We start from the raw sequence: 57243 nt of genomic DNA on the forward strand, positions 1-57243 counted from the left end.
CGCAGACAATATCCCAAAGGAAGTGTAATTGAACTACTAAAAAAGTGACACGTATTGCGTTATCTATAATCTCTCTCTCTCTCTCTTTTGTTTTGGAAATGACTTTAATCTTTTAATAAACTTCTGTTGTTTTATTATGACTAGTGAATAACTTCTTCAGGCAAAGCCTTTGAACTTGTTGCTATTGTCATATTCAAATAGTTCACAATTATCCTTTTTACGATATAGCCTACGTTTTGCACCACTTTTAATCGAATAAAATTTAGTGTGTATTTCTTTAGAATAGAGTCAGTAGGGTCTATACTGTACGTTTTATTTAAGATGGACAGAGATCAAAGTCTCTGATGAACATCAGGTCAAGATAACCTCACACTAGAGGTCAGGTCAAGACAACCTCACACCAGAGGTCAGGTCAAGACAACCTCACACCAGAGGTCAGGTCAAGACAACCTCACACCAGAGGTCAGGTCAAGACAACCTCACACCAGAGGTCATCAGCCAAATCCAAGGTCTGCAAAGAGGGGACCAGACCATTCATGTGAATGAAACGCGTGTTTCTTATTGTTTTTTTTTTTAGAACCCAACTTTAGCCAACTACAGGTCGCAAAATATTAAAATTTAAAAACAGTTACAAATTAGAAGTTTAGTATTTTAAAAATTTTTGTAATTAAATTTGCGAAATGAAAAACAATTTAATTTTTTTAGGCTACATTTCATTTGACGAAGTCGTACCAGCCCGTACTTGGGCGAATGACGTATCCCACATTTTGTAAGAGCCGCATTAATTGGCTTTCGAGATGAGCATTGTCCTATAAGCCCCGCCTTTTTTATTTATAATCTCAATTGTCAGCATGCCGAGGTTATTGTTTATTTACATAACACATGTGGTGTCAGGAAAATACCTAGGCCTAACAGATTTTGCTTTTTAAAAAACCCAATGGGTTTAGATACCTAAAATATTAATACATCGAACTTGATTTAAAAAAGCATAATAATGATTTTAAGATGACACATGTTTTAATAACACGCCCACGATTTTAAAACTACCCCCCTTCAGAGTTTCTTCCAGGCATCTCTTCGGGGGGGGGAGGGGCTTTGCCCCCCCCCCCCCCCCCCCCACCCCCGAAAAATTTTTACCGCCCCCCCCCCCCCGAACGAAATGAAATTTATATAATTTATATAGAAAATATATACTTTTAACAGTGTCCGCCCCCCCCCCCCCCCGAAGAAAGTCTACCGCCCCCCCGAAGAAAGGCTTCCGCCCCCCCCCCCCGGAGAAAAAAGTCTGGAAGAAACACTGCTCCCCTTCCAGAGTTCAGACCTCTGCCTTAGATTATTTGTGTGTTACAAAATCTAGTCATGTGAGCACATTATGCCAAGCACGAACTCAGCAACCATAGTGGAGTGGTACACCAAATGTTTGGAATTTTCTCGAAGTGGTGTCGTGTTGATAACCTTGCAAGACAGGTTTTATGATACGTATATAAAATTAAAGATACAGTAACAACAGACAGAGTACAATAGTTGCGTGGAGGTGTGGGTAACGATGGCTTAAACTCGGTGAATAGCCTACAGTCTTAGAAAAATCTATTCAGCCTAACAGCGCATTTCACAAACATACTTTTTTTAAAAGTTTTTTTTTAAATTATCATTTGCCATACTTTATTTCTTTATTTAAATTGCAATATCAATTACCAGTATGTTATTGTCCATTAAGTTAAACCAATTGCTACTATTTTACTATCTTCGAGCTCATAAATAAACTATCTTTATAAACAAGTGAACCCCATAGACCGTCAGGTTTGAAAGGGAACTTTACTTTTACAATCAAGACTTAGTCCACTATGCCACCCCCCCCCCCCTCCTCAATATTATGAATTTACAGATAGCTGGTGACAATCCCTTGCTGACGTAAGCGACAAATTAAGTACATCATTAATTGGCATAGTTCCAACAAAGGTATCAGGATTAGTCAAGGGCTCGCGTCAGTCAGCTTTAAGAAAACTGGGAACCAGTGGCGTAGCCAGGAATTGTTCATGGGAGGGGTTCAAAAATGTTTCAATACGTATATAATCATATATATATATATATATATATATAGGAGTCCATGGAGTCCTAACCCTCCCCCCCCCCTTGCCTACGCCACTGTTGGGAACACACCGGTCGGCGTGTCTTTAGATGTAGGCACATAAGCTCACTTGTTGCTGACGACATTGTTGGAAAATTTGTTCAGGAAAGTTTTGTTGACAACTCCACATCACCCTCCCTACTCACAGAGGCGTAGGTAGGAGAGGGCTGGTGGGGCGGTAGCCCCGGGCGCCGACGTAAGGAGGTGCCAAACGGAGTAAAAAAAGTTTATTCTGAGCTTCATTACTAAATTATACTCCGTCGAAGTGAAGAATATAGATTGAATCTTGTCTTTACAGAATTGTATTCAAAATTGTTGCTACATCAATTCTGTGACAACAAAAAAGAGCCTCCGATTTTTCCGAATGGGCGTGTGTGTGTGGGGAGGGGGTGCTTTTTCAACATGAATAATTATATAGGCCTAACAATAGGGGGAAGGGGGCGCAAAATTGAAAGTTCGCCCCAAGCGCCGGTATGGGTCTCTGCGCCTCTGCCCTCACCCCGTCATCGACCTAGATTATAACCCGTTGTGAGGTATGTCAGGGGCACAAGGCTTCCCTTACGTCCGCGCTTACTATGTGGGTAGCTGGGCAGTGCCAGTTGGACAATGGGTCGAGAGACTATCAGTGTTTCTTCCAGACTTTTTTCTCCGGGGGGCACTTGAAATTTTCGGGGGGGGGGGGGGGGGGGGTAGACTTTCTTCGGGGAGAGACACTGTTAAAAGTACATATTTTCAATATAAATTATATACATTTTATTTCGTTCGAGGGGGGGGGGCAGTAGAGATGCCTGGAAGAAACTCTGGAGACTATAAGGCCTAGGTTTACATCAAGCACCAAGGTTACAGATCCAACCCCCCAATACCTAACGTATACACACAAACATCACAATAAACATAAACAGATAGGGACCGTGTCCATATTATAGACCTATAACATGAAGATGGATTTTAGAGTGGAAAATATAGTGAGGTACTCTTATTAGTACCAAAAAGGGGGGGGGGGGTGCATATACTCGAGGTTTTACGCCCTACTGTAAATCTTGTTTACTTGAACTCCCTAAAACTTACATACAATCACAAGGTGTACCCGCCGCCATCTTGGTTTCATCACGTTTATGGGATATCTCGGTAAATAGATGGTTGTTTATCTTCATAAACTTGGCTATAAAAGTGGGTGTGACACACTGAGTTCAGTGCACTGACAGGCGAAGCTGTAATAAAAATAAAGTTCATTAGAATAACTGTATAGTCTGCTAAAAATTTATTATATTAAGTTATTGTCTGCTAAAAAATTTTCAATATATTAAGTGAATAGTCTGCTAAAAATATTTTATAACACATGTATAGTTTGCTAAAATATTTTCGAACCTGAAGGTCTATTAGGGTAGATGGAGTAGATTTCCCCTGTTTCTGTGACCTCAGCGAAGGGTCAGTACTATTTCCAGCCGCCTTTACTTTCCTTAAAGTGAGTCAAGTACCCATTAGAACTGGGTGGGCTCAGGGATGTGTTACGGGCTCAAGCCCTGGATACGAACTCGAGACTTTCGGGTTAGCGGACGTGCCTTCTACCACCCGACCACGTCTCAAATACCATCTGCTGTAAACTTTTTACACCAATTAAGTGTAGGCTATATATATATATATATATATATGTATATATATATATATATATATATATATATATATATATATATATATATATATATATATATATACATATATATATATATACATATATATATATACATATACATATATATATATATATATATATATATATATATATATATATATATATATATATATATATATATATATATATATATATATATATATATGTGGTGGATAAGTACTAATAAGTAGGCCTATGCGGTCAAATCTTGTAACTAAATGTTGACTCATTTCTAATGGCTTGATTTCTCTCCAACTCTGCTGACGAATACGTCTCCAATAAATCTGATTGAAAATCTAAATAACTTAATTTAAATGTAAAGTTCCTTTTCAAACCTTACGGTCTATAGGGCAAGTAAAATAGAATTCACTTGTTTTTGTGACCTTGGCATATGAAGAGATAGTGTGATCAACACTATGCCCAACGTGAGTTAGGTACCCATCAGAGTTGTGTGGACTCAGGTCTACTGACTTGAACCCGGATTTGAACTCGAGACTTACGGGTTAGCATTCCAGCTCTCTACCGCTAGACCACTCCGTCCCACCTTACAGTGAGTCATTCACAATCAATTACAGCGGACTACACACAACAGCCTAGGGGAAATAACTCAGTGGCAGAGATTCGACAGGTGAGCTGGTGTTCACGATGTTTGTTTACAAATCTTGAGACGGACCCTCATAAGGGGGAGATAATACAGGGGAGATAATACAGGGGCAAAGAAAACAGGGGGAAATAATACACTGCTACTCTACTTGAACGGGTTTTTGGCCGCTGGATAAGTTTGTCAATATAATTATTAAAAAATATATTTCTTAAAATTATTTATAATACTTTTTATAAAAAATCACAATTAATACACAAATGTGCAAAAATTCAATCTTGATTTTAGTTTACACTCTGATAGTTCTGCCTCGGGTACCACAATCCTAAGTTCTTAGCCGTGGCCCTAACTAAAATCTTGACCTAATCACAGATCGAAACAACCCATAAAAAAAATATATATATATATTGATAACATATATGAATGTCGTCTTTTTGTCAGAAAATTATTTTTGTAATATAACATTCATGGTTATCTTTCTTTTTTCGTCCCAACCAAATGTTAACAGATTTTTATGGATCGAAAAAAAATAATTTGTCATTTATAACTATAGCAAGTGACGTAACTTAACACAGGACCCGCAACTCATTGTGTTACAAAAGCTTACACGAACAATCTTATTTACCATTCTTATCTCCAGGAGATTTACGATGTATTTGCGATCTATTTATAGCACCTATATAAGAACGAGGAACTTTGGTGTGGCTTGTCATTAGATCGTCTCGGTCTCGACAAAATACGTCCTGGTTTAACAAAACTAGCTGTGTCTTGGGCACTGGATTAAGTTACTTGTCTTTATAAACAGTAATCACGTAATCATTTTAAATTCAGCTTAATGAGGGTTTTAGCAGGTTAATTAAAAAAAAACACGACAAAAGGGGGCGGAGTGGTCTAGCGTAAGTCTCGAGCTCGAATCCGAGTCCACCCAACTCTGATGGGTACCTAACTCACGTTAGGTTAAAGTAAAGGCGGCTGAGCATAGTGCTGACCACACTATTCCTTCATATGCCGAGGTCAAATAAACAAGTGAACTCTACTTCTATAGACTGGCAGGTTCGAAAAGGGAACTTTACTTATATGAAGATGGATTTTGAGTAGACAATTTGTTGACATCCTCTTTTTGACTTCATGTAGGGGGGGGGGGGGGAGGCGAGATGCAAGGCCCTATACATGTCTTCTACCAGAGATTCTGAATTTTAGCCCTCCTCGTCAATAATCACCACCAAACACACACACTCACACAGACACACCGCCACTAGAAAAGTCGATTGATGACATTTTTAAGATGATACACTTTGAGAAAATTTTCTTTCCCAAACTGTCTTACCAACGACAAAAACAAATTAAAAAAAAATGTCGATTGGATAAGTCTCTTTCAAACGAAAACGAATCTATATGGAAAATATATAATTTTACTTCTTTCCCAGGAAAAAAAAAATTGTACGCCACCCTCTCCCCTCACAAAGTTTATGTAACTTTATGGCACGAATGACTTTGTACTGTAATTTTTAAAAGAAAAGACGTTGCTTTGAGAACATGTTCACTGGATTATCTAGAAACTGGTTGGGTAGGCCTACAGCATGTCTAGCACGAGATACAAACGTACAGCCCGGATTGAAAAAAAGAAGAACTGAACCCCCTCCCCCTCTCCCCGAACATCCCCCCCCCCCCCACACACACACATACCAACAACATCAACAACACCTCGATACAGTAAAAAACTAAAAACAACACAACTACATTCTTCTGTGTTGACCCATTAACAAGGCGCGGCCATTGTTTTATCACGAAGGTTATAAAACTCCGTGACAGTATTTAAACAGGACTTAAGGATCCGTGAATTAACTCCCCTTGCCCCTCTACGCCCCGCATATATTAACGTCTGCTTGGCTTCTGTATTTCAAATGTTGCTTTTTTTTTCTCGGCGTATCGAATTCGAAACTTAATAGGATATTTTCACAAACAGAAAAGGAAGTGTACAAGTGTGTAATTTCTTGGGGGATATAAAAAGACTATTTTAAAACTAATTTTGTTAAACAAAGAATAGGACAAAGACAATTAACAATGGCTGATTTTTCTACAATTGTTTTATTTTTGATCTTCGGATTATTATTCGTACCACGTGAGTTCAAACAAATATTTAATTTAATGTGTAATTATATAAACTTTATCTAAAAATAAACATATTTTTATAATATTCAACGTTTTTCATTAAAATGTTTGTAAGCCGTTAAATGTAGAAAGTAAATATAGCATTTGTTTACAAGTATAACTGTAACCGACTAGTTACTATTGCGTAACACTCCGTTGTTTTTGTTTGGCCAAAAATGTGCTGTTATTGCAACATGATCTTCAATCTGTGTTGTGTAACACTAACATTGAGTGGTAACTACACATAATACCAGCTGCTAATTTCATTCTTTCAAACTTTTAAAATTAACTGGATTTTAAAAATATGATACTAGTTATCTCAATGCCCATCAGTGGTACTTTCAGACTTTTTTCTCCTGGGAGGGGGTGGGGGGGGGGGGTCTCTTGATATTTTCGGAGGGACGGAATACATTTTCCAGACGGGGGGGGGGGGGGGGAAGACGACGGGACAGTGGTATAAGTATATATTTTCTATATAATTCCATTTCGTTCGGGGGGAGTTGGGCTGTAGACTTTCTTGGGGGGGGGGGGGGGGGGGGAGGGGAAGGACGACCCCCCCCCCCCACCCTGAAGACTGGAAGAAACTCTGATGCCCATCAAAAAACAAATCACACAAATCAAAGCTCATGCTGACACACCCATACAGATACACAGACAGACAGACACACAGATACACACATAGTAAGAGATGAATTAGATTATTCCATTGTTGAGGAGTAGACTTCACCCAACACATCGACATTCACAACATTTGTAAAGTCACAAATCACACACAAACATGTAACTTCAGACTTGTGTTATTTTGTTTCGACACTTTGAGTTTGTGTGATTATTTGGCTGAGACTTTTTGTGGACTAATTTAGCTCAAAACACACACACACAAATATATATATATATATATATATATATATATATATATATATATATATATATATATATATATATATATATATATATAAAACCATATTTTTGCGCTGGGGAGGCTACTCGTCAAGCCTGATAGGAACAAACTGGTAGATAATAAATCTAGTTTTTGATTTATCAAGAGTTCTAATTAGTTGTCTTGATATATAATTAAGTCTAATTAGTAGATAATTATTATTTGTACGGTAGATTGAAAGATCTCTAACTAACAAACCTATACTGAGTGTAACCATGTAAAACAATAATTACACACATTTTGTTTTATCGAATGCAGCCACGAGAAGCCAGACAGCGAGTGATGACAGTTCTCTCTACTCACCTGAAGAAATCAGCAGTACCTTTTCAGCAAGTGAAACCTCGAACGATATGACGACAACAGAACTTGATGACGTTACCTCGACGCTCCCCAGCTGGGCAGCAACTCTCTCAGCATCAGAAGATTCCTCCCCAGAACAATCCAGCTTTGACGTGCAATCAGATTTCGTATCCTCACAATCTTCTACTGATGATATTTCTGCCATTTTCCCTTCGTCGACGAATGCTTTAGATATATCTGCAACAACTGTGGACTATTCTGAGTCTTCTAGCTATATAGACCAATCAACGGAGATGGTGGGTTCTTTTAGCTCTGAGGTTGTAACATCAACAGTTTCAGCACAAGAATCTATTTCACCATCCGCAACAGATTCAGCACAAGAATCTATTTCACCATCCGCAACAGATACAGCACAAGAATCTATTGTACCATCCGCAACAGATTCAGCACAAGAATCTATTTCACCATCCGCAACAGAATCAGCACAAGAATCTATTTCACCATCCGCAACAGATACAGCACAAGAATCTATTTCACCATCCGCGACAGATTCAGCACAAGAATCTATTTCACCATCCGCAACAGAATCAGCACAAGAATCTATTTCACCATCCGCAACAGATACAGCACAAGAATCTATTTCACCATCCGCAACAGATTCAGCACAAGAATCTATTTCACCATCCGCAACAGATACAGCACAAGAATCTATTTCACCATCCGCAACAGATTCAGCACAAGAATCTATTTCACCATCCGCAACAGATTCAGCACAAGAATCTATTTCACCATCCGCAACAGATACAGCACAAGAATCTATTTCACCATCCGCAACAGATACAGCACAAGAATCTATTTCACCATCCGCAACAGAATCAGCACAAGAGTCTATTTCACCATCCGCAACAGAATCAGCACAAGAATCTATTTCACCATCCGCAACAGATACAGCACAAGAATCTATTTCACCATCCGCAACAGATACAGCACAAGAATCTATTTCACCATCCGCAACAGAATCAGCACAAGAATCTATTTCACCATCCGCAACAGATACAGCACAAGAATCTATTTCACCATCCGCAACAGATTCAGCACAAGAATCTATTTCACCATCCGCAACAGATACAGCACAAGAATCTATTTCACCATCCGCAACAGATACAGCACAAGAATCTATTTCACCATCCGCAACAGATACAGCACAAGAATCTATTTCACCATCCGCAACAGATACAGCACAAGAATCTATTTCACCATCCGCAACAGATACAGCACAAGAATCTATTTCACCATCCGCAACAGATACAGCACAAGAATCTATTTCACCATCCGCAACAGATTCAACACAAGAATCTATTTCACCATCCGCAACAGATACAGCACAAGAATCTATTTCACCATCCGCAACAGAATCAGCACAAGAATCTATTTCACCATCCGCAACAGATACAGCACAAGAATCTATTTCACCATCCGCAACAGATACAGCACAAGAATCTATTTCACCATCCGCAACAGATACAGCACAAGAATCTATTTCACCATCCGCAACAGAATCAGCACAAGAATCTATTTCACCATCCGCAACAGAATCAGCACAAGAATCTATTTCACCATCCGCAACAGATATAGCACAAGAATCTATTTCACCATCCGCAACAGATACAGCACAAGAATCTATTTCACTATCCGCAACAGAATCAGCACAAGAATCTATTTCACCATTCGCAACAGATACAGCACAAGAATCTATTTCACCATCCGCAACAGATACAGCACAAGAATCTATTTCACCATCCGCAACAGAATCAGCACAAGAATCTATTTCACCATCCGCAACAGATACAGCACAAGAATCTATTTCACCATCCGCAACAGAATCAGCACAAGAATCTATTTTACCATCCGCAACAGAATCAGCACAAGAATCTATTTCACCATTCGCAACAGATACAGCACAAGAATCTATTTCACCATCCGCAACAGATACAGCACAAGAATCTATTTCACCATCCGCAACAGAATCAGCACAAGAATCTATTTCACCATCTACAACAGACGCACCACCAGTATCTATAGCACCATCTACAACAGATGCACCACCAGTATCTATAGCACCATCTACAACAGACGTACCACCAGTATCTATTGCACCATCTACAACAGACGCACCACCCGTATCTAGTGCACCATCTACTACAGATGCAGCCCCACAAACTACTACACAAGCTCTCACACCATCTACGACAGATGTTGCACCTACTCCATCCAGCTCAATCTACACACCGTCACAATCTATCTCCACCACGCCATCTCCTCCAACGACATCAACAACGACATCAACAACGACATCAACAACTTCAGCTCCTCGTAAGTAAACGGTTTTAATCGTTAAATATTGTCCAAGTAAATGGTGTACAACTTACATCAATTTATAAAGCTCAGATGATACTCAAACTAAAAAAATGTTTTGTTTGCTTTTATTTGTTTGTACTTAGTTATAGAACTTTTTTGAACTGAAGAAATTAAATTTTCACTTGCTTAGAAAACCGTGGTGTGTTTAAACTTAAAATATTTGATTTTTTTTAAATTCAGAAAATTCATAATTCATATAATAAATAATTGATTTTAGTAGCACGAAAAAGGTGTAGCAATCTTTCATTTTATATTATGAGATTTTGTTTTTTATATACTTTATCAATTGCTTAAAACTCTTGTAATTTATGTTATACAGTTTGTAAGTCTCACAAAACTTTTTTTTTTCAAGAGACAATTACGATTTTTCTCCCATTTAGCTCAAAGTGTCGACCTAGAGGTCTCGTTTAATTATGTCACAAATTCTAGCCTGAAAAATACAACTGACCCAGAATACATAGAACTGTTCAACGCAACAGAACAATTGGTGGGTAAATGATAATTTAATGAATAATAACGTAGCAGCCAAATAAAAAATTAGATTAACTTATACATTTAATAGAGAAATATCTACATTAAAGGGTAAAACGTTTTATTTTCTTTTGATTTTTACTTTCTCGTATATACGAAGTATAGAGAAAGTATTGTAATCGTGCAATCGTTTTACACCTCACTGATACGGAAAAACATAATTTTGCAATCTTGTCCGTATGTCTGTGTGTCTGTCTGTTTGTCTGTCTGTCTGTCTGTCTGTCCGTGTGTAAACACGATTACTTGAGTACCGTTACAGCTAGGTTGATGAAATTTCATATATAAGTATTTTATCAAAATCGTAGATCCGTTTCAACTTTTGAGCGATTTCCGATAACCGGAAGTGGTACTTTTCCTACTTTGAATTTTTCAAAAGCCTATAACTTGAGTACTATTTCAGATAGATAAATGAAATTACACACGTAAGTAAAAGATCTAATTCCCTTCCTTCTGTTAAATTTTGAGTAATTTCCGTTGACCGGAAGTAGTATTTACGCTACTTCCGATTTCTCAAAAAGCTAATGTAAATTTTTAAAGTACTAATAATATTGCGCACTATTATGCACTTTTTTATTTGGCGTTCAATCGGTGTGCAATTCTTTTGTCTACGAGATTTTATTCTATTTTTAAAACTTTAAGTATTTAAAATGGATTAAAAATCATGACTATAGCCCGAGTTCCCATCCCCTATTATTTTATATAAAAATATTCGAGAAAGTTTTGGGGAGATCACTCCCGGTTTATTTTCTACCAGTTATAGCTTTTTTTTTTTTAACACAGTGAGCATCATAGTCAACTTATTTTTTATTTTACTTTTAATAATTTTTGAATTAAACTGAAGTAAATTATTATTGATACTAAGACAAACCACTCAGCAATCACTATAGATATTTGACCGAAGCATTTTAAAACTAGTCTGTCTCTTCCACAGCTGACCAGAGAATTTAAAAATATCCCAGGTTTTATTCGCGTCAATCTTACAAGTATACGGTAAGTGGAGTCAGTTAGATTTCATGTTAGGTGCTTCAAAAAATAAAAATTAAACTGTATCAAATACGAACAACACACCACAGGGTTCGTGCACAGAAAAATACAACATTGTAACCAACCCCGTATACATTTTAATAATATTTTTAAAGAACACTAACCCCTCCCCCCAGACAAAACAATATACTATCAGGTAATGAAAAAAAGGATGGAATTTAAAAAAAAAATATTATGGCAACCATAACTGGTTGCATCATCATCGGTTGAAGTTATAGGCATTTGTTTAAATAATTAAAAAATTGCATAAAAGATTGCTCCTTACCAAACTTTCTCCAACTACAACAATATGATAAAGTTCAATAAACCACTTTCTTCGTGTGTTATGTAGAATCCCTATTCGGAAAAAAATTGTTTTGTGCTAAGGGGTCATCCATAAATGACGTCACGCTTTTTTGGACGATTTTTACCTCTCCCCCTCCCTCCCGTCACACCTCGTCACAAAAAGCCAGACCCCCTCCCTAAAATGATGTCACTCTTCAGCCTACAACCCCCCCCCCTCAAAATTGCAATTGAATTTTTCTTAAAACATCGATATTTTTCCAAAATCTTGTTTGAACTCTGTCAACATAGAGTATTTTAATCAAATTCCCATTACAATTTATTCAAACAGTTTTCTAAAACGTGAAATTACGGCTAAAACTCGTTTTCTAACATTGCTTTTATATAATACAAAAGTGTGACGTCACACCATCTGAACCCCCCTCCCCCTCATCACACACTGTCACAAAATTACGGACCCCCCCTCCCCCTATGAGTGTGACGTTATGGACGACCCCTAGGATATTGAGTATAAATTTTAATCTTGTCTTCGAACACGTTCAGTCTCTCCGACTATTCAAGTGCTGTAAAATATGAACTTAAAGCTGCACACCACACGTTTAGTTTTCTTTTTTCACGAGTATATCATGTTATCGTCCTCAGAAAAGGCAGTGTGATTGCATCTTTTACAATCGTTAAGACAGCTTCAAGCGACTCCGCTCTCGATGTGGATAAAGCGATTACAGACTTATCTAGCAAACCTTTGGAATTGAACGGCCAGCCAGTTACAATAACCAACATCACAGTCAACGGGAGAGAATGTAAGTCAAATAACTCGTAGCACTATCACTTGACAGTTGAAGATTTTTTATTATCATTAGTTATGAAATGTTTGGTGTATTTTTTTGTTCGATATTACTGTAAATGAATATAATTTAACAGATTATACTATTTTCGATAAATTAGTGCTAATTTGGAAGGAATGTGTATTTGCAAGTTTAAGAAATCGTAATTATTCATAACATGTCAAAAATAAAATCATGTAGGCCTGCATCAAACTATTTTAACATTTTTTAAGAATACTTGATTCCACAAGTTATTTGACGATGAAAGTGTAAGGCCCGATGTTTGTAATTAAGATGTGGCGTAGTTTTAAGCCATTTTTCCTTTACAAAAACATTTATTTGACTTATAAAAATACAACAACAGACAATACCTCTATGGGAGCCTGTGAGAAGGTCGCCATTTTGTTTCCCTGCAGTGCCGAGGAAGTTTGCGTGGAGGAGGAAACAAAGGGATCTTGCAAGTAAGGTCAAGATTTCTGCCAGGCTGTTTCTTTGGGGCCGTCAGTAAACGACGTCACATTTCTAGGGGTAATGGGGTGGGGGAGGGGTGACTTTGGTGACGGTATGTGATGAACGGGAGGGTCGTCAAAAAGTTTGATGACACACTTAAATTTTAAAAAGTAATGTTGGAAGCTGAATTTTCTGTTTGTCGGGACTTATTTTATAAATGGAATTATAAAATTGATGCATATACCATTATATATATATATGTGTGTGTGTGTGTGTGTGTGTGTGTGTGTACATGGCTCCTTTAGCTTCGAGAGAGACCGAATATGTTCTCAGAAAAGCAAAAATATTTAGTGGGCATTAATAAATAATTTATCCTTTTTATTTTTTTTATACTTGTGAAGAATAGAGAAGCCTTTATTTTATATACCGTTAAAAATGTGCTATTTCAGGTATCGTGGTCATGTATTATCAATTCTAGTTAAGGGACTTATAAGTAATTATAAGTAATATATTCTAATAAAGTATGTTATTAATTTGCTATACTTTCTTGCAGGAGATTTGATGAAACTTTAACATTTGTAATGTTGGTGACACCGACTGGAGACCAACAAGATATAAACGCAACTTTGGACGGCAAAAACAAAACGAAACATTTGGTAGGAGATACATTTTATGCGTTTTAAACATGCTAAATCATAAACTACATTAAAGCATATTTCAATACTATTTGGGACTTACCCTACCTTGCAACGAGCAGGGAGGGCGAGCGGAAAAAAACATTATAAATAATACCCATATATATATATATATATATATATATATATATATATATATATATATATATATATATATATATATATATATATATATATATATATAACCAAAATAACCATAATCCAATGGACATCAGACATCACATATTAAATACTTGGATTTCGCAGATTTTCTCTGCATTTTCGCACAGCGAACAACAAATGCGAACTTCTTCTTTCTTAATTGTAATGTTGGAAGTAATTTTGTCGAGTTTTGATGATTTGGGTTCAATAATTTTTGTTGAAATCGATTTTTAAAAATTGTGTGTTTTTTTTTAATTTAGATTTTACCATCAAAGCGGCCGTAAAAATGAAACAGTAAACTAAGCCTGAGAATAATTCTTCGGTACAGTTTACTAATTTTATAATAAACAGTTATTAGATAATTTAAAATATAGAAAGCTTGGTTATAGGTTTCATTTCTTCGAATTTCGACCAAACAGTATCGCCTTCCAATCCACCCTCTTCTGCCTATATTATTTTACTGGTTAGACAGCTACATAAGATTACCGTGATATTTATTTATCTTTAATACAATGGCTCCAGGCAAGATGAATTGCAATCAAGTACAAGTGTCTGATCTTTCAAGTTGAACTTGAGACTGAGAGAAAAGTAACTTTTAACTACAAATAACAATCGCTTCTTGTCTAGAGAAATCATAATTATACGATAATATAAGCGGTTTTTTCCCAAGTGTTAAAATATTTAGCTATTAAAATCCACTTGTTATACTTTAACGAAAAAGCGCTCCCCACACCCCCCCCCCCCCCTTGGAAAAAAATCGGCGAGCGGTTTATACTGTTTTTCACTGTTTTTTAAGGGTATTTAGTTAACCGCTACATAATATGGTTGAAAAAAATCAAATGTAAAGCCTTGTAGCCATTTATTTTTATTCTGTCTACAATTCAGTATTGCGGCTTAAAATGAGCCTTTTCATGTTTTTCATAACCCCTCCCCCCCAAAAGCCTTTATATTATAATCCCCTTATACATTTGTCTATACAATCATCCGCCCAATCGTCTGTCCACTCATAGAAGTTTTAAAATATTTCGTTTATATATTTAATTTTAAGTATTAATTTTATATTAATTTTGTGATTATTTTTTCCCCATTCAGTTGTTAGCTGTAATCGAAAATTACACATCGATTGTAAAGGACATCACAGTGCTAAACATAAGGTAAAGTTTAAATATCCTAGCTTGTTGAAACATGAATTGAAAAGTTGAACTAAGCTTAATTTAATGGCTACTAACCGCGGCGTCCAGCTTTATAATATTTACAGAATAAACGATGTTTTGTTTTTGTAACCTACAAGCATTCTGAATATAATGTGCAGCGTGGACCTCTCTCTGTCGATACTCTGAGTTGGAGCAGCCCACAAGCGACGTAATTGATGGAAGTCATAAATAGATGACCCTTACATTTAAAACATACCTTTTCTTATACTAGATAAAATATAAACAAATAAGGCCTGTCGAACAAGAGCTGCATAGGTTGTATTATGTAAAGGTGTTGCCTAAGCTAACTATGAAGAGTATTGTTGAAGGGGTCACACTGAGTTAGTTTCTACGGGAACAGTATTGATATGGGCCCTTTTGTTGGGAGTCTATTTGTCGGGAGTCGAAATGATGGGGAGCCTATATGTGTAGTGCCTAAATGACGGGAGCTTATTTGTCGGGAGCCTATATAACGGGGTCCATTTGTCGCTTGTCCTTTCGATGTGGTCCATTTTGAAGCTGCACAGTCTCTCTCTCTTTCTCTCTCTCTGATGTATAATAATGCCAATTATTTAATTATTTTAATACATGTCATTCACAGAATATGCATATTAAAATTTTAGTAAGAAAAATAAACATATTTTTGCACTAATTAAATATTTGTATTTACAGCATTACCACTTCTGCTAGTCGTCTAATCACTTACAGTTCCAAAAATGGAAATTCTCTAGAGGTTTTTACCGGATTCAACTTCAACGATAACAAAACATATTTACACAATATGACAGAAACTTTATACAGAATTCTACAACAACGTGATTTTCAGTATCTAGGCTACAATATAACCATCAGAAGTATTTCATTTAATGAAACCTATTGTAAGTAAATGAAGAAAGACTATTTTAGTTATTGTATTCCCTCTTTGAAGATTTAATGCTCTCATTTTAGTAGATATACATTAGTGTTCTTATTTCCTTCGTGTGTCTTATCCTCGTTAAATTCTCTCTCTGCCATTTAGTGAACGCTACCAGCACTCTCTGTGACATCAGAGAGGCCATTGAGCCGTGTCTAGATGGTAAAGTCTGCTACTTCGTGAATAGCACTCACACTGGGTGCAGGTAAGTCGAACTAAAACAATTTGCCATATGCTAAAACCACGGACATTTAAATATATGAACGATCCCAATAGGGCTGGTAAGTAGGTCACCAACCAGTTCTACGGCTCAATAAAAACTGCATGAGCCATAGAACTGGTTGGTGACCCTCTTACCAGCCCTATTACCATTGGTGTAGAGATTAATCCCCCGAACATTTTCTATACATTTATATAAAATAGTCGACTGATGGCACAATCGAGCCTACTACCAGCCCACAACAAACGGGTCCCCGATTAAAAATCTTTTAAGACACCTAATCCCCAGAGTTTCTTTCAGGTATATTTCTCCGGGAGGGGGGGGGGAGGCTTGAAATATCCGGGGCATGAAATATTTCGTATGGGAGGCAGTGCCCCCCTCCCCCCCCCCCCATAAGGAGCGATGAACCATTACAGTGCTCCCCTTGCGCCAACTGAGGCAAACCATCTTCCATTCATGTTGAAAACACTACCGCCTCCCTCATAGTTATTATTATTGCTACAATATAACCACAATTTCAAATACTTTTTTTACGTTCTATTTCAGATACAATACTGGTAAGTTATTTTATTCATTTTTTTAGGATAATTAGGATAATCAAAACAATCAACGTGTGGGTGTGAGGTAGTTTGAGGATAAGTGTATAATGTCACTGAATTAATGGAACATTATTCAGGTTTATACATTTATTTTATTAATAAGGTAATTATATTGTTTTTGTTACTTAAGTGTTTTAATATTATCAGGGAAAGTAACCAAAAACTAGTAGGTTTTTGTGTTTTTTTTTACGACCCTTTGTGTTCTGATAGTGTTAGAAATTTTATTTGTAACTCTAATCAAACCCATTCTAACCAGACCGTGTTTTTGTATTCTCTAAGAATGTGTTACTTTCACGGAATAAAATTATTAGGTCTGCTTTGTTTCGTTCCTCCCACACAGACAACACAAACCTGATTATCGGCCTTGCTGTGGGTATCCCTGTGTTTTTCCTGCTGACTGCCATCATAGCCGTCTGTGTGTACATGCGTGTCAAGAGAAGGAACAAAGGGTTCCTAGACAAGTACTCGGAGTACAGTAACGACGAGTAAGTTAGACATCTATTTGTACAATAACCACGAGTAAGTTACACATATATTTATACAGTAACCACGAGTAAGCTACACATCTATTTATACAGTAACGACGAGTAAGTTAGACATCTATTTGTACGGTAACGAGTAAGTTAGACTTATATGTGTGATGTAAAAGTACACTGAGCCGATGGATTAACTGTCGATAAAATTATGTGAAATGCCGCTATTATTTATTTTTAACTAGCCGACTCAGCCAGGCCCTGCACTGGCCTCTGTGAAAAACTATGTGTAATGGACCATGACTTGCGTGTTTATTAAGCAGCATATACCCGGCATCGACGTTTGATAAAAGAACACATAACCATAAACCCAAACTCTAACTTAAAACTTAACACTTACCACAACCAACCAAAACCAAAACACAAACAAAAAAATAAACATAAACATAAACGCAAAAGCAAACACAAAAGCAAATGCAAACCTAAACGCAAACAATAACGCAGAACATAATCACAAATCGAAATGAAAACATTAACGCATATTACTCACAGTATAGGCCGTGGCGCCAAATTCCACCCTGCAGGGGCGCCGACGGAATCGCTTGATACAACTTAGTAAACGACTATAATACCCCATCTTATCCATAATGTATAATACTCACTAAATCAAACGTAAGCGCCAAAGCGCTCACGAGAAGGCCCGGGGCGCCAAATCTCTCACTGCCCGGCGCCGGCGGACGCGCCTGATTCAATTTAGTGAACGACTATAATACCACCAGCTTGTCCGCAAACCGAAAGATAGAAGTAAACATAGAGGACATTTAGGAGCGGCTTCTAAATTGTTATTGATTACAGATCATAATTAGTAAACAGTATAGATTCAATGTATAAAATAAATAAAAGGCAGTATTTAAAATATTAGTGTTTTACTTGCCTCATTGCACTTCATCAATCCATGCTAAAATATTTTTTTTTCCAACACCTAAACAAACTAATAAGAAATATTTATTCATATATCTATCTGAAATAGTACTCAAATTATAGGCTTTTGAAAAATTCAAAGTAGAAAAAGTACTACTTCCGGTTATCGGAAATCGCTCAAAAGTTGATCAGGATCTACGATTTTGATAAAATACTTATATATGAAATTTCATCAACCTAGCTGTAACGGTACTCAAGTTATCGTATTTACACACAGACAGACACACAGACATACAGACAAGATTGCAAAATTATGTTTTTCCGTATCAGTGAGGTGTAAAACGTCGAGATTTGTAAAAATCTCGATTTTTTTTTTGCACGATTACAAGACTTTCTCTATACTTCGTATATACGAGAAAGTAAAAAAATGTATTGAAATATCTCATCTGCAGTAAATCTGTGTTCGCCGATCACATCGCCCCCCAGGGTGACTGGAGAAAATGGAACATGCCTCGAGGTATGAACGATGCTTACGTCACACCTAAACCAGACAACAAAACGGAGCCCTCACATTTCTATGATTACCTGGACGCCAAGCCACGCAAAGAAGGTCAGTGCACTCACAACAAGGATTTAGTTTCCACCGTTAGTTTCGTAAATACGGCTTTAGTTTCCTAAATAAATTATAAGTTCGTAAATAAGCCTAATTTGTTAAATTCGTAGCTCAAACTAAATCAAAAGTCTCGTATATATACCTGGACTGAATAATGTGAATATTAATTACTATTTTCTAAATACGAGCTGACCCGCGACGGAGTATACGCCGCCATCTAGTTGTTTTATTTTCTGCTTATCAGCAATTCATAATTTGTGAATTCAACACTACCCCTGCCGCCCTCCCCCCTCCCGCCCAGTGAAAGCAGCCGTTTACAGACAAAGAAAAGATCAATCAGAAATTGTTACCTCCACTTCGTTTCAAATCGCTTTATACTAAATTATCTGCCCCTAATAGCCGTCACTAACCCGGCTCTACGATTGTAAGCATTCGGGGCGAATCACAGCTCACTTGACAGGTAGGGATGAGGGTGGTGGCTAAGCTGCGTGGTGTTTTCTATGGTCTCCATGAAGAGAATTATATATATAGATTATTTATTGTTGTGTTCCATAAGGTTGTATGAATATGGTAGATCTTACATTTTCATATCGCACGCTCTATAATTGTCATATAAGTTTCACATGCTAGTGATACAGGCGTTGATTGGGGTGGTCGGGTGGGGCGATCGCCCCGGTCGCCGAAACTGGAGGGGGGGGGGGGGGGGACCGAAAGGACTCGAAAAAAAATTCATTCTGTGCTGTATTTTAAAATTATAAACTGTCAAAGCTCAGAAAATAAACTGCGACTTGGCTTAGTGGGCTGTTTTCTATATCAACTGCGATACGAAATAAAATCTTTTAAAAGACAGTGTCTATTAAAAATCGCCCCTAACATATCCGAAATGGGGGGGGGGGGAGAATTGAGGGACGCTTTACGTCACCATAATAACTGTATATAAATGGGGGGGGGGGGGCGGGGTAAAAATTGATAGTCCATCCCAGGTACTGGCTTATGTCGCTACCCCCCTGGTTTGTGATTTTCATTGGACAATAAAAAAAAATCTGTCGCTTTCAGGCATGAATGAAGGAAATTTCTCCTGGGATTTTATGTTCAAAACTTTGGAACCAGACGGCCAGGTAAGATTATGTTTTTGGTGTCTGTTTAGTTTAACGATGCAGTTTGCTATAGCTAATGAGCTTTAAGGTGGCTACAATTAAAACAGGACGAACAATATTTTCAAATGTAAACTTGGACTATATTGTCTATTGACGTGCTACTCTTTGAGTAAATAAATACGGATCTTTTCACTATCATCAGAAATTGTTCGAGAAATATGAAGATAGTATTTATAATTTTTTTTACAAAAGATTGACACATTTCAATGCCGTTTCCTCATACTTTTAGCAGAACATTTTATTTTAAAAGTTTTCATAAAAAATAACACAATAGCATCTATACTCAACGATAGAAAGTTCAAATAAGGGGAGTAATTCAACAAGTTCATATATTTCAAGCAAATTTTAAAAAAAAAATGCAATTTGAACTTAGTTTCATCCTTGGCAAAACAGAGTAGTTGAATATGGCATATGAAGTAGAGTTTATGGGTAGTTTTATTTTACGACCTATAAAGAAAGGTGTAGTGTGAAAACCAAAACTAGTTCACCACCTACGCAGAGTTAACGCCCTTCGTACTCCAACAGTTTAGAGAATCTTATTTAACATCATTCAAGTTTTGTCTATCTGCTAATTGATGTTTTTTTTTTAATTCAATTAAACAGGAATTTAAACTCCAGAGACCAAAGATTAATTTGGTAAGTGACTTGATAATATAAGCCATATAAATTTGAAGCTATAGTTGCTACTAAAATTGGATATTCGTGTAATAAAAGCACTCATTTATACTGATCATACTTCTTGAACAACTATGCTTAATACTCCGATGATAAGTCTAGAATATTAGCAACAAATTTGTTGAGGATATTATCGATTTGAGTCAATTAGAATTAGATTTTTTTAAATAAGAATTACGTTATGAGTTAATTAAGATTAATTACAATTAGATTTTTAAAAAATAAGAATTACGTTATGAGTTAATTAAGACTAATTAGAATTAGATTTTTTCAAATAAGAATTACGTTATGAGTTAATTAAGACTAATTAGAATTTGAATTTTTATCAGGGATTTCACCAGGACACGTAACCAATGCAAGCTGACAACTCTGTCAAAGTGGCCAGATCAAACTTCGTAATTTAGATTTTTAAATTATTATCCTCACTGTTTCTTATGAATCCAAAATTGTTTTTATCTACCTCACTGATTTTTTAAAATGCTGTTTCTTTCCTTTATATAATGTTTACGGTTAACTAGAAATATTCTGATACTTTTATGGCCCTGATTCATGTTTTTATTTTATTTTGTAAAAACTTAAAAGCTTTAAAAAGAATTTTAACTTAAATTTTTTTTTTGCCATTTATTGAACAAAAAAAACCTGTGTGACTATTAAAATTGTTAGTTAACTAAATAGAGATTTCAGAACCCACTTGCTATATCTTTTATTACTGCATTTAAAAAAAAAACAACTTGACATAGACATTCATTTTTTTTCGGGAGAAAAAAAGAAAAGTTAACAAGCGTTTGTTTATTTGCTTTCTGAATTCAGTAAAAACGAATAGTGTATTACTAAGGCTATTTTTTTAAATGACAGGAAATCAAAAGATTAATTAGCCCTACAAAAAATATCAAATGTTAATATAAATCTCTATAATATAAGCCTTTCTATTACACACTTTCAATATCGATACATATTTTAAGGCTACTTGATATAGGCTACAGATTCTTAAGTCTGTTGGCTATTTGTTAGAAAAACTACATAACATTTAAAACATGATAAAAGCCTGTAAGGGGGTTCAAGTTAGGATTGATAGAGCCATTATGTTATATGAATTTAATCCACATAGTTTGTGATGTGTCGCTTGTACTGTGTTTGTGAATAGAGGATAACTATAAGAGAAGTTATGCTTTTGAATAAAATATTGACACGATAGATCTAGGAGTTTTTACACAAATTAAATAATAAAATGTTTGAAGCATCACAGATTGTCGTATTGGATGGGGAATCATTACACCAGAAATGTAAAACTATTTTAAATAAAGCAATATCCCACCATTTAGTTTAGCGTTGGGTTTTTTCCCACGTTTTCTTGCTTTTGCGTCTGTTTATTTATTTGTTTGTTTGTTTTTCCAATCAAATCTTGCGATCGAAATTTCAGGCACTTTCCAGTTAGCTAGCGCGCTGAAATTTTCAGGGAAGCTTTGTTTCCGATGACAATACAATATTCAATTATTATTATTACTAAATTGATCCATGGAAAAAATTTATAGATCATTTTAGACCCTTATTGATTTGTACAAAAAAGGGACATAAGCTAGTAATTGTAATTTGATAAAACAAGGTTCGGTACTTTCCCTCTTCTGGCGAGCACGCGATTGGCTGAGTAGTGGTCACGGGGTGTTTGTGTACAAACCTATGCAAATCTGACTGATCAGGAAGTAGAATGTTGATGGTCGAATGGTTTGCACGCGAGGGCAAAATGGTGAAAGAAACGGCAACACAGAAGAAACGTCGATTGGAAAAGGCACGTGTTTTTTACGAGTTGTCTTCGTTTACCCCCCCAAAAACAAGTGAATGCGATAAATAAAATCGATAGCAAGGTTTGAATGCAAACAAACAGACAAAGACTAAAAAGTAGAAAATAATTATCCTTAAAAAAGTTTTTAAAAACCCACGTTTTCTGATTGAACTAAAAAGTAGAAAATAAATGCTATACATCACAATAATGCAAGCGATCACTCTACTATAAGCGATCGCAAACTGCGTGCGCATTATGACAAAAAATAAAAAACGTGGGGCGCCGTGATTTTCTTACAGTTTTTAATACGGTTGACTCTCTACAAGCTCTTTAATTAAACTCAATAGTATTATCTAATCAATAGTAATATAACTTTTACATCTTATATTAACAATGACCGATAACAAACTTTTACTTCGTGTGCTGTATGACCGCCTGGGTGTCAGGGACGTCGCGGGAGTGACTGGTTACACTACCGTAGGTAACCAGATGCAACCTTTGATTCGTTTTATTCATCGAAGGTAGAGGCCCACCGTGTCCCTAATGTATAATACTCGTGTAATTTGTGTCAAAATTGTCATCCGTACGCCGAGGGCGTCAAAAGCTGCCCCTGTTGCAGTTTGACCATTGAATCAAATAGTACCTTGCAGGATGCCCAATCTACGGATCTCGTGAACACAGGTAGCCGCTGGTAAACTCGGGGCACCCATTCGTTACTACTGCTGATGCGATGGAGGACACCCCTTCATTCGATTAAGTGATCAATTTTAGTATTTCAACGTATGCCTAGTGTATGGCTCTCATTACAATAGGCGCCGTAGTGCTCTTGGGGGGGGGGGGGGGGGCGGGACGCACAGGGTTACACCACCAACGGGTGCCGGACACATATTCAACGGACCCCAGGTGCAAAAATAGACGCTGGGGAACTATGGATGGCAAACTGCACCGCATTACTGAAATGATATAAAACTGTAATGGCAGAAACCTTCCCACAAGTCGGAGTTTCTTTCAGGCACCTTTTCAGAAAACAAATGTCCGGGAAAAAATACTTCCTTTGGAGTATTCTCAACGACTTCCCAAAGTTTCTTGGCGATTGGATGAATACCAAAAACGTATAGTCTTAGTAGCGCCATATTGATTAAAGATTAATTAGATCAACAAATCAAATGTCATTAAGGTAAAGAAAAACATTGACAAATGTTCGACGCAGCTGGTTGTGAAAACACTATCTATGGTAATTTTTTTTAAATGGCTCAATTAATAGCATGGATGTTTAGCAAGATAGAATTTCGTGGAGGGCAGACAGTTGGGAGAGAGATTCAGGTCTCTGTTGTGTGGTAGGGAATTTCCCAGTTAGTTGAGGTTTGTAGCAATGCACGTAAATTTACGGATGCTGGATGCCGAACTCACAAAAGAGTCAGTTCAACTTTATTTATAGGCTAATTCTCTCAATGGCTTGCACGACCATGCGGCAACGCCTGAAGTGATATTATTACGGATGGGCCCTGTTCGACCCCCCCCCCCCCCCCACACACACACACTGAATCCCACTACTTGTAAAGTAAGGAATGACTAGGGGCCTTTTTGGGACTTTTAATTATTTCTATAATAGAAAAGAAACTGGATTTTCATTTTCTTTTTAAAACTATTTATATATGTAAGCCCTGCTAGGGGGGGGGGGGTATCTCTAAAATCTACCCTTCTAGGCTTATTTAACTACTGTCTGGTCAGTGCAAGTCCGTCTAAACCCAGACTGGTTAATAACCTAACCTTAATCTAGAATAAACACAAAAAAACTTTAATAATGTAGTAAATTTATTAACTGGAACCAATAACAAATAGAGAAAAATAATAGATAAAATAAACTACAGACACTAAACAAAACAATATACAAAAAACACGACTAAACAAAACTCAACGGGACATCACACGACTAAACGAAACACAGCGGGACAAAACACGACAAAACAAAACACCCAGCCAAGTTGCTCAAGCAACCTCAATGGAATGGGGGGGGGGGGGGGGGGGAGAGAAAAAGAAATAGAAAACATAAGAAAAATGCATAGAAAAATATATACACCAATATATACATGTTTAAATACTACTAACTTCTACTAAAGATATATAAAGCCTCGAGTAAAACTAATCCCTACTATTACAATTCTAAAAGCAATTCTCAAAATCAGACCTAACCACTGTCTAACCAAGAACTAGCAACTTAAAAATAACGTGTAAAACAAATTCATTTTAGAACCAATCTTTCCTACACAAGGAGCAGCCCGAAGCCATTGGTCTACATAAACAACATCTATATTGATAACATTTAAGTTAACACACTCCGCTAGGGCCCCAATAAAGGCAGACACCAAGCAAGTGACTCAACATGACATTGCATGAAACAGCACACACATTATTTTAAACAACCTAAAACTCGAGGCAACTAAAATATACTTATTACTGTCTAAAACAACCGACTATTGACTAAGTCAATCCTAGTCATCGTGGGGAACCCACAATAACAACACATCATATAAAAAAAAAACAATCAAGTAAATGCACACACGCTTTCGCACCAGTTTAGGAAATCTCCTAAACATAACGATCTAAACCACGTGGTCTAAAACACACGCCAAGGGTTTAGAATACCAAATTACATTTCAAATCTTTCAAAAAGAACACACCACGTGTATACCAGACAAGCCGATGCTCACTATCTCGTTTTAGACGAAAATGAAAGAAAACGAGAAACATCGGCAGTTGCATTCATACAAATCACTCATATAAAAGTAAAATTAAAAAAACAAATACCTGCAAGCACATGATGCCCACACAGAAACTGACCCGATCTACATTTCGCCTCGGGTCAATTTTTATATTGACCGCTTCGGGCGGAAGGGGAAACCCCGTAGCCGCTGTCCAGTTGACCATTCACGCACAGATTCGCACACAATAAAATAATACAAAATAAATAATCCATTCACCCGCTCACATATAAAACAAATAATGAAATTGCAACGTAAAAGTTTAAATTTGTTAAGAGGGAAAAGGGCCCCTAAATAACTCAGTCCCCTATGCCGTGCTTACGCTAGCTTTACGGTAGCTACGCCACTGGTTTCAGCCCATGACGATGCACGACAAACAAAAGCAAGGCACACAAAAGCACGACACACAAATGCACGACACACAAATGCACGAGGAAGCAAGATAAATAAAAGCTTGTAAAAGTAGACGAGCTTGAGTTAAAAGAAAACAGGGTTTTGTGCAAACATAAATACATTGTTTATTATTATAACCGCGTGCATGTTATGTAGCAAAGTCAACTGGAGCAGGCTTATATTGTGTAGCCAAAGCTGAAATTAACTATACCGTTTCTTAATTCTTATCTCCACATTATTTATGACCCATTTGGAGCTTATTTTTAGCACCTATAAATATAAGGATGGGGGAAGTTCTCTGTTAAGCCATTCGAACTGTATTCCTCACAGCCTGGTCGATCGTTCAACAGGCCAGAAGGGGTCGAAAAGAATAAGGATGAGATCATTTTTTATCTTGTCATAGAATTGTTAAATACTTTCTTATAAAACGTGTCAACAACATACCACCCGGCCATAATCTAAGGATTCTTAATTAAATATCCAAATGTTTATAAATATAGATAAAATACAGTATATAAAATACAGTATTTTATATTTTATATATTTATTGATATTTATTGATATTTTGTGAGGTCGTAGAAGAACGCATGAGGGTGTCAGAAAAAACTCGCCATTTAGAGAAAACTTCGTAAAGTGGTCAAAACTGACCTGTTGTATTTCTCGATATAATCTTTGTATTTTATTTGAAAAAAGGAGGAAACTTTCACAAAGATTTTAGGGCACTTACCGTCTGTAGACCTACATCTGGCTAATTTTTTGCAAGCACCTCTGTAAATGGCTTTGCATTATGGAAAAACTGTCGGTTTCACTCAAAGCACTTGACGAGGGCTAAAACATGACTGCGAGTGAAATTCTTCTTATATGAGCTTTATATCGAAAAATACTTTTGCCGAAAGACCCCCTTGATATTTTGTGAGGTGGTAGAAAAACGCCTAGGGGTGTCAGAATAAACTCGTCACATCTGGGAAAAATCTGGAAAGTGGTCAAAACTGACCAGTCGTATCTCCCTATATAATCTTTGTAATTTATGTGAAAAACAGGGTAGTTTCAATAAAGACTTTTGGGTATATAAGGCTAATTTTTTGCATGCACTTTTGTAGATGACTAGGTCGTTTGTGAAAGCTGTTGTCACTGTTAAAATTATATATTTTCTATATAAATTTCATTTCGTTCGCGGGGGGGGGGGGGGGGCGGTAGACTTTCAACGGGGGAGGGGAGAGGGGGGGGCTTAGCCCCCGCCCCCCCCCCCCCCCCCCCCTCGAAGAGATGCCTGGAAGAAACTCCGACTGGCATTCAACGCCACTCTTTCTTACCTAAACCATATCTATTTATGTTATTTTTTAATTTAATTTTTTTTTTACAGTTTTAAGCAGAGAGCCTATTTAAAAATCATAATAAAAAATAAGTTAAACATGTAGGCCTACGTATATTTTCTCTATGTAAAAAGCAACACAATTTTTATTTTTGTTTGATTTTGTGTTGACCCATAAATGTACAAGGCGTGGCCATATTGCTTTATCACGAACGTAATAAAACTTGGTGACAGACTATTTAAACAACGATTTTCTGGTACGTGCAGTTAAGTCCCTTAGTAGTTATCTGAAACAACACATACCCAACACATTTTTATTGAGAAGTTCGCTCCAGTCTGCAGAGATAAGCAACTGAAACTTTAAACCAACTTTACTTTATAGTTTGTTTTTCTAATCAGAGTTATTTTATATTCAATTACTGTGTTGTATTTATCACCAACGACAATGTTTTACTTTCCGAAATTTGTTCTTTTAATCGGATTGTTATACATAACACGTAAGTAAATCTTATACATTATGTTTTAATTTTTATTTTTTGCGCTTTTCTGTATAGATAAAATAGTGGCGCATCAGCACACATTTAAGGAAATTAATTTTCATTTGTTTAATTGCCAGTATAAAAGATTGTTACGATCAGTGGCGTAAGCAAGGAGGGGGGGGGGTAGGGGGGGGGGGTAAAAACCCCTCCCATGGGCTTACACCCCTATACACACACACACACACACATATATATATATATATATATATATATATATATATATATATATATATATATATATATATATATATATATATATATATATATATATTTATTTATTTATATATATATATATATATATATATATTTATTTATTTATTTATTTATTTATTTATTTATATAAATATATATATATATATATTATTTTATACATATGGATACATATTTGAACCTCTCCCTTGACCAATTCCTGGCTACGCCACTGGTTACGATAAACATTTAATATATGCTTTTAAAGATGTAATAATTTAAAAAAAAATTACAGCTATCAAATTCAAACGCCCACGAAATACCATTTAATAAACGAACACTTTACATTAATAACAAGGTGTGTCGAACAGAAACTTGATAAAACCACTTGATGCACCTTTTGCTTTCTAGTACACGCAGTATGGATGAAAATATTGTAAGAGTGCGAAAAATCGAAATCGATATTTTGACGAATTTAATATTCACGATTTACACCTTTCTGAGTCGAAAAAACGTAGTTCTGCAATTATATCTGTATACCTGTGTATGTATGTGTCTGTGTGTCTCTGTGCATGTCTGTGAACACGGTAACTTAAGTATCATTTTAGTTATGTTGACGAAATTATATCAATTTTTAGTTTACTATCAACTTTTGAGCGACTAACGGTAGCCGAAAGTGGTAGTTCTGGTTTCTCAAAAGCCAATAACTTAAGTATAATTTAAGTAAGTTACACGAAATTTCCCATATACGTATAAATTGTATGTGCATGCTATTGTCAACTTTGGGATTAATTGCGGTAACCGGAAGTGTCATCTTTCTCCTTTTCCGTTTAAACACTATAATTTGAGTACAGGTTCATTGAGGTAAACGGAATTTTAAGCCTAGGATCTTATTATTTTTTTGGAGTGACCTTCGATATCCAGAAGTGGCACTTTGCTCTATTTCCTGTTTCTAACATACCACAACTTGAGTACCTTTTAGTTATGTGGTCGAAATTTTATATAAAGGTACAAGATCTTATGCATTATTTTGGTCAAATGTAGATTGATTTCTCAAGTAGTATTTTATGCTATTTCTGATTTCTAAAAAAATAAACCGGGAGTGATCTCCCCTAAACTTTCTCGAATATTCTTATATAAAACAACAGGGGATGGGAACTGGGCTATAGACATGATTTTTAATCCATTTTAAATACTTAAAGTTTTAAAAATAGAATAAAATCTCGTACACAAAAGAATTGCACACCAAGTTAACGCCAAATAAAAAAGTGCATGATAGTGCGCAATATTATTAGTACTTTAAAAATTTACATTTGTTTTTTGAGAAATCGGAAGTAGCGTAAATTACTACTTTCGGTCAATGGAAATTACTCAAAATTTAACAGAAGGTAGAGAATTAGATCATTTACTTACACGTGAAATTTCATTTATCTATCTGAAATAGTACTCAAGTTATAGTCTTTTGAAAAATTCAAAGTAGAAAAAGTACCACTTCCGGTTATCGGAAATCGCTCAAAAGTTGATACGGATCTACGATTTTGATAAAATACTTATATATGAAATTTCATCAACCTAGCTGTAACGGTACTCAAGTTATCGTGTTTACACACGGAAAGACAGACAGACACACAGACATACGGACAGAATTGCAAAGCCCAGTTTTTCAGACTGGATTACGCATAAAACCTCTTAATTTTGATAAATCTGGATTGATAATTTTTGCCCGATTAAAATAAGTCCACTATACTTCGGATGTGATGAAGGACTGAGGTGTAATACGGTGAAAATTGTTAAAATTTCAAGTGATTTTTGTGCACGATTACAATACTTTCTCTATACTTCGTATATACGAGAAAGTAAAAAACATAATTCCACAATTTGTGTATATCTTATTAATTAAAGCAGCAAATTCAAAGAACTTCTCGCCTCTATGTTTTCACGAAAAACGAGCGACTTCGTCACGCATGTCTATTTTCTCTAGCCCGATTGAACTGGAGGTGCCACCACAACCCTTATCGTTTTTTCATAATATAGTTGATCGCTCAATAACATCAGTTCAATTAACAAGCTACATCAAGGAATCGGATTTGTTAAAAGTTAAAAAAAACGCTGCCAACACGGTGTAGTGATTGGTAAATTTAGGTAGATCTATATCGTTTGTTTGTTTGTTTGTTTCTCACACCTCTTAGATCGGGAAACGGCAGGAAAGTATCAAATTGTCCTTGACAAAGTTTGATGTTCACACTCATTTGAACGGGAACAATAAAACCATCGCAATAATCGGGTTCAAAGTGACCGAAAACTGACCTCCTAGACTGAACGCAGTCTTATATAAACTATACATTTTTAATAAACCGGGAGTGATCTCCCCTAAACTTTCTCGAATATTCTTATATAAAACAACAAGGGATGGGAACTCGGGATATAGTTTTGATTTTTAATCCATTTTAAATACATAAACTTTTTAAAATAAAATAGAATCTCATAGAAAAAAGTATTGCACACCAAGCGAACGCCGAATAAAGATGTTCATAATGGTGCGCAATATTATTAGTACTTTATAAATTTAGATGCGTTTTTGAGAAATCGGAAATAGCGTAAATTAGTACTTTCCGTCAACGGAAATTACTCAAAATTTAACAGAAGGTAGAGAATTAGATCTTTTACTTACATGTGAAATTTCATTTATCTATCTGAAATAGTACTCAAATTATAGGCTTTTGAAAAAAATCTAAGTAGAAAAAGTACCACTTCCGGTTATCGGAAATCGCTCAAAAGTTGATACGGATCTACGATTTTGATAAAATACTTATATATGAAATTTCATCAACCTAGCTGTAACGGTACTCAAGTTATCGTGTTTACACACACACACACAGACACACAGACACACACACACACAGACACACAGACATACGGACAAGATTGCAAAATTATGTTTTTCCGTATCAGTGAGGTGTAAAACGTCGAGATTTGTAAAAATCTCGATTTTTTTTTTGCACGATTACAATACTTTCTCTATACTACGTATATACGAGAAAGTAAAAAAATAAACCGGTAGTGATCTCCCCTAAACTTTCTCGAATATTCTTATATAAAACAACAGGGGATGGTAACTGGGGATATAGTTATGATTTTTAATCCATTTTAAATACTGAAACTTTTAAAAATAGAATAGAATCTCAGTAAAAAACAATTGCGCACCAAGCGAACGCCTAATAAAGGTGTGTATAATAGTGCGCAATAGTATTAGTATTTAATAAATTTACATTTGTTTTTTGAGAAATCGGAAGTAGCGTAAATTACTACTTCCGGTCAACGGAAATTACTCAAAATTTAACAGAAGGTAGAAAATTAGATCTTTTACTTACATGTGAAATTTCATTTATCTATCTGAAATAGTACTCAAGTTATAGGCTTTTGAAAAATTCAAAGTAGAAAAAGTACCACTTCCGGTTGTCGGAAATCTCTCAAAAGTTGATACGGATCTACGATTTTGATAAAATACTTATATATGAAATTTCATCAACCTAGCTGTAACGGTACTCAAGTTATCGTGTTTACACACGGACAGACACACACACAGACACACACACACACAGACATACGGACAAGATTGCAAAATTATGTTTTTCCGTATCAGTGAGGTGTAAAACGTCGAGATTTGTAAAAATCTCGATTTTTTTTTTTGCACGATTACAATACTTTCTCTATACTACGTATATACGAGAAAGTAAAAATGCTTGAATTAGATCGACCACTTGCAAAAAAAAAAATTGATATTTGGTAAGGAGATAGCTCTTGTGACGTGGCAACTGGAAAATACCAGATTATCAGAAATATCATATTACGGGGATTAAAATTGAAAAGGGGCAAGACTGCGACATGATTTTAATTTTTTTTATTTCCCCCGTTCTTTGAGTACACACAAAAATAAACAAAGAAAACTTTGTGGAATATAAACAAAATTACCCCCAGTAGGACATTACATATCCCCTGAAAATTCCCTTCGGTTAGGATAAAGGTAATACACTGGTTAGGACAGGGGTCTCCAAACTTTTCAGCCCGAGGGCCGCATTAACTTCCAGGCATCTCTTCGGGGTGGCGGAGTAAAATTTAATGACGAATATGTATCATAGAATAATAGAAACCATAATGTTTTACTGTAGATATTTCGAGTTAAAGACGGACAGAAAATTACAGTAGAAGTAAGCTGATTATTATGTAGGATTATTATACAGCAGCTTATTATTTTTTTTTGTTTTTATTGTAAACATTGAAATAAAGGTTCTTCTAAGATCTTTTTTTTATAAAAACGAGCGATTTCATCACAAACTTATTATTTCATTTCCAGTGCCATTCCCAAACTTGATGTTGTGTTGCAATATATAAAAAAGCTTTTTTTGCGGGAGGGGGAGGGGGTTTACTCCAGGTTTATTTAAGTTGAATGACCCATAGTCGTAGTGGTGAAAATGGGACAATATTGTCAGTGGATTAAAAGGGGAATAAAAAGTTCGTTTAACCGTCCCCTAATGCCAGCTCACTATCTAATTTCTTTTTAAAAAAGAAAACAACGAAACGGTTGGCCAAGAAATATCAACTGATGCAACATCAGGAACTACAGATCCACCAGAAGATACCACTTCAGATCAACAAACGAAAGAGATACCTACAGGATCTACGACAGAAACAGGAACTACGACAGACACAGGAACTACGACAGACACAGGAACTACGACAGACACAGGAACTACGACAGACACAGGAACTACGACAGACACAGGAACTACGACAGACAAAGGAACTACGACAGACACAGGAACTACGACAGACACACCTACAGAAACTACGACAGACACAGGAACTACGACAGACACAGGAACTACAACAGACACAGGAACTACAACAGACACACCTACAGAAACTACGACAGACACAGGAACTACAACAGACACACCTACAGAAACTACGACAGACACAGGAACTACAACAGACACAGGATCTACGACAGACACAGGAACTACGACAGACACAGGAACTACGACAGACACAGGAACTACAACAGACACAGGAACTACGACAGACACAGGAACTACGACAGACACAGGAACTACAACAGACACAGGAACTACGACAGACACAGGAACTACAACAGACACACCTACAGAAACTACGACAGACACAGGAACTACGACAGACACAGGAACTACGACAGACACAGGAACTACAACAGACACAGGAACTACGACAGACACAGGAACTACGACAGACACAGGAACTACAACAGACACACCTACAGAAACTACGACAGACACAGGATCTACGACAGACACAGGAACTACGACAGACACTGGAACTACGACAGACACAGGAACTACAACAGACACACCTACATATACTACGACAGACACAGGAACTACAACAGACACACCTACAGATACTACGACAGACACAGGAACTACGACAGACACACCTACAGATACTACAACAGACACGGGAACTACGACAGACATGGGAACTACAACAGACACACCTACAGATACTACGACAGACACAGGAACTACAACAGACACAGGAACTACGACAGACACAGGAACTACAACAGACACACCTACAGAAACTACGACAGACACAGGATCTACGACAGACACAGGAACTACGACAGACACAGGAACTACGACAGACACAGGAACTACAACAGGCACACCTACAGATACTACGACAGACACGGGAACTACAACAGACACACCTACAGATACTACGACAGACACAGGAACTACAACAGACACACCTACATATACTACGACAGACACAGGAACTACAACAGACACACCTACAGATACTACGACAGACACAGGAACTACGACAGACACACCTACAGATACTACAACAGACACGGGAACTACGACAGACATGGGAACTACAACAGACACACCTACAGATACTACGACAGACACAGGAACTACAACAGACACAGGAACTACGACAGACACTGGAACTACAACAGACACAGAAACTACGACAGACACACCTACGGGAACTACAAAAGACACACCAACAGGAACTACGACAGACACAGGAACTACGACAAATACACCTACATCATCACAAGTTTTAACCAGTTCAACCCCACAACCAACACAAAGTAAGTACATTGTCATTTTATTGACATTCATTTGTTGTGTTGTGGACACACTTATTAATTTTGAAAATTTTTGCTTACAAATTATAGTATAAGAACTACAATGGCGATGAACAGAAAAATGCGCAACCAAAAAATGCGCACAAAAGTATGCGCATCGGAATTTCCTATATCGATCGTTTAAAGAATGACGACATTGTACAATATAGCACAGTAAAGCATTTTCTCACTCAATGTTATTAAAAGAAGTAGATCTATTTTAGTATCCTGAATTTGTATTTGCGCGTTTTGTATTTTGCACAGTTTTTCTACCGTGCATTTTTCTGGGAACACTCTTCATTAACACAACATCATAAGTTAGACCAGGGGTTCCCAACCTTTATTTACTCTAGAGCACATTCTAAAATTTCGGTAGGGTGGCGGGCACCACCAATTTTAAATCGACAAACTCCTTCCAGAGGCGTAGCGACCCTTCCCGTCACCCGGGGACAAAACTTTCGATTTGCACCCCCCTCCATCCCCTTCAACCTTTCAATAATGTTTATGAAAAAAATTCTGTCTCTGTCGAATAGTGAGAGGCGGGCACATACGAATCGTTCGGCGGGCGCAATGGCGCCCGCGGGCACAGGGTTGGGAACTCCTGAGTTAGATCATTATTTTGGAGAATTTTCTTCCGATGAAACATACACCTTTACTGAAATATGTGTCTTTAAATTGTTCTGCCAACAATTAATTAGCGTTGCAGATCCACGTAACTTAAAACTATTTAAAACCCCGATGCCAAAAAAAAAAAAGCTACCGATATTTTTTGTCCAACTGTTTACTATTTTAATATTTCTCACTACAAGATAACTCTGACAAGTCTTTGAACATAACTCTCACCTTCAACTACACTGCAAGCAATGAAAGCTTTAACGAACACAGTGATTTGTGGAATGAAACGCTAAAATTGGTGAGTGGTGTACAGTTAATGAGTTGGCATAGAAGTTTAAACAGACCATTATTATTTTTATAATTCAATTATTAGTATAAAATATTGTTTTTTAAATTAATTAAAGATTGGTATCTAAATTATCCACAATCCGCACTATTATACACGTTTTGTTATTATAAACTTTTTTTTATACTTTTTCTCTACAGCTAAGAGATTCATTTGTCAATGTTCAAGGCGTTATACGAGTAGAATTACTAAATATAAGGTAAGCGAAATGTGAATGAAGCATGATTTAAAAAAAAAAACATAATTGAAGAATTTCTCACCTTTGCACTAAAATTGATAAATGAGCAAAATCCTACTATATAAAAACCCATGCGCGCAGTTCTCTTTCCGCGTTTTGTCTGTCGCATTTTTTCCGAAGGTTTGAGAGATCACTACCTTCGGCAATATGTTTAGAGCGTAATGTTACGGATTTATGTTGGGGAAAATGTGCTGATGATAGGCCTACTGAATGTATAAACTAAAAATGTTACTTAAGACCTTAAAAAAGATGATAGAGAGATAATTAAAATTAGAAAGGATTACTCTCCCTTTATTTCTTAAGCCAAACATGACGTCATTATTGCTGAGGTTGATCAGCGTACACTCAAGGTTTTCCGATAACACAACCTTGGGAGACTGGATAGAAGTGCGGAAATACCCGCGTTCCAACAACTCAGATCTAAGAAATATAGCGACGACATTGTTTACGTTTAAATAACCCAGGTCTAGAAAACAACCCACAGGTCTAAAATACATGATTGAAAATGCTTTGATAAAAGCCTCATTAAATGTTGCGTCAGTTTGGTTTATATGACTAGAATTGTATAGTCTGTGGTTCTCGTATGGACAACTGTTTGTGACAAGCCCATACGTCGAAAAAACCTGATTTTTGTGTTTCAACTAGACGGATGAAAAAAAAAGCAAAGGGATAAATACATAGAATTAAAACAATGATTTTATACGTCTTTAATATTTAATTGAATAATACATTTCATTTAAAAAAGACACTATCTAAATTTAATTTTATAACGAGTGTTTTTAAAGTTTCTTTCTATTTAATCGCAGCAACGCTAGACGGTTGCCATAGTTATGGTATAAAACAGAAACATATAGTTTTAACAATAGAACTATGCATTGATGTAATTCATCATCTCACAATCTTTTCCGTTCGTGCCCAAAACACTCGGGGCAGATGAAGTAGAGTTCATCTGTTTTAATGACCTCGGCATGCAAGTGGATAGTGTGGTCAGCACTATGCCCAGCCGCCATTACTTTCCCCAACGTAAGTCAGGTACCCATTAGAGCTGGGTGGACTCAGGAACGTCCTAAAAACCCGAACCCGGGAACCCAGCTCAAGACCTAGCAGCCGTAAGCTTACCGTTCGACCCCGCCGTTCTACATGGGTGTAGTTAGGAGGACAAACTAGTAGATATGTTGTAAGTATAGTGTTTGAAAATCTAGTTGTGAAAGAGAAGAATACGCAAAACCTTTTTTGTGAAGTGACGGTTTTAAAGAGAACATAACGTTTAGTGTGGTTTGGTGTAAAAAAAAATGGGATACTGTTAGTATATATCGTCAAGGGTTTCTTTCAGACATTTTTCTCCGAAGTGGGGGAGGAAGGGTACGTTCGTTGGGGGGGGGGGGGGGTAGGAAGAGGGACGCATACACATTTCCGAATAGGAGGTCACTGTATAACAGCCCCAAGAAAGTTATGCGCGGTATTTAAACTAGTTTTGATCCCCGAATAAAATTTAATTAGTATAAAGATACTATTTCATATTTTACGCATTCTTTAATTATCGATAATCAACAGTTTAGGCAGCATCATTGCAGAATTTCGATTGGTAATGAATACAACAACTGCCAAAGATATCAAAGACGCACTTACTAGAATTTACAACACATTTTTTACGTTAGGAAATCAAACTGTTTCTGTAACGAGTGTTGAAATAAATGGAAAAAACTGTAAGTAATATTTTTTTATCCCACTTTATTTTATATTAACTTAGTTACCATCATTTTAAATAACACTAGAAAAATGTTTAATAAAACGTTTTATAATGCAATAAACAGCACTTTTGAAATATAAAAACCCCATTTTTTGCACCACATAAACAAGATTATTGGTTGCTTTGCTATCTATAGACAGACAGACAGACATATAGACAGACATACAGACTGAGAGACAGACAGACAGACAGACAGACAGACGGACGGACAGACAGACAGACAGACAGACAGACAGACAGACAGACAGACGGACGGACGGACGGACGGACGGACGGACGGACGGACAGACAGACAGACAGACAGACAGACAGACAGACAGACAGACAGACAGACAGACAGACAGACAGACAGACAGACAGACAGACAGACAGACAGACAGACAGACAGACAGACAGACAGACAGACAGACAGACAGACAGACAGACAGACAGACAGACAGACAGACAGACAGACAGACAGACAGACAGACAGACAGACAGACAGACAGACAGACAGACAGATACACACGAGCTTAATGCCAGTGCATAGCAATGGTGTGTAAGTCTACAATGTAATTTTTTGAGGATAGAAAAGAATGGCAATAAACATGAAACACACATATGTTGTTTTGTTTAGCTTCTCGTGAAATAAACATTAATTTAACAAAATAAGATATTAGAAAGAAGGTGTTTGACCTTGGTAAGAAGAAAATTGCAGAGTAAATGTGAACCTTGCAGAGTCAATCCTGTCTACTCGTTAAACGACTGTAGCGTCCACGCCTTACACCAAGCTGATCTTTTAAAATAATGAATATCTTTTCTTTTTTCTTACTCTTAGGGGACACAAACAGCACTCTCTGTGATATCAAAGACGCTTTCGATAAGTGCCCAAGTGATCAAATATGTGTAGATAGTGATGGCACTTGCACATCACACAGGTAGGTAGATTTAAGACAATTTGCAGCAACTTAAAGCTACCACAAGTCCAAAAGGTACCAACAGAGGCAGAGGCTACCATTGAAGCTCCTAACACTTTCTATACTTATGTATATGCCTATCAACATATTGAAAACATCCTCCCACCAATACAAATGGTGTTCGGTCATACTCCTGTAACAAAACCAGGACATGTCCCTGAGCGCTGGGACACAAAATGACCCACTCCCAACTCTTAAAGTAAAATTGACAGCCTCCAGTGTTGCGCTGAAATGCGCTGCCACATCACAGTACCCACCACCCACACCCATAGAACAATGTCGCTAAAGTTGAAACGATATAACCAGTCTTATATGATTAAACTAATTTATTTCACAATCTATTTCAGATCTGATAATGGTAAGTCGAATTTTTTTAGTTATATAAATTTTAAATTAATTTTCAATCAAGCTACAACTATTTGGGACGGAGTGGTCTAGCGGTAGAGAGCTGGACTGCTAACCCGTAAGTCTCCGGGTTCAAGTCAGTAGACCGTCCCTGAGTCCACCCAACTCTGATGGGTACTTAACTCACGTTAGGGAAAGTAAAGGCGGCTGGGCATAGTATTGACCACACTATCCCTTCACATGCCGAGGTCACAGAAACAAGTGAACTCTACTTCACTTGCCCTATAGACGGTAGGGTTTGAAAGGGAATTTTACAACTATTTGATGGACGCATTTAAGGATTTAGTCAGTGAAAACAATAAAACGATGTGTGGGAAGGAGGGGGGAGGGGGGGGTATGTGAGACTATATTATGACCATGGTCCTTCTCCAGCTACCTGTCAGTGATAGCATAGGGCAGTTTTACTAACAAGAACCCTAGAAATTTGATCACATTTATTAACAGAAAAGTCGGATTGGTTTTTCAAAAAAGTGTTACCTTTACATACGAACACAATGCTCTTTTTCTCTCTCTTTGTATCTCTCTCACACAAACGCACACATACATACAATTTCTTTTCTTCTTTCGTTTACCCAACACAGACGACACAAACCTGATTATCGGCCTTGCTGTGGGTATACCGCTGTTTTTCCTGCTGACTGCCATCATAGCCGTCTGTATTTACATGCGTGTCAAGGGAAGGAACAAAGAGTACCTAGACAAGTATTCGGAGTACAGCAATGACGAGTAAGTTACACATCTATTTGTACAATAACCACGAGTAAGCTTCACATCTATTTATACAGTAACCACGAGTAAGCTACACATCTATTTGTACAGAATCCACGAATAAGCTACACATCTATTTATGACGCACATTTGTATGCGTTGCTACAACTACAGGTTCTAAGTTTTATATCTCTGATGAAGACGATAAGCCAAAATATCAAACGTTACGTAATTCAGTAGAACGCAAAATAATAAAATTAAGTAAGGATCAAGCAGTTTTTTTTTTAGTTTTTATTTAGTTATAATTTGAAAACTATTTAAAACTTCTACGAATGCTTGTTTTTTTCTTCCAAGTTACGCTATCCTGGAATAAACCCTAGCTATGAGATCCTAACCCTGGCCTTAACCTTCAAACGTTACTGATTTGCCTTTGGGCATTAAAACTTAAACCTTTTAATAAAGATGAAAATATCTCCTCTTCAGCAAATCTGTGTTCGCCGATCACATCGCCCCCCAGGGTGACTGGAGAAAATGGAACATGCCTCGAGGCAGGAACGATGCTTACGTCACACCTAAACCAGACAACAAAACGGAGCCCTCACATTTCTATGACTACCTGGACGCCAAACCACGCAAAGAAGGTCGGTGCACTCACAACAACGCTTTCGTTTCCAGCGTTAGTTTCGTAAATACGGCTTTAGTTTCCTAAAGACAGCTTCATTTTCGTAATTAGTGTTAGTTTCGTAGTTCAAACTCCATCAAACATCAAAATATCCCGAAGTCAAGTTTATTGACCTAGACTGAATTACGTGAATGTTTATTTCTGGTTTGTAATACATTTTTCATTGTTATGTTCCATCAGCTTGTTTGAATATTGTACAACTTTCATACCGCAAGCTCTATGGTTGTTTATTAGGTTCACTCGTGCTTGAGGTATAGGCGTAGCTAGGGCAGGACGGATGGGGTAACCGCCCGGGGCGCCGAACCTAGAGGGGGAAAGAGGCTGCAAGGAGTAGAAAAAATCTCCTTTTTAGTTGTGTTTTAGAACTATAAACGGTTAAAGTTAAGAAAATAGTCTGATACTGGCTTAAACGACTGTTTTCTAATTCAAATGTGATACGAAATATTACAAATTAAAAAATTGTAAGGGACATTGTCTGTTAGAAATCGCAACTGACATTTCCGAATTGGGGAGGGGGGCGCTTTTCTAGGGGCAAAATTGATAGTCTTCTCCAGACGCGGAATAGTTCGATACACACCTGACACGTGATTTTCTTTCAGGCATGCATGAATGTAATTTCTCCTGGGATTTTATGTTCAAAACTTTGGAACCAGACGGCCAGGTAAGATTATGTTTTTGGTGTCTGTTTAGTTTAACGATGCAGTTTGGTCTTGTTGCTCTAAATTATGAGTCCCAAGTTTGAATCTCTCCAAAACCTAAATAATGTGGACATATGATTTGGTTGGCCTGATTCATTATCTGTTTACAGTAGCAAATGTGCTTTAAGGTGGCTAAAATCAAAACAGGACGAACAATATTTTCAAATGTAAATTCGGAGTAAAGTTTGACTATATAATATATTGTCGTGCTACTCATTTCTCATAAATTGTATGAGAAATGTGAAGAAAGTATTTATGATTTTTACAAATGTTTAATTAATATACCTTTTAATGCAGTTTCCTCATACTTTTAAACAGAACATTTTTTTTAAAGTTTTTACCAAAACTAAAACGGTACTTGACGATAGAATATTCATATAAGGGGGTAATGCAAGAAATTAATATAGTCCAAGGAAAGTTTTAAAAATATAATTTGAACCAAGTTGTATCTTCAGCAAAAGAGGGGATTTTAATATGGCAGATGAAGTAGAGTTTATGGGTAGTAGTTTATTTGAAAGTGTGAGAAATAAAACCAGTTCACCATCAACGCGGAGATAACGCCCTTTGAATTCCAATAGTTATGGGGCTTTAATTTAACATCAAATCGTTCAAGTTTTGTCATTTTGCCAATTGATGTTTTTTTTATTTAATTAAACAGGAATTTAAACTCCAGAGACCAAAGATTAATTTGGTAAGTAGTTTGCTGCTATAATTTAAAGCTGAATCTATGGTTGTTACTAAAATTTGAAATTCGTGTAATTAAAGGACTCATTGAAATGAACATACTATGAAAAGAACTGAGCTCAATACTCAAACCATCATTCTAAAGTATTAGCAACACATTTATTGAGTATTTAATCGAGCTGAGTCTAAATTAGAATTTGATTTTTATGAAAATATCATGTTATGAGTTAATTAAGGCTAATTAGAATTTGAATTTAAAAAAAAAGAATAACGTTATGAGTTAATTAAGGTTAATTAGAATTAGATTTTTTAAAATAAGAATAACGTTATGAGTTAATTAAGGCTAACTAGAATTAGATTTTTTAAAATAAGAATTAAGTTATGAGTTAATTAAGACTAATTAGAATTTGAATTTTTATCAGGGATTTCACCAGGACACGTAACCAATGCAAGCTGACAACTCTGTCGAATTGGCCAGATCAAACTTCGTAATTTAGATTTTTAAATTATTATCCTCACTGTTTCCAATGATCCAAAATTGTTTTTATCTACCTCACTGATTTTTCAAAATGCTGTTTCTTTCCTTTGTATAATGTGCACGGTTAACTAGAAATATTCTAATACTTTTATAGCCCTGATTCATGCTTTTATTTTATTTTGTAAAAACTTTAAAACTTTAAAAAGCATTTTACCTTTGAATTTTTTGGCCTTTTATTGAACGAAAAAATACTGTGACTATTAAAATTCTTAGCTAAATAAATAGAGATTTCAGAACCCACTTGCTATATCTTTTATTACTGCATTTAAAAAAACAACTTGACATAGACATTCATTTTGTCATTCAGTCTGTAAAGGGGTTCAAGTCAGGGCTGATAGAGCCATTATGTTATATGAACTTAAAACACATAGTTTGTGATGTGTCGCTTGTATTGTATTTGTGAATATAGGTTGACCATAAGAGAAGTTATACTTTTGAATAAAATATTGGCACTATAGATTTAGGAGTTTTGACAAAAATTAAATAATAAATTGTTTGAAGCATCACAGATTGTCGTATTGGATGGGGAATCATTACACCAAAAATGTAAAACTATTTTAAATAAAGCAATATCCCACCATTTAGTTTAGCGTTGAGTTTTTTTTTATGTTACTGACTTTCCGTTATCAATGTTGTTTACAATCACATATTGAATTTTCAGTTTTTATCACTCACACTGCTGCACACACACACCCCTTGTACACACACACGTTTTTTTTTTACAACAAAATGACTTCTTATTATTCAAGTTTGAGAGAAATCGGGCGGTTATAAGTGGTCGAAATTTCCCTCGACCGTTTCAGCCAGTGGCGTAGCTAGGATTTTTGGGCCCTTATGCAAAAATTATCAGTGGGCCCCTTCGTCAGCCGTTAGGGTACAACGGAGTTAAACGAAGAAATAAATGCTACTCCTGATAAAAGAATTTTAAATAATATAATTTTTAAAAATATGTTTATATTATATTATTATGTATTTTTTAAAGTGTTACGGGCTTACAGTTAATTTGTTTTTTCAAGTGATCAAATACAGTAGCGTGATTTAAGACAGGGGGCAGAAGTGCGGTCCGCATTTGATGACAACATTTATACCTGAAACTTTGACAAAATATTATAAAATGTATTGTCAAAGCTGAGTTGTATCCAGCTAAAATAATAAAAGATTAACGAGAGTAGGGTGAAATGCAAAATTGCTGGGAATGATATGATAACACCTTAAGTAAACGCTTAGGGTAACACCCGACTTTTTGAAGCCACTAACCAAACACAATTTTTAAAAATAATGCTCATGATTTATTTAGATCTGTTTCTTTTTCATACTTTTAATTTTGTAAAATTATTAATAAATTCATTGAGATCTACTTAAGCTGCTTTTGTATGTTTGATGTTTAGGATAGCCAAGCTACTGACCGAATGGGCATATCTAAAATTTGTTTCATAATAAATAACATCATCATAATGAGCAAATAATTACATTTAAACACGAACATCAAAATCTCTTTCCCGACCTCCGTGGAATGTTAAAGAATGTTTAAACTAACTAGCGTACCCGTCCGCGTTGCTGCGATCTAGTCCCACATACCAAGGTAACAAAAATATTTGTAAGGGTTTCATCAACGTGTTACCAAGTGCATATTTTTAGTGGTGTGAACTTGTTTTTTAAAACTGAGATAGGCCTAGTTAAAGTGTAAACAACGCCACAGCTGTTTGTTTCGATTCTTTGTTGCAGAGGAGCGGGTTGGTCCACTCTACTGCTCATTGGCACTTGCGTGTGCTGTATGGCCGCCTGGGTAGGAAACCAGATGCAACCTTTGGTTCGTTTTATTCATCGAACTTAGGGGCCCACCGTGTCTCTAATGTAGAATACTCGTGTAATTGGTGTCAAAATGGTCATCAGTACGCCGAGGGCGTCAAAAGTTGCCCCTGCTGCAGTTTGAAAATAGTCAGTTCAAGTTTATTTATAGGCTAATTATCCCAATGGCTTGCACGACCATGCGGCAACGCCTGAAGTGAGATTATTACGGATGGGCCCTGTTCGACCCCCTCCCCCCACACTGAATCCCACTACTTGTAAAGTAAGGAATGACTAGGGGCCTTTTTGGGACTTTTAATTATTTCTATAATAGAAAACAAACTGGATTTTCATCTTCTTTTTAAAACTATTTATATATGTAAGCCCTGCTAGGGGAGGGGGGATCTCTAAAATCTACCCTACTAAGCTTATTTAACTACTGTCCGGTCAGTGCAAGTCCGGCTAAACCCAGACTGGTTAATAACCTAATCTTAGTCTAGAATAAACACAAAAAATCTTTAATAATGTAGTAAATTTATTAACTGAAACCAATCAAAGTTAGAGAAAAATAATAGATAAAATAAACTACAGACACTAAACAAAACAATATACACAAAACACGACTAAACAAAACTCAATGGGACAAAACACGACTAAACAAAACACAACGGAACAAAACATGACTAAACAAAACACACCCAGCCAAGTTGCACAAGCAACCTCACTGGAAGGGGGGGGGGGAGAGAAAAGAAAAGGAAAATTAAAGAAAAATGCATAGAAAAATACATACATCAATATGTACATGTTTAAATACTACTAACTTCTACTAAAGATATCTAAAGCCTCGAGTAAAACTAATCCCTACTATTAAAATTCTTAAAGCAATTCTCAAAAACACGACTAACCACTGTCTAACCAAGAACTAGCAACTTAAAAATAACGTGTAAAACAAATTCATTGTAGAACCAATCTTTCCTACACAAGGAGCAGCACGAAGCCATTGGTCTACCTAAACAACATCTATATTGATAACATTAAGTTAACACACTCCGCTAGGGCCCCAATAAAGGCAGACACCAAGCAAGTGACTCAACCTAACATTGCACGAAACAGCACACACATTAATTTCAAACAACCTAAAACTCGAGGCAACTAAAATATACTCATTACTGTCTAAAACAACCGACTATTGACTAAGTCAATCCTAGTCAACGTGGGGAACCCACAATAACAACACATCATATCAAAGTAAAACAATCAAGTAAATGCACACGCGCATTCGCACCAGTTTAGGAAACCTCCTAAACATAACGATCTAAACCACGTGGTCTAAAATACACGCCAAGGGTTTAGAATACCAAATTACATTTCAAATCTTTCAAAAAGAACACACCACGTGTATACCAGACATCGGCAGTCGCATTCATACAAATCACTCATATAAAAATAAAATAAAAAACAAAACCTCCAAGCACGTGGTGCCCACACAGAAACTGACCCGATCTACATTTCGTCTCGGGTCAAAAAGAAAGCTGTCAATTTTTATATTGACCGCTTAGGGCGGAAGGGGAAACCCCGTAGCCGCTGTCCAGTTGACCATTCACGCACAGATTCGCACCCAATAAAATAATACAAAATAAATAATCTATTCACCCGCTCACATACAAAACAAATAATGAAATTGCAACGTAAAAGTTTTAATTTTTAAGAGGGAAAAAGGCCCCTAAATGACTCAGGCCTCTATGCCTTGCTTACGCTAGCTTTACGGTAGCCACGCCACTGGTTTCAGCCCAGGACGATGCACGACAAACAAAAGCACGGCACACAAAAGCACGACACAAAAATGCACAAGGAAGCAAGATAAATAAAAGCTTGTAAAGGTAGACGAACTTGAGTTAAAAAGAAAACAGGTTTCTGTGTAAAAATAAAGACATTGTTTATTATTATAACCGCGTGCATGTTCTGTAGCAAAGATAACTGGAACAGGTTTACATTGTGTAGCCAAAGCTGAAATGAACAATACTATTGTTAAATTATTTCCACGTTATTATTGGCCTAGTTGGAGCCTATTTTTAGCACCTATAAATATAAGAATGGGGGAAGTTCTCTGTTAAGCCATTCGAACTGTATTCCTCACAGCCTTGTCGATCGTTCAACAGGCCAGAAGGGGTAAAAAAGAATAAGGATGAGATCATTTTGTATCGTTGTCATTGGAATTGTTAAATACCGTCTTATAAGCCGTATCACCAACACGTTACCTGATCAGTATATAATGTCAGAATATAATGGTTCTTAAGTATATAAATAAATAAATAAATAAATAAATAAATATATATATATATATATATATATATATATATATATATATATATATATATATATATATATATATATATATATATATATATATATATATATATATATATATATAAATATATATATATATATATATTAACAAACATAGACATACATACATATGCTTATGCACTGATATATATATATATATATATATATATATATATATATATATATATATATATATATATATATATATATATATATATATATATATATATACCCCAGAGAGCAAAAGAATTAAATTTAGATCAATGGCATTCACAATCACTCCTTTTTACCTAGACTGTATCTAATTATATTGGGCTTTTTTTTACAATTTAAAGTAGAGAGCCTTTATAATTCATGTCAAAAAAATTAAAAATAAGATCAACATGCTGTATATTTGTCTTAATCCTATGTAAAGAGCAAATGTTTATTTTCGATTAATTTTTTGTTTACCCATAAATGTACAAGGTGCGGCCATATTGCTTTATCACGAACGCATTAAAACTTGGTGACAGACTATTTAAAGAAAAATTTTCTAGTGCGCGCAGTTAAGTCCTTTAGTAGTAGTTACCTGAAACAAAACATACCCAACACAGATTCTATTGTGACATTTGTCTAGTCTGCAGAGATAAGCAACTGGAATTTTAAACCAACTTTACTTTATAGTTTGTTTTTCTAATCAGAGTTAATAAATTTATATTCAACTACTGTGTTGTATTTATCTCCAACGACAATGTTTTACCTTCCGAAATTGGTTCTTTTAATCGGATTATTATACATAACACGTAAGTAAATCTTGTTCATTATGTTTTAATTTTTATTTTTATGCCCTTTTCTGTATAGATAAAATAGTGGCGCATTAGCACATATATAAGGAAATCATTTACATTCCTTTTATTGCCCGTATAAATGATTGTTACTATAAACATTTAGAGATCCGGACAAAATGCCGACAAGACAAAAGGCCGACATCACTAAAGACCGATAAGTTTTATAAAACAACAAACTAAAATTACAGACATGTTTGATATATTTGTGTTTATACAACATGTAGGCATACTTTTTTTTGTTTATTAACATCAAATGTAGTGTTTCTTTTAAACAAAAAAGTTTGTCGGTATTTAACATGTAGTCCAGGCACGTGATCGTTCTACTTCATTCGGTTTCTTCGATTTCTTGGCGAAATATGGATGTAACACCACCTGTCTGTTTATTCTTTGTACACTCCCATCATCTCCAGTCGCAAGGACCCCATAGTTCACCTTAAAAGGATCGCAACTAGCATTGTCTCTAGGCGTTCCACCTTATTGCATGTGGGCGATGATACGACGGATTATCTCACATCGTTGACATAGAAGGAACTATAGAAGACTGTAGTGACGGCATCTCGCAATATTTAGGTGTTGATCCTTTGTGTTTAAGACACTCCCGTAATCTTCAGTCGTTTGGACCCAATGGTTCGCCTTATAAGGATAGCAACTAACATTGTCTCTTCTCTTGAACGTTTCACCTTATTTAGTGTCTTTAGTGTTTAGTAACACATATTTTGTGATATTAATATTTTTTATGCTTTTCGGCCTTATGGTTTGTCGGCCTTATGATCTGTGGGCCTTTTGGCTGTCGGCTTTATGTACTCTCGGCCTTATGTATTATCGGCCTTATGTCCTGTCGGCCTTATGTCTGTCGGCCTTTTGTCCATGTCGGTCATTTGTCCATGTCGGCTTTTTGTCTTGTCGGCCTTTTCTTCTTCTTCTTCTTCGTACTTAATTATTAGTGTTGAAAGAGATCGAGATTTATCTGCCAGTGGGTTTTGAACTTGAGGACTTTGTTCGAATTTTATCAACCATGAGCTTTTTTTTGTTTGCCGACTCGACCACGCCTCCGACACAATTAAGCGTTACGTGTCAACTGGTTATGCGCCATTGAGGCCATTGACTCCGATTTCAGCCTGCTTTTCTTTTTGGATTTGCTTCCATAGCCTTTGTCCAACCAAGAACAATCTTTAGGCAGCAGTTGTTTAATTTTGGAGTTGTCTCTCCTAGAAGAGTGGCTGTCCCCAGCTAACGAGCCTCATCTGCCCGAGGGTTCGAACTCGAGACTTTTCGGTTTAGCAACCATGATCTTTACCGACTCGACCACGCCTTTTGGATGTTGGCCTTTTGTCCTACGCCCAAACATTTAATATGTTTTCAAAAATGTAAAACTTTTAAACTTTGAATAGCCATAAAAGGCAAACGCCCATGAAATCCCATTTAATAAACGAACACTTTACATTAACAACAAGGTGCGTCGAACAGAAACTTGATATAAACCACTTTATGCACCTTTTACTTTCTAGTACACGGAGTATGGAGGAAGTATTGTAAGAGTGCGAAAAATCGAAATCGAGATTTTGACGAATTTAATATTCACGATTTACACCTTCCTGAGTCGAAAAAACGTAGTTCTGCAATTATACCTGTATACCTGTGTGTGTATGTGTCTGTGTGCCTTGTGCATGTCAGTGAACACGGTAAGTTAAGCATCGTTTTAATATGTTGACGAAATTATATAAAATTTTAGTTTACTATCAACTTTTGAGCGACTTTCGGTAACCGCAAGTGGTAGTTTCTCTACTTCTGGTTTCTCAAAAGCCAATAACTTGAGTGTAATTTAAGTTAGGTGGACTTAATTTCACATTTGAATATTAAATTGTATATGCGTGCTTTTGTCAACTTTTGAATTTTGAATTTTGTTAACAAGAAGTGGCGTCTTTCTCTTTTTCCATTTGAACACTGAAATTTGAGTAAAGTTTCAGTGAGGTAAACGAAATTTTAAGTCTAGGATCTTCTCTTTTTTTTTGGAGTGACCTTAGATATCCAGAAGTGGTACTTTATTTCCTGTTTCTAAAATACAGCAACTTGATTACCTTTTAGTTAGGTGGTCGAAATTCCATATAAAGTTATAAGATCTTATGCATTATTTTGGTCATAAGTTTAGTGATTTCTCAAGTCGTGTTTTATGCTATTTCATATTTCTAAAAAAACATAATTTTACAATATCATAAATCATTAATTAAAGCAGCATATTCAAAGAACTTCTCGCCTCTGTGTTTTCACGAAAAACGAGCGATTATGTCACACACGTATATTTTCTCTAACCCGATTGAATTAGAGGTGCCACCCCAACCATTATGGTTATTTCAGAATATATATGATCACTCTTCTTCTTTCAATTTTGTCATTCCGTGTCATTATCTTCATACCTTTAAAACTAACTAATATTGAAAACAGCCTAGCTAAAATTAAATCCTTAAAATGCAAATACATATGACAGACAAAACGCATTCACTAATCTTAATGGTGAATTTGTCATACATTATCATACATATGTTATACATCATAGATGAGCATATCTATAATATATATAAAATTTTAAACGTCAAGAAAAAAATCTTATACTTTTTTTTATGTAAAACAATAAATTTGCATTTTAAAAGATAGTAAAATTTAATGACAAATATGTATCATAAAACTATAATGCTTATACTATAAATGTTTCGAGTTAATTTAAGATGGACAGAAAATGACAGTGGAAGTAATGCTGATTAGTATGTTGGATTTTTTGTTTTTATTGAAAACATTGGAAAAAAGCATCTTCTAACAAACTTGCCTATTATTTTATTAGAAGTACCACCTCCAAACTTGCTACCGTATTGCAATATACAAAAAAATGTTTGTTTTTATTTTGGAGGGGGGGGGGGTTACTCCAGGTTTATTTCAGTTGTCTGATCCATAGCAGTAGATGTGAAAATGGGACAAATATTGTCAGGGGAGTAAAAGGGGAATAAATAATTCATGTTTAACCTTCCCTAATGCGAGATCACTTTCATCGAATTTCTTTAAAAACAGAAAACATCGAAACGGTTTGCCAAGAAACATCAAGTGATGCAACATCAGGTACAGCAGATCTACCAGCCTTCAGATCAACAAACGACAGAAATACCTACTGGATCAACGACAGGCATAGCAACTAAGACAGACACAGGAGCTACGACAGACACTGGAGCTACGACGGACGCAGGAGCCACGACAGACACAGGAGCTACGACAGACACAAGAGCTACGACAGACGCAGGAGCCACGACAGACACAGGAGCTACGACAGACACAGGAGCTACGACAGACGCAGGAGCTACGACAGAAGCAGGAGCTGCATCGACAGACACAGGAGCTACGACAGACGCAGGAGCTACGACAGACGCAGGAGCTACGACAGTCGCAGGAGCTACGACAGACGCAGGAGCTACGACAGACACAGGAGCTACGACAGACGCAGGAGCTGCATCGACAGACACAGGAGCTACGACAGACGCAGGAGCTACGACAGACACAGGAGCTACGACGGACGCAGGAGCTACGACAGACGCAGGAGCTACGACAGACGCAGGAGCTGCATCGACAGACACAGGAGCTATGACAGACGCAGGAGCTACGACAGACGCAGGAGCTACGACAGACACAGGAGCTACGACAGACGCAGGAGCTGCTACGACAGACACAGGGGCTACGACAGACGCAGGAGCTACGACAGACACAGGAGCTACGACAGACGCAGGAGCTACGACGGACGCAGGAGCTACGACAGACACAGGAGCTACGACAGACGCAGGAGCTGCTACGACAGACACAGGAGCTACGACAGACGCAGGAGCTGCTACGACAGACACAGGAGCTACGACAGACGCAGGAGCTACGACAGACACAGGAGCTACGACAGACGCAGGAGCTACGACAGACACAGGAGCCACGACAGAAACAGGAGCTACGACGGACGCAGGAGCTACGACAGACACAGGAGCTACGACAGACGCAGGAGCTACGACAGACGTAGGAGCTACGACAGACGCAGGAGCTACGACAGACACAGAAGCTACGACAGACGCAGGAGCTACGACAGACGCAGGAGCTACGACAGACACAGGAGCTACGACAGACACAGGAGCTACGACAGACGCAGGAGCTACGACAGACACAGGAGCTACGACAGACGCAGGAGCTACGACAGACGTAGGAGCTACGACAGACGCAGGAGCTACGACAGACACAGGAGCTACGACAGACACAGGAGCTACGACAGACACAGGAGCTACGACGGACGCAGGAGCTACGACAGACACAGGAGCCACGACAGAAACAGGAGCTACGACGGACGCAGGAGCTACGACAGACACAGGAGCTACGACAGACGCAGGAGCTATGACAGACGTAGGAGCTACGACAGACGCAGGAGCTACGACAGACACAGGAGCTACGACAGACGCAGGAGCTACGAAAGACGCAGGAGATACGACAGACACAGGAGCTACGACAGAAACAGGAGCTACGACGGACGCAGGAGCTACGACAGACACAGGAGCTACGACAGACACAGGAGCTACGACAGACGCAGGAGCTACGACCGACGCAGGAACTACGACAGACGCAGGAGCTACGACAGTCGCAGGAGCTACGACAGACGCAGGAGCTACGACAGACATGGGAGCTGCAACGACATACGCAGGAGCTACGACAGACATGGGAGCTGCAACGACATACGCAGGAGCTACGACAGACGCAAGAGCTACGCCAGACTTGGGAGCTGCTACGACATACGCAGGAGCTTCGACATACGTAGGAACTACGACAGACGCAGGAGCTACGACAGACGCAGGAGATACGACAGACGCAGGAGCGACGACAGATGCAGGAGCTACGACAGACGCAGGAGCTACGACAGACATGGGAGCTGCAACGACATACGCAGGAGCGACGACAGACGCAGGAGCTACGACATACGCAGGAACTACGACAGATACAGGAACTTCGAAAGACACAGGAACTATGACAGAAACATCGACGGGAACCACGATAGATACAGCTACAGCTACCAATGACACAACGACAAAACCTACGACAAATACACCTACATCATCAGAAATTTTAACCAATTCAACGCCACAACCAAAACAAAGTGAGTACATTGTCATTTTATAGAAATTCAGTTGTTGTGTAGACGAAATGTTTTTAAAAAATTTAAAATTTTGCTTAAAAATTATAGTATAAGAATACAAAAGTATGCACATAAGATTTTCTTAAATCTATCATTTAAAGAATGACCACATTGTACAATATAGTATAATGTGTTTTTTTTTCCACTAAATATTAAGGGGGTAGATTCCGGTTTAAAAAAACTTTTAAATACTATTTTTATAAAATAATTATATTTGAAATTTCTTCAACCTAGCTGAAACGGTTCTCAAGTTATCGTGTTCACAGACACACATACACACATACAGACAAGATTGCAAAACTACGTTTTTCCGACTCAGGGAGGTGTAAAACGTCGAAATTTGTAAAAATCTCTATATTTTTTTTTTACTTTCTCGTATACGAAGTGTAGAGAAAGTATTGTAAGCGCGCAAAAAAAAATACACGAGATTCTTACTAATATCAACGTTTTACACCTCCCTGGGGTATATTAAAAATGTACACATTTACATGTCTTTAAATTGTTCTGCCAAGAGTTAATTCGCGATGCAGAAAACAAAACCGATGCCTAAAACAAAATGCAACTAATTTGTTTGTCTACTCGTTTACTGATTTAATATTTTTTACTTTAAGTTGGCGCACATATATCTGTGGATATAAATATCACCTTTAACCTCAGTACAAGTATATTCAAAGACGAAGACTTTAACGCGTACAGTGATTTGTGGAATAAAACGCTTACTTTGGTGAGTGGTGTGCAATAAATGAGCTGGCATATATATATATATATATATATATATATATATATATATATATATATATATATATATATATATATATATATATATATAGAGAGAGAGAGAGAGAGAGAGAGAGAGAGAGAGATTAAGCCTTGAAAACGTAAAACAGTAACATTTTTGTTTAGCTTTTATTGAACATGATAAAAAAATGAAATTTCTTTTTAGAAAAAATCCCTAACCTATCTTACTCAGTTCAAACTTCAAATTACTGAGTCGATCGCTCTAAAAAATGAAACGTTTTTTATGAAATATCTTTTTAGTACTTTACATGTTTTCATTTACAATAGAGCTACATTACTAAAAACCATTGCGCAGCTATTGAACGTGATGACGCGTGTGGATAGACCTGCCTACTAATTTTGTCAAAATTTTAATTAATTCATAAAAAATTTATCAGGCAACCAATTAAGTCAAATTTAATGTAACGATGCATTGTCTTCATGTCTTGACCCACGTACTAATTACGAACCGTTTCTGTCAGTTAGAAGTGCCTGCAATTTCGCTCGGCCGTTTTGATCTGGACAGACAGACAGACAGAGGAAGAGAGTTAAATAAAAGCTTGTAAAAGACATTTATTACTGTAGCTATTTTTTTAAAAACAACTTTCTTTCTACAGCTAACGAAATTATTTAACAGTGTTCCAGGCTTTATACGTGTCATATTACAAGAAATAAGGTAAGAGAAATTTGATACAAGCATGAATGTAAAAACTAAAAAAAAATTTTTTTAATATTTGCACTAAAATGTATACATGGACAAAATTATGATATAAAGCATTGTCATATTGTTTATACACCAATGCAGAGGTGTAGCTATATAGTGATATTGTTAGAAGGTCAATCTTAGGTCTATCTCAGGGATAGAAATCAGGTGAAAAGTGGTTGGTAGACAGAGGTGGACTGGCCGTCCCCTTATATTTGCATATGGTTTGTAAAAACAGTCTACCTGTAAAAATAAATGTGTTAGAAAGACCTGCAAGAAACACGTCAGCCTCCTGCTAGTTTCAAGGAGAAGCAAAATGCAGTTACGTGGGGCAGTTAACCTCTGTCACTAGACTGGTTGTGATCTTAAAATTCACCAGATGGCGAAAAGTAGACCCCCCATTTAAAAGACAAAAGACTAAATTGAGTCTGACATCACAAAGGTTACAATTGTCAAGATATGTGGTACATACACTTAAATGGACATATATTGTGACAAAATAAGAGACTTGTTTTTCTTGGCTTTCAGAGCCTCGTAAAGATTATGCGATGTTTTTAAACAGCTAAGTTTTCAATCCTAAATACTAACAAACACTACTAAATTAAAATCAAGTTACTACTTCATTTTTAAGTTAATAGTTTTCTTTAAAATTTTGGATTTCTAAAGCCGAGGCAGCCTACTTACCAAATTTCAAGTGGTAATGAATACAACAACAAACTCACCCAATGATATACAGGCAGCTTTTAATACAATTTTGGAAAAAACATATGTGTTAGACAATCAGATTGTTTCTGTGAAAAATGTGGAAATAAACGGAAAGAACTGTAAGTAATACAGTAAGTTTTGTGTCATTTTAAAATTTAGTTATCTCTTTGGATAAAAAATTACAAAAAAATGCATTAAAAAAACGTTTTAATAACAAGCTTGTATGTATTCTTTATAGTTTTTCTTTATAGTTATTTAAATAGTAGTGTATAATTTATTTTCTACTTTCAAGTGCATTATTCCATAAAAGCTTGTTATTAAAACGTTTTTTTATGAATTTTTTTTTCAGTACTTTACATGTTTTATTTACAATAGTTACATGACTAAAAAGCATTGTCAAGTTTATAGCTAAAGTTTCAGTAAAGTATTATGGGCTGTAAACCCGACTAAAAACCATCGCGCGCCTATTGAACGTGATGGCGCGCTTTTGACGTAGAGCCCTCATCGCTCCACGCCCAACACGGCCGTGATGACGCGTGTGGATAGAACTGCCTACTAATTGGGTCCAAATTTTAATTAATTCATAAAAAATAATTAGGCGACCAATTAAGTCAAATTGAATGTCACGCTGCATTGTCTTAATGTCTTGACCCACGTACCAATTACGAACCGTATCTGTTAGTTAGAAGTGCCTGCAATTTCACACGGCCGTTTCGATCTAGACAGACAGACAGACAGACAGACAGACAGACAGACAGACAGACAGACAGACAGACAGACAGACAGACAGACAGACAGACAGACAGACAGACAGACAGACAGACAGACAGACAGACAGACAGACAGACAGACAGACAGACAGACAGACAGACAGACAGACAGACAGACAGACAGACAGACAGACAGACAGACAGACAGACAGACAGACAGACAGACAGACAGACAGACAGACAGACAGACAGACAGACAGACAGACAGACAGACAGACAGACAGACAGACAGACAGACAGACAGACAGACAGACAGACAGACAGACAGACAGACAGACAGACAGACAGACAGACAGACAGACAGACAGACAGACAGACAGACAGACAGACAGACAGACAGACAGACAGACAGACAGACAGACAGACAGACAGGCTGACGAGGTAGCAAGTTAAATAAAAGCTTGTAAAAACGTTTATTTAAACGTGTTGCAAATACACTAAACAGAAGTGGGGGGGGGGGGGGGGGAGAGAAAGAGATATTCGTTATGCAGTCATGTCTTTGTCAAAGATAACTCACCTGACTCCACGCTGATTTTTTAAAAAGCATAATAAAAAAAATCTTGGAGTCATGAATCCACCTTTAACTTTTCTTTTCCTGCCATTAGGGACAACCAACAGCAGTCTTTGTGACATTATACATGTCCTCGGTGGGTGCCCTGATGGTCAATCATGTAACTCAACTGATGGTACTTGCTCCATTGAAACCAAGTAAGTCAGAATAAACCCATTTTCACGGACACTTGACGGTTTATACTACCGCAATTTCTAGTGGCGTCCACAGAGGTTAGGGGGCTACTGTTCAAGCTCCGAACACTTTCTATACATATGTAAATTGTAAATGCCTATAAACGTATTGAAAACCTCCCCCCCCCCCCACCAACAATACAAATGGTGTTTGGTCAGATATTCCTCTAACAAAACAAGGACATTGCCCTCTGTGCTAGGACACCAAATCGCCCACTCCCAACTCTTAAAAGTAAAATTGACAGTCTCCAGTGTTGCCCTGAAATTAGCTGCCACTTCAGAGTAACCCCCCCCCCCACACACACACACAAGTTGAAACAATATAACCAGTCTTATATGATTGAACTATTGTATTTCACAATCTATTTCAGACCTATCAGACCTGATAATGGTAAGTCTAATTTTTTTTAAATTATATAAATTTTAAATTAATTTTCAATCAAGCTACAACTATTTGGGACGGAGTGGTCTAACGGTAGAGAGCTGAACTGCTAACCACGCCCATCACAGTTGGGTGGACTCAAGAATGGTCTACTGACTTGAACTCGAGACTTGCGGGTTAACACTAACCCGTAAGTCTCGAGTTCGAATCCGGGTTCAAGTCAGTAGACCGTCCTTGAGTCCACCCAACTCCGATGGGTACCTAACTCACGTTAGGTAAAGTAAAGGCGGCTGGGCATAGGGCTGACCACACTATCTCTTCATATGCGGAGGTCACAGAAACAAGTGAACTCTATTTTACTTGCCCTATAGACCGTCAGGTTTGAAAGGGAAGCTTTACTTTACAACTATTTGATGGGTGCATTTAAGGATTTAGTCAATCAAAACAATATAAACAATGTGTGGGAAGGAGGTGGGGGGGTAGGGGCTATGTGAGACTATATTATGCCCATGGTCGTTCTCCAGCTTTGGGCAGTTTTACTAACAAGAACCATAGAAATTTGATCACATTTATTAACAGACAAGTCGGATTGGTTTTTCAAGAAAGTGTTACCTTTACACACAAACACACACTGCTTTTTTTCACTCTCTCTCTCTCACACAAATGCACACACACATACATACAGATTCTTTTTTTCTTTCATTTCCCCAATACAGACAACACAAACCTGATTATCGGCCTTGCAGTGGGTATCCCTATGTTTTTCCTGCTGACTGCCATCATAGCCGTCTGTGTGTACATGCATGTTAAGAGAAGGAACAAAGGTTACCTAGACAAGTACTCGGAGTACAGTAACGACGAGTAAGTTAGACATCTATTTGTACAATAACCACGAGTAAGTTACACATATATTTATACAGTAACCACGAGTAAGCTACACATCTATTTATACAGTAACCACGAGTAAGCTACACATCTATTTATACAGTAACCATGAATAAGCTACACATCTATTTATACAGTAACAATGAGTAAGTTACACATCTATTTATACAGTAACAATGAGTAAATTACACATCTATTTATACAGTAACCATGAATAAGCTACACATCTATTTATACAGTAACAATGAGTAAGTTACACATCTATTTATACAGTAACCACGAGTAAGCTACACATCTATTTATACAGTAACCACGGGTAAACTACACATCTATTTATACAGTACCACGAGTAAGCTACACATCTATTTATACAGTAACCACGAGTAAGCTACACATCTA

The 57243-nt window shown here is 36.8% G+C and overlaps 3 protein-coding genes across 3 annotated transcripts; all 3 read left to right on the top strand.

Annotated features, from left to right (window-relative positions):
* Positions 1 to 6243: 6243 nt before the first annotated feature.
* LOC131952398 (streptococcal hemagglutinin-like) lies at positions 6244 to 15335 on the top strand. The gene is made up of 8 exons (XM_059315026.1): positions 6244 to 6523; positions 7751 to 10165; positions 10591 to 10697; positions 11673 to 11731; positions 12710 to 12867; positions 13256 to 13352; positions 13895 to 13997; positions 15270 to 15335. The coding sequence occupies exons 1-8, from the start codon at positions 6466 to 6468 to the stop codon at positions 15333 to 15335; spliced, it is 3063 nt and encodes a 1020-aa protein (XP_059171009.1). The 5' UTR covers positions 6244 to 6465.
* Positions 15336 to 16063: 728 nt separating this feature from the next.
* LOC131952404 (uncharacterized) lies at positions 16064 to 22258 on the top strand. Its single transcript, XM_059315033.1, has 8 exons — positions 16064 to 16248; positions 16389 to 16488; positions 17050 to 17060; positions 17443 to 17587; positions 18949 to 19106; positions 20166 to 20227; positions 20870 to 20902; positions 21271 to 22258. Exons 1-8 carry the CDS (start codon positions 16152 to 16154, stop codon positions 21289 to 21291), a joined length of 627 nt encoding a protein of 208 aa, XP_059171016.1. The 5' UTR covers positions 16064 to 16151; the 3' UTR covers positions 21292 to 22258.
* Positions 22259 to 23114: 856 nt separating this feature from the next.
* Positions 23115 to 56824, top strand: LOC131952399 (putative per-hexamer repeat protein 5). The gene is made up of 8 exons (XM_059315028.1): positions 23115 to 23202; positions 32484 to 34061; positions 34907 to 35010; positions 35199 to 35257; positions 36851 to 37002; positions 37864 to 37963; positions 38350 to 38360; positions 56676 to 56824. The coding sequence occupies exons 1-8, from the start codon at positions 23115 to 23117 to the stop codon at positions 56822 to 56824; spliced, it is 2241 nt and encodes a 746-aa protein (XP_059171011.1).
* Positions 56825 to 57243: the final 419 nt, after the last annotated feature.

This window comes from Physella acuta, unplaced genomic scaffold (assembly GCF_028476545.2).
Source record: "Physella acuta isolate Inbredline_101_S28 unplaced genomic scaffold, ASM2847654v3 ptg000872l, whole genome shotgun sequence".
Lineage (NCBI taxonomy): Eukaryota > Metazoa > Mollusca > Gastropoda > Physidae > Physella > Physella acuta.

Bases quoted from the DNA above. Each gene is read 5' to 3' on its own strand.
- LOC131952398 (XM_059315026.1), top strand. From the start codon at position 6,466: ATGGCTGATTTTTCTACAATTGTTTTATTTTTGATCTTCGGATTATTA. The intron at 11,732-12,709 runs GTAAGTGGAGTC...TATCGTCCTCAG, and splicing joins GTCAATCTTACAAGTATACG to AAAAGGCAGTGTGATTGCAT. The intron at 13,998-15,269 runs GTAGGAGATACA...TTCCCCATTCAG, and splicing joins AAAACAAAACGAAACATTTG to TTGTTAGCTGTAATCGAAAA.
- LOC131952404 (XM_059315033.1), top strand. From the start codon at position 16,152: ATGACAGAAACTTTATACAGAATTCTACAACAACGTGATTTTCAGTAT. The intron at 19,107-20,165 runs GTCAGTGCACTC...TGTCGCTTTCAG, and splicing joins CGCCAAGCCACGCAAAGAAG to GCATGAATGAAGGAAATTTC. The intron at 20,228-20,869 runs GTAAGATTATGT...TCAATTAAACAG, and splicing joins CTTTGGAACCAGACGGCCAG to GAATTTAAACTCCAGAGACC.
- LOC131952399 (XM_059315028.1), top strand. From the start codon at position 23,115: ATGACCGATAACAAACTTTTACTTCGTGTGCTGTATGACCGCCTGGGT. The intron at 34,062-34,906 runs GTAAGTACATTG...TCTCACTACAAG, and splicing joins AACCCCACAACCAACACAAA to ATAACTCTGACAAGTCTTTG. The intron at 37,003-37,863 runs GTAAGTAATATT...TCTTACTCTTAG, and splicing joins TGAAATAAATGGAAAAAACT to GGGACACAAACAGCACTCTC.